Source organism: Anser cygnoides, chromosome 2, assembly GCF_040182565.1.
Source record: "Anser cygnoides isolate HZ-2024a breed goose chromosome 2, Taihu_goose_T2T_genome, whole genome shotgun sequence".
Lineage (NCBI taxonomy): Eukaryota > Metazoa > Chordata > Aves > Anseriformes > Anatidae > Anser > Anser cygnoides.
In genome coordinates this window covers 148,571,260-148,643,348 of record NC_089874.1, presented here as the reverse complement: position 1 = coordinate 148,643,348, position 72,089 = coordinate 148,571,260, and the positions used below count along the sequence as shown (strand labels likewise).

The following is a 72,089-nucleotide window of genomic DNA, read 5'->3' as shown; positions in this document are numbered from 1 at the left end:
TGCATGAAGGAAGCTGAAATTGGGTAGAAAATCACAAATGTGAGCAGACTGGAGGCAGTGATGAGCAGTCTGCTGCAAGCAGTTGGCCAGTGTTTGTGAGCTGGGAAGAGAGTAGAGATCTGAGCAGAGGTAATGCTAAATGGAGATAAAATTGGTGGAATAGGAAACTTTTCCCCAGGTTGTAGTGAATTTGTTCACAGACACCTTCTTCTGGAGAATCAATGTGTGTCCCTGCAAGTCAGGTCTGCAAACCAGAGCCCAACCCCTCCACCAAGGCCCCATTTATCATTGCATCCCCCTGCACCATCCTCTGCTGTCCGGTGACTGCCTCTTCTGTTTGCACGTCCAAGTCTCTTGATAAACTTTAATAGCATTGCACAGTTTCCACTTCACTTTCACATTCGATTTTCAATATGTAACTCGTGGAGTTAATTCACAAAGGTATTTAGCACAGTTTGAAACACCTCATTTGGAGATGGATCCAGATGAGATGGCAGCAGCTATTGAGCTCCGTGTTGTGCACTGAAATTATAACCAAACTGGAACTTCTTCCCCCTGTTCCTTCCACTTCCATTTTGTTTCTTGATCACTTAAGTGGATAATTAAGATTCAGGTTGCCTGCAAGTACCTGTTTCACCTGCGGGTGCATGGTACCCTGGGCAGCTGAACCCATCGCAGTGACCTTAGATGTGTTTTTAATTGTTTTCCAGGCTTGGTTATTTGAGACAGCCTTGAGATTTCGGGTGTACCAAATGTATTTTTCTGCCTTGCTCTGGTAAAGGTATGCCTACCGCTGGCACTTGCTCAAGCTCCAGCATCACAAACACAGGCAGCATCCAGGCACAGCGCTCCCTCTTCCCGTCCCTAATTGAGACCATCATTTCTCAGCCATCCCTCGGTGCCCTGCTGGCATGGCGAGCAGAGGAGCCGTCCTTGCAGTCATTCAATTTGTGCAAGCCTAGGGAGAGAGTGAGGGCCCTTCAGCTGAGGACCCTTCAGTGAAACTGCTGGCTCTACCCCTTTTGCGATAATCACAGACATTTATCTATTAAAAGAAACAAATTCAGACACTGTGGTTTGTACCAACTTTCTGTTCTTCCGCACTCATCCGGTTTGTTGCTCCAGAGCTGTGCAGTTTTTATGTCGTTTGCAAGGGCTTTTTATTTTTGACCAAATCAGCACAAAGTTGTAGTGGTGGTAAAAATCAGGCTTTTTTTTTTTTTTTTTAATATTTGGCTTTGAGTCATGTTTCACATTGGCAGGGAATAAATATAGGCATTCTATTGTTTCTCTGTGCAATTAATTTTTTTTCCAGGCTTTTAGGTGTGTACTGTGCTCCATGGAGAGTGTATCCCATAGCTTCTTGTGAAGCTTTGCTAAACATTGATCCTACCTGTCCCACTGTTAGGAACTGACCTGGTGGGGAAGCACTGCCAGGAGCCGCCACCTGATCCTGGACCAGATCCTGCAAAGCTGGTGCCACTGAGGTTGTGGCTGCCGTGCCACCCGGCTTGCTGGTTGGTGACTGCAGAGAGCCCTTTGATGGGGCTACACAAGCTTCCTGGAAGTTCCTCACCTGCAAAGGGCTCTGGTGGATCGCTGGCCCACGGTGACATTCATCTCAACTGGCTCCTGCTGCCTGTGCTGGACACGATCATCTGGGCAGCGCAGAGAAGTGTGTGGTGGTTGGGGGACCAGTGTCAGCACCTACTTTTGGATGAGATGTTTGTGCCCTGAGCTCCACTGTTACGTACAGACAAGTCCATCTCTTCATCCATGTGTGCTACTCTGAATTTCTACTTGGGAATGAGTGGCCCTGCATGCAAGGAGTGTCCTCACTGAGCATTGCCACCCTCAGCTGTGTGCCACCAGCAGGTGCTGTGCGTGTGCGCCGATACCTGCCCTGAAAACCAAGTCTCCACTGATAATCAGCCTTCAAAGTGCAGCATGCACCCATCCTGATGAGAGCTTCATGTTGCTTACATGGAGTGTATCACGTTGCCGGCTTTCTCGATGTTTTTGAATAGCTACAAATATTTTCTATCAAGTTTTATTAAGTGAGACCCACATACTTCTTCCAGCTGTGACCGCGCGGTCTGTTTCTACATAGCTGCTCACCCCGCCCTTGCTCAGCAACACTTCACAGTCATGCTGTGGTGCAGATGAAGAATTTGGGTTTGAAGCTGGCAATCTGATTCCCATTAAAGCTCTATGGAAATTTGCCACACACCTGCCTAGAAAGCTGGAATAAATAATTCAGTGCTGCTCACTGGATACCTAATGGCAAGCAGATAACTTGGATACCCTTGTACTGGGTTAGGCTCATCAGCGCTGTCCTTTCATGAAAAGAGAAGGAAAAAGAAAGCAACAAAAAAGAAGCAAGACAGGCGTGGAGAGGTTAAAAAGGGCTGGGGACTTTCTCTCTCCTGGAATCAGCTTTCAGCCCTTCCGAAACGAAGGGGCTGACATCTGGTCCAGCTGAGGAATGCAGCAGCGAGAGCAAGCTGCTGGACCCGGTCACACTCACTGTGGATAGTCAGCAGCAACGAGAACGCGGCCGAGTTAATTGCTACATGTTAATAGCCATACAAGGTAAAAAAAATAGAGAGAAAAATTAAATCTTCATGTCTGACACATTTTTGGAAATACCTTCAGACTTTAGGAGCAAATGTTGTAAGCAGAGTTGAGACTCCTCGTTGCCTGAATCGCTTCTGCAAGTAAGGCCACTTCATCTATTAGCCACTGACTGCGGGAGCAGCTCTCCTGCGGGCATGATGGATTTGCCATCGCTTGGATGCAGCCACAGAAAGTTATTTAGAAAGCAAGGCTTAAAGGAGCTGTGGGCAGAAATTTCTGGGTCCACGTCCTGTGCTTCTTAGGGAGTCAGCTGGTTGCCTGGCTTTCTTAGTGCTGGAGCTGCTGTCATCAAATGTAGCTGCCATTGCTTTGTCTTATATTTTAGAGCTGTGAAAGGCTAGGCATTTTGCACGAGGTGGTGAAACTATCACGTTTTATTTAATTTAATTTTTTTTTTTTTGGGGGGGGGGAGGGTGAGGGAAGTTTACAAGATAATCTATGAGAAAATAAACTTAACAAATACCAGTTCACTTAAAAAAATGCAACAACCTTGATTTGCATAAAATCATATTAGTTTTTTTTTGTCTGCAACACCTTTTAATTATCACTGTTTCTTATTCTTGAAAGTGTAGTAATCCCTGCCCCCAGGCTGTGGGTGATCTATAAATTACTTTGGAGGCGATACATCTAATTTAGTAAGAATGATGCTCTAGCTCTAATATGTGATGCAGCTTGTCAGAAAAGATAATCTAATCTTGCATCAGATTAGATTTATGTTAATAAACATATTAATAGATGAAGAATGTAGTAACAGTTGCAGTTTGACTTGGCTCGTGGGCTTCAGTGACAGCTCTCCCCCTCCTGCCCCATCACCAAGCCCACAACTGCACCTCACGCACAGCAGATTGTTTCAGTTCCTTCTCACCAAAAGCTAAAACGATATCAGCTGCGTGGAAGAGACACCTGTTAATCCTCTGCAACCCTTTCCCCTACGGACTTGTCGTTGCAGGCCTGGTCTTGAGAAAGACAAATAAAAATACTGATCTGGGCTTTGCACACCTGATGCTATCCAAGCTGCCGAGCAGCCCCGTTGCAGCCCTGGTTGCCCTACACCCGTCGTGGTGGGGCCCTGACCCAGGGCCCTTGGGGGAGCACCCCCCAGCTGGGGGTACAGCTCTGCAGGGAGGGGAGGACTCTCAGAGCAAGCAGGAGATGCAGATCGGGGGAAGATCTGCTGGATAGGAAGGTGCCATTCTCATAGAGCTGCTTTCCAGCGCTGCAAAGTCTCTGGGCAGACGTAAATAATATTGGTGAATTAAACAGAAGTGGTTTCTACTGTTACATAGCTATTGTAATTATTTCCAAGCTGTATGGCAATGAGATTTTTCTGGCGTGTCTATGCTCAGAGGGAAACTGTAGGTAGGTCTGTATGCTCCATTTCAGCATTTAATCTCGGGACAAGTAGGTTAACAAGTAGTCTCTCAATGACATTACGGTATATTGTGTTTACGATGTCAAACTAAGGCCATTCTGATTTTTTGACTTCTATAAAACACCCCATATACTGTACTAGGAAATAGTCACTTTCTTACATATGATGTGCCAGGTTGGTATAGCGAGACAGTTTTGGTATGTTTCCAAAGAAACTAGACTTCTGGGATTTTTTTTATTTCATTCCGCCCAATGCAACCTGATCTACTGTGGGTCCCATGTGAAGTCAGTTTATGTACCTTTGGCCACACAGCCCCACATGATTACTGGCTGACTTTCTTGGCTCTTAGGAAAAACTTTCAGGCAATTTTTGGTGTTATCCCCAAACAAGGAGAAACAGGGAGCTTGCTGGTCCTAGTTCTGCACATAAGCATCGGGGAAAAAAGCACATCTCTTCAAATAAAGGGTTGTTTTAAAAACAACTACCCTGACCTGCATTCTTATATCTGAGATGGCTTCTTTATCAGGAGGAAACAACATTCTCACATCCCTAACTGCAGACTGGAACAGATCTTGAAACAGAAAACTCTACTTTACTAATAAAATCTATCAATCAGCTAAACATGCGTGCCCAATAACTTGCAGTAGGTCACGGTAATTGTTCCCTGGAAAACCCTTGGGGTTTGTAATATTTAAAAATACATGTTATAATTTCTGCATATTTGTTTTCATTTGGTGATGTCAGCGTGCCAAATTTATACATAATGGGATCCTTTCACCTCGTAGTTAACTACTGGACAAGCCTGGTGCCCCTGGCTGCAGTCTCCCAGCTATTAACTCTGTTTTCCCAGGGAAGCCAGGGCATTCCTCGCCAGGCAGAGGACAGGGATTGGGCTGATCCTGCGGGAGGTGAACGCAGCAGCATCACTTCTGGAGCAGTAACACTGCCCATCGGGCTGCTCAGCGGAGTCTGGTCCTGAACCCTACTGACGCTGCCCACTAAAGGATTTGGGAGCAGGGTGGGGAAGAGTTTTTTAAGGGAGTTTGACTCAAGATGCAGATTTTCCAGCCTGAACCTTTTTTCTGCTGCCAGCCAGGGAGATCCCTGCTGGTAGCTTCTGCGTGAGGGATGGACAGTGGGGAGGAAGTGGCGTGCAGTGGGAGAAGATGCAGACTTTGGGAGCTGAAGTGACAGCTCTGCCCTCTCTCACAGAAGCTAAATGAGTGTTTCTCAATCTTTCAAAATCAAAGGACCAACAAGCCTTTTTGATCTGAGCACAAGCAGCCAGAGAACGAGCTGTGCCTGTGGGCAGGCACTGACACAAGTGCCTGCCAACTGCGTGGGATGGTGTGTGTGTGTTTTGGTTTAGTTTCTTAATTATTTTTCTGCAATCAGTTCACAGACCACCTTCTGGTATCTTATGGATTGCCTGTTGCCCATGGGCCCCACGGAGCAGTGCTGGCTGGATGACTCTCATTAGCTCACATGGGCTGCACTGGAGGCATTACAGATGAAGGATTTATGTGCTGTTACATATATTCACTGAAATAATCGCCTGTCTCGAGTACTTTGATACCGATAAATGACTGAAGTAGAATCTGTGTTCCTATCTAGTCTTACATGCCTTGTTTTGCAACTATCCAGCTTCACTCAATAGTTTCTTCGTAGAGGCTTAAATTTAGCAGTTATTTCTTTGCAATGATCTACATTAGTTCAGGCATTGCATCCAAGAGTTTAATGTAATGTGTGCATTTCAGGTCAAATGTTAGAGACTTCCCAGTATCTGTAATAATCTCTGTATTTTAAATGGAGGATTTTTTTTTTTTTAAACTTTTAAAAATATAATAAGGGTCAGATTCAAAATGGCTGAAGATGGGAAATTGGAAGATGGATGCTCTCTTCTCAGCCCATCTGAACATAGAAATAAAGTTGCAGGGGAGCTTTAAGGCCAGCTCAGGGTGGTTTTGGTTTACTGAGCTCGCTGCTTCACAACAAGCACGAAGTCCTAGGCGAGTTGAAAATCCCACAGGAGGCTGGCAAGCACCTCTGTGGGACTTTGTCCTGAGGAAGAGAGCCGTGTGCTGCTGCCTCATGTGCTAATCAGCTGGGGTCCTTCTTGGGGACACCTATTTCTGTTGTGTCAAATGATTGAGGCTCGGTGGGCGCTTCTTGGTGGTCACCAGCCCATGCTGTGCTAATACTTATCTCAGTGAGGAGTCACCCACCCCTCGGGATGGTTTCAGGCTGAGCCCTGGTGGTCTCAAGCAGCCGCAGCTTCTTGCTCCTCCACCTCCATCTGGGGCTGTCCCCGGAGAAACAGGGGGTGCAAGGAGCCCAGGGAAGGCGGGTAATGATATGATAATGACAAGGCAAATCAATTACTGTGTGTGAAAAGGGTAATTAGCGAGCAGGTGACGTTTAGCAGCTGGGCTTTCAACCTGTTTGCTCAGGCCAGTTTTTTTCAGAAGTGACTGATAGGCTGCAGTGCTTGATCTTCTGGGTAAATACAGCTTGTTTTGTGGGTAACGGGCTGAAGTGATAAATCTGGCTACTCTGCAGTAAAGCTTAACCCTGCCTGTGAACAGCCACTGTAAAAACATTTGGGGCATGTGCTGCATTTTAAACACTGTTGTCGTGGCTGTTTTTGTTGCTGTTGCAAAACACTGGAAGAGACAAGGCAACAGGATTATAGAGTTCTCTGTCTCTCTTTTGCTTGTTCCTAATCTTAAAGTGATTTTTTCAGTCATAAATAGCATTCTTTTCATTTTCTTTTAATTTTGTCTGCCGCTTTGGATGTCATATCTGGTTTATATACTCAGTGTACACACGCATTCCTTAAAATAGAGGGATCCTGCTATTTTGCCTTAGGCACTTCACAGCCCATTCCTGGTTATAGCAACAGCAAGTCTACTCGAGGAGCAGCAATACCTTCTGCCATGCCAAGTACACCACTTGCAGCCGAGCTGCTGCAGACACTCGGCCTCTTTGCTCTCTTCACACCCTGTCTCATAGCTAAGGAAAACTAGATCTGCCCTCATAGATGAGAAATTAGGATATTCTTTGGCCAAAGGAGAAGATGAGGAGGAGGAACATATGTACCTGCCCCATAGAAATGTGAACTCTTCTGTAGTGACCTTATCAGCGTGGAAAAGCAGTGGTGCAATGATTTTTTCGTGGCTCTTGGTGCCGATTATTTTCTTTAAGTGTCATTTCCTGCGAGCACAGAAAAATCTCAGGTTTCAATTTGTATTAAAGAAAGTAATTTACTAAGCATCACTTAGTGTTTGTTGAAGAAAAGCCTGAAAGAAAAACTTCAAGGCACAAGATCCAAAAGGTGAACAAGGAGAAACCCACAGGGTATTATTATGAAGACAAACAAGCCAACCAACGTGACAAACGCAGAATGCTCCTGATCGGCGCTGGCAGTGCTGCCTGTTGTTATACTGACGTTGTCAATCCTCCTCCTCCTCCTCCCCCTTTTCTTCTAATTTTGTGAGTGGTGTTTTTATAAACGCTGCTTCTTGGACGGGCTTGGTGCTGGTGACGAGGGCCGTCGGGAGGAGCGCTGCCATCCGACCCGACCCGTGTCGGGCTCCCTGATCGCCTCTGTTCTGGGTCAGCGAGTGTCAGCAGCTTGGGAGGGCGCCAGGTCCTCGTAAGGCTGGTCTGCTCAGACGGGACGTATTTTACAAATATGCCTTACATCGATCTAATTGTCCTCTGCCCTGACAGAGCTGACAGCCGTCAGACCTCCCAGGATGTCCCCTCCCCTGCTTTTTGGCTTTCCCTCCATCATTTTCCATACCACGGCTATCTTTGTTGCTGCTAGAAGAGCTCAAGGCTGAGCTGGAAACGGAGGTGGTGTGGCTTTACAGAGAGGATCTGGTATTGTTATTTACTTTCCCCCTGTTTCCTATGCTAATGGTCACTGCAGCTCATGTTTTATTTCAGTTTGACATTTGACAATCCATTTAAGACTAATGGATGCTTAATTTCAAACTTTGCCTGGAAATATCCACAAAGCTTACACTAGAAGTTGCCAAAACCGGTAGCCCCGTAGAGGGGAGGTTGCTGCGGCTCCCTGTCCCCCAGCAAGACTGAATGCCTGCTCTCCACAGGCACACAAATCCTTTCCCAGCCTTTGATTCCTTCCCTAAGCATCCCATAATAAGTACTGCATTCAATCCCAGGATCCTCTTTCTTGGTATCCTGTAATAAGCCCCATCTCCCACAGCAGGGCCCCCAGGGGGTCCCCCAAGGGCTGGGTCTCACCTGGTCTGTGGGCCTGGTGCTCTCCTGGCGCAGGCTGAGGAGGCCGGGGTGGGGGCTCCTGTCGCTGACAGGGGCTCTGGGGCTCCCCAGTGCTCTTCTGTGTGTGTGGGGGTGAGCCTTGCCTTTCATCGTGTGGCTTAACAGGTTGTTTCTGGAGCAAGAAATTGTCCAGAAACTCTAGAGATTACCCCCAGGTCAGCCATGGCTTCAGCATGTCCAGAAATGCCTGAACGATGCAGCAGCCTCGTGTCCTTTCTTGATATTTAGGAACATAAAACTTACCACAAAATGGTTGCTGTTTGTGGTCCCAAGTTGCTTCAGAGCTGGGGGGGGGGGCTGAAGCTTTTTTCCTGCAATATTTACTCCTGTTTTGACTAGTATTGCACAAGCCATAGATTTTGTACTATGAAAACTGCTCCCAACGTAACAATTTATGGTGAAACTGCAGCACATATTTTAGACAGATAGAGACTTTGAGTCAGGACTGGATAAATAATGGAAAATGCATCACACCATTTAGCAACGTGTTCCAATAGCAACTTGGTTCTAACAGACGGTGATTTGTCAAAATCCACTATGTAAAACCTAATTGAAATGGGTTGTGCTGATTGACAGAGTCGTAGTCAAAAACATTCAACGTTGAAATAAGCAGGATATTTTCTTCCCCGTGTGCTTGTTAGATTAAAGAGCTCTCAAGGATCAGAAGACATGTCTCTGTCTAAGGAACAGAGGCATCTGTGAATGGTAGGAGTGTAATTTCCTACCCACCTCCAATTACATTCTCTTGTGATCCATCTGTCTGGGAAGCTATCAGGTATTGTGTTTTATAATTGCTGCTTGTTAAAAATATCATCTTAGATGGAAGTTTAAAAAAGGAAATCTCAAAAGACCCTCAAAAAATGAAAGCAGAGCTACTTTTAGAAAAAAGCTTGTTATGAGAAATAAATTAAAAATGAGAATACTTTGCACAAGGATTTGATTTGAAGAAAAACAACCCAAAAGCACAAAACCACAACAAACGAACCAACAAATACAACATGTAGGTCATTTCAATGATAAAAGAAATGTATCTGTTTATTAAAATATTTTCTGTCAAGAACGTGCATTAAAATGTTTAAGGAGAAAATGTCTCAGTGTAGCTGTAGGATTGAACTGAGAAGTGTCCTTTGTCTGTTCAGGTGCAAGACCACACTCCAGGTTTGATCTTCAAGGCAACATCTGCGCTCATATCCCTTCATCTGGAAGCAAAGTGGTACATCTAAGTGACAGGAAAGATGGATGTATAGCTAAATGGATCTGGGTTTCTCTAAACAAGTGTCTGGTTTCCCCACAGAGTTGCATTTGGGCAGGTAGAGCAGGTACCTCACAGCATTGATTTTCCCTTCAGCTAGGTGAGATGGGGTACTGCTGTTCCCAGCCTCCGCACCCGGATTTCCTTTCTGCAGAAAGAAAAGGTTGTGGCTGAGATACACATCTGGACCTGGGACCTGGAAACTCTTGCTAGGTCCTTGTTATGGATATAGCCAGGATTCACCCCCAGAGGTCTCTTAAGCACTTCATTTCCATAATTAATATATAAGGAGCTTTGGCAGACTGTTATGTTAAGCATTTGAGAAGCCTTAATTAAGTGGGTTTGATCCCTCCTGGACCAACCTTCACCTCTGTGCCACGGTGAACTGTTTAAGCAAGAAAGAGCATTAGCAGGTAGAAGGGACTGAAAACTCACCCATAATCATAGTGACTGCGGTGGAACCACTAAGTATATACGCTGATCTAACAACAGAATTTGGCCCCTATTTATTGATGAAATTATGGCATTTTGATCCCTACCCCTTTCCTTATCCTTGTTCTGACATCGCCTTTTGCTTCTACAGTAAAGTAGAAGTCCCCAGCCCAGACGAACCATGTGTTTGAGAAAACTGATTCATTTGATAGTTTCCTCTTCCCAACTTATTCCTCCTGCTCTCCTTTCTTGGTACGTGGTCACCCAGACTAGGAATCAAAGTAATCTGGAATTGTGGAATTATGCTATTTGCTTGCATTACAGGAGCCGATCCATCTTTACCAATAATTACTTGGAAAGCCACCCAAATCCATCTGGATTTGCCCCTTTCTGCTGTGGTACACACCATTAGGATGCTTGTTGGGGTTATGAGCTTGCTCCTCAAGGCCAGGCATATACAGACAGACTGGCAGATGCTGGGCCAACCTGCACTGCAGCAATAGAGAGTCTTGGATCTGTGCACGTGAAATTGGGAACCAAGAAAGTGAAATTGCCATTTTTGGCTCCTGAACATGGACGAATTGTTGTTTTGGGCTTAGGGCCATAAACGCAGATAATTCATGTCTTTAGCGTGGCACCTTCAGTGAAGACATATCAATTTCTGTGGGTTGATGATGTAGGTCAGTAACCGTCTAGCTGCTCCTTCCCCTGGTGTCTGCAGATGGTAAACATGAAAAGGGGAACGCGGGATGGATTTTCAGACTGGCGTTCAAATAGACTAGTCAGGCTTAGGGAGAATAACCGTAAGCCTGCATAGGCAGGGAAAGAGTTAAAAACTGGAATTCCAGTTTGGAAATAGAGGGGAATCATGACTTTTACTACATCCCTCTGCCCAGCAAGTATAGTAACGAACTGGGTGGATGAGGATCTCTCTTTGTTTGTAGAAACTGAAAATTATGGTATTTGCACAGCAATAAACTGCTTTGGAAATAAAAACAGCTCTCAGATGTTTACTGCTGGCAAACAGGGGGATCCTGAAAAAAAAAAGGGATCACGTAAGGATTTATGTTTTGTGGTGGAGACACTGACAGGAAAATATATTTTTAAAAAAGCCAGTATTCTTACCTGATACCATGGGCAGGCTGTGCTGCTTCATGGTTTCACCTCGCTGGACTGTATTTCGCACTCTGCAGAGGCAGTATGCTTTATTTGCAGAGTGTGAGCCCGACAGCTTCTCTCTCACCCTCTGCCCTTGAGGCTTGTTAAAAGGAGGAAGAATAAAAGCGTTTGGAAAGGGACTGGTGAAATTACCCAGGAGCCAAAGAAGTGGGGGCTGTGGGGAGGGATTAAAGTACAGCTTGTGGGTTACTCTGACTGGTACCTCAAATCGCTCATCCCACGGAGTTACGATACGGTGACCAGAAGGATACCCTACTTTTAGTCACAGTTCAAGTGTTGCCCCTGGGGATCCCTGTGCGCTGAATGGACTGTTTTTCCTAAGGAAAAGTCTATAATTAAAACACTCTTTAAGCTCTGCTATATGTACCTTGAGTCTCTGGGGAGCTTCCAAGGGTAAGTGCCTGGCCGTAAAACTCCTGGGACTTCCTACACTGGACCAGGCGCACGTATTTCTTCTGGGGCCACATGTGGTTTTTCAGGTAAGAAGTGCTCTGAGCTGAGACTGTCCAGGGAATGGGATGAGGAGGATGCAGGCCACAGCTGCCAAGTATTTCTGGTGGCCAGGGTGCCCGAGTAGGGGCTGCAAGACCTCCTGGTGGCAGTGGCTGGAAGCAGAGGGAATTTCTGCGTCCAGAAGGGAGCCAGCTCTGCATAAGGAAATAATCTCGTACGACAGTGTGATGAATTCATGTGCATGTATATCCCTGCTCGCTGCTGGAGGCAGTCCAGGCTACGTGTCTGTGTGCCATAGGCCCTCCGTGGCTTGGAGCAAACAGAGGATCCCTTTCAGCCGACGAGGTGGGGAACCGTCCTCCTGGCACGAGGCGTCCCTGGGTCACGGGGCGCTTCCCAGGCTGGGCGTTTCGGCTTGTGCCTTAACAATGCTCGGGAGACTTTTGATTTTTGCTATTTTCTACCAGAAAAGGCATGACTGATTTTGCACTGTTATGCTTAATTAACTTAATTTAATTTGGTGGTGGCAGAGCTCTCTGGGCGAAAGCCCTCTTGGTGTAACTCGGAGACTGTGTCAGCGCTGCTCTCTCCCAGCAAGCCCTCTCCTGCACCATGAAGTCCTGATGTGAAGGGTGCTCAGGAACCTGCCAGTGTCCTCCGCTCTTGCACGGCCATCAGCCATCTGCTTCAGCCCAGGGAACGTTGTTGGAGGGTGGTGGAAAGCGGCTCCTGGCCAGCAGAGCGGTGGCACGCACTGAGCCATCTCTGTTCCCCCGCGCCACGGCCGCGCCGGCTCCCTCATTCCCAGTAGTTACGTCAGAGCCCATGCACTTTGCCAGTAGGTTTGATACGACTGACTAAAAGCACCATTTTCCTGGTAAAACAAACACAGACTCCTTTTTAAAAACACCTTTTGATACTTTATGAGCGGGGCTGGTATATGTAACCTATCAAGCCCAACATATGGCTTATTATGACATTTAGCTGATTAAAATAGTCTAGACATAAACTTGAGATTTCAGAAATGTTTAAGCTAAGTCCGAAATACATTTTAATGTACAGTAGATGTATACTGCAATTTGGGCCACCTGTGTCCCTGTAGGAATTATGGAGCAGGAAGTACTTTTGACTCAAGAAGTGTGTCTGAAAATTGAGGCTGTAAATTAACAACAGCTTGTCTATTAGATTATTTCACCCATAAAGGAGTCTGTATATTTCTAAATGCCCTGTGATTTTCAATACCTTGCTGTTGTTACTTTTATTAAAGAAGGAGGTTGGCAGCAGTCTGTGCTTCTAGGCCGAGGCACATTTTTAGAAAATCGTGGCATAAATAGCAGCAGCCAGCCAGACGGTGGTGAAGCATACCTGTGGCTGCAAGAGGAGGAAACCCCAGGTCGGCCTGTTAGTGGGCACGGTGGTGCCGGTGTCCCCTGGCATCCTGGAGACAGTCCAACTCGCTGCAGACAACGGGTCTCCTCCATGCTGGCCATCTCAAAGCTGAAGGCAGGGCGCTGTGTGCACGCTGCTCTGGGCCGTCCCTGCAGAAGGCCACATAATTTACCTCTTTGTCAGCTTCCCGGTTGCGCTGCATAACTTCACGTCATCATCTCACTCGCCTGCCTTTCTTCTTTATTTTTCTTCCCTTCCAAGAGTTTGGTCTATTTACAGTTGTTCGGCTTTCTCTGGAATAGGCCAGAATGGGAAACTAAGGGGAAAAAAATAAATGAGTCATGCCACATGTTGTGCCCCAAAGCTTCCCTGGAGCTGCTCCCAGATGTGGGAGCAATGTACCCCAAAACCTGCAGACTCTCTAGCCCCTCTCTCTGCAGACTTCTAGCAAGAGGCACACGAGTAAGGCTGAGCAGGGATAGGAGCATAGGCAGGGACAGAACTGGGGCAGAGGGAGAAATATCTGCAGGGAAGCTTCCTGAGGAGGAAGTTGTTGGCCAGAATATTCATCCTAGCCCCCATAAATTGCTACACAATTCCCATTTTGCTGCGCAGTTCTGCCACATAAGTTAGGCCTAATGACTTGCACAGACTGTGAGAGCGTGGCTACAGTGGGAGTGATTATTTTGGCAAAGTGCTGTGTTATGTTTAGCCCGGTCATTATGGGGAGGGACAGATACATCACCCCTTGGTGGCTCGTCCTTGGGTGAGGTCTGTGCCCCCCTGCACGGACACCCCATCCCGCTGGAGGGAGTAACACAGCAGATGAGGTACAGGATCCTGTTACGCAGCCAGATGTTTGGCCCATGAGAAAAAAAATCAAACCATGGGTGACAGCACGCGGGGACTCTTGGGGAGCAGTGGCCTTGCAAAACCCCATCTGCAGGATGGGTTGGTAGGCAGCTGGCTGATGGAAGCAGTGGAGGAGTTGTCCTTGCCCTGTTTCTGGGCTTGGATACAAGCTTCATTTCTCCACCTAGCACTAACCGATGGCGGCAGAGCCTTGTTTGATTTGCAGGGAGGTCTCCCTGTGACATCAGTGCTAGTGGCCAGTGCTCGGGCTGCAACTGATGCTCCTCTGGCAGCCCTTGGGACACATGCAAGGCCATGCAGGGTGCAGAGCCCAGCTTACCCGAGGGGCTCCAGCCAGAAACCCACTGCAAGCTGCGTCATGGTGAACACACACACACACAAATGAAAAAAAACCTCTTCCCTGGCTTCTCTCTTTCGCAATTCCCTTGCCTCTCTGGCTCAGCATTGCCCCCATCCCTGCTCTTCCAGGCTTGGTCCATCTGGCATTTAGGTTGCTACATCAGTGGTGGGCTGCCCGGAGGCCTCTCGCTTGCCTTTTAATCCACGAGCAAAAGCGAGCCAGGCGGAGGGGAGCATTCTGGCTTTGCTGCAGGCTGCTTGGTGTGGCCGTGTCAAGAGTTGGGCATCGCTTCTTCTGCACACGTGCAGCACTAGGTCGAGCGGGACGGCGAGGGGAGAGGACGAGGAGCCCAGTGCTGGCCAGGGAGCAGGGCAGAGGCAGATCTTGTCGCTCCGGATCAGCTTCTCCTGTCCCAGAACACAGCATATTAAAGCAATTAAGAAAAGCTCTGCTCAACGCGGGGATTTTGAGGGGAAATATGAATGTAAGGATACAGCATTCCTCGATCAGAGGGGAGAAATAGCAGAGGGTAAATTAAACACAGCTGGAATGAGCATAAGAAATAGATTAATTCCACGAGATTTTTTTTTTCTTTCCGTTCTTTACAAATTATAGGAGCTAGGAAAACTAGCACTTCTTAATTCCACTTGGTATGCAACCCTTTAATCCTCTTGCCTGTCAGCCAGCATGCACTGAATTCAAGTGCAAGCCATTACTCCCACAAACCCTTAACGGGGGCACCTCCTCTCACCCCCTGCACATACCCTTCTCACCTCCCCTTGTGCTGCTGTGAGAACAAATTCCCTGGACAGGGCTCTGGAAAATATATTGGGAAATGGTATTTGCTGGTATGTGGTGATACTGGTTGAGGGCAATGAGCAATGTTAATTTGCAGCTGCACGGCCAGCCTTTCCTCCCAGTATGCTTGTCAGAGTAGGAATCATCCCCCATTTCAGAGGTTGCATGGCACCTAGCACAGCAGGGTCCTGGTCCATGGCCCAGGTGCTAATTACATGCAATATCATATACTATCAAATATTATGGTAAATAATAGTTGAGTTCGTGGATGGGGGCTTGCAAGCTGCTGCTTTGATAAGTGTTCAGGTTGGGCAGGACCAGTGAAGTCCTGAGCTTCATCTGGGTTATGGGGGAAGAGAGAAATCAGAGCAAACAGGAAAAATGCTGTAGTGCTGGCACCAGTATGGCCATATATTGCTCTCATTCCTGCTGGGCCCTAGGTAAAACGGCCAGAAAAGCCCATCACTGGTTCAGGACAGGGTAGGGCTTCACATTAATGTCTGTAGGGCCAGGACTGTGGACTAAGAAGGTCACTGAGCCCAGGGACCTGAGTCCAGAGATGTCAGGGGATGGAACTGGTGCCCAGAGTTGTCCAAATCTGCAGGAATATGCTTAAAAAGGGTGATAGATAAAAGAGCCAGGAAATGATACTGCTGGGTGCTTATTGTGGGCAATGCAAAAGCAGGAAAGGGTTGGGCTGAACAGAGGAAGCCTGTTTCCATAATGAACAAATTGGTACATTAACCAGCACTGGACAAGAAATGCAAGTTATGGCTGGCACTCGGCTCTTACCTCATATAGCTGCTGGGGCAAAAGCATAAAGGGTAACCTTCACTTTGAATCTCTTGGCTTCTCTTTACTTGTATTGCAGCCATAATATTAAGTAAATACGTGTTTTCTTCTGGGAAGATTTTTTTTTCTATCAATGACAGTTTTTTTTTTCCTCCTTATTTAATAAAATAACAGACGGTCATAAATTGCGTATCATTTACCTCAACTACATGGATGACTTTGTTGGAACTTGTCCAGTCCTCAGTGAAAGATATATTTAAGCAGGTCTAAAATACAGTGTGTATTTAAAATGAGGTGAATAATCCTTGAGGCATTTTGAAAATGGTGTTTAAGAGATGTCTGCTCACAGTGTATTTTGGTGTCTCTTCCCACCCCTCCATCCCACAGTTACAAATGCACTCAGTCTATCATAAATGTTAAACTTGGCAGGTACGGAGGCAGCCTCATGCAGGAGCACGGGATGGATGGAGGACCCTCTGTGAAGCTGGGGAGCCACATCTGCATTTCCCAGGGCTCTGATGCCTAGAAGATTATATTTTGTATCAGCTGTGCAGTATACAGGCCTTAAAGGAAAGAATTGTTGAGACTGTACTTCTGGAGTGAATAGGTATAAATGTAACATAATGTAACATGCATCACATAGATGCAACTGCTGAGTTTTGGCATACTAGTCTCTATCTCTTACACTTCACTGAGGATGCTGATTTTGTTGTTTCCTGCTCAGTATCATGGGTGCTCCAGAAGCCTTCCAGAGCAATCAGAGGAAGGTTTCCAAGACCGGCGGGAATTTAAGGGACGCTCAAAAGCATGCATTATAAACTTCAAACAAAGCTGTGCAGATAATTTAGGCTGCAGGACTGTAATTAGATAGAGGAAAATGTATGCTGTGATAAACCCAGCTGCTGTTCTCATAGCATGTGATTGATATAGCAGGCACAAGGCCAGGACCAGAAAAGGTCAAAGCTGTGGTTAAAATGCCATCTTCTAAAATGTACCAGATCTGATGTGTTTCCTCAGGACAATGACATGCTGGTTCAGATTCTCCTCTCACCTCACCCAAAGAGGCTGGGGAAGATCTGTCCCAAACAGGTTGTTTGCTGCACCAGAGAAATTTAATCAGAGAGTTTTCAGGACAGATGGGAATACTCAGAGCATGTGCATCCATCTTCTGTAATTTTTAAGCCAGTGAGTTTCAAAGTTGTTGCTATCCTTTCTTTAATGACATTTGGATAGCTGCAGTGTGTCATTTCAGAGAGCTTTCAAATACCGAGTATTGCTTATGACAGGAAGGGTGCTAATGAGTTCCTATGTGTATTCGTGTATAAGGAGGTAGTCAGAGGACTTTACCAAACAGAATGTCTACAAGCTGTGCAAAATATGGGTAAACAGAAGAGGTCCTAATGTGATGACCCATTTGCACCAGCACAAATTCTTCATAGTTCATCCAAAGGAGCCTTCTTTTGTGGCTAATATCATTGCATGGATCTCGATAAATGGCACTTCTAAAACTTGGATGTTGCAGCTCCTTTGTGACCTCTGTGATGTAACAAGGAGACCTACAAAAAGATAGATATGTCTGATAATTAAGACATTATTTAATCTACAGTCTTGTCAAGATCAGGCAAAAGCTCCATCTCTGGCAGGATATTGGTGTGAGATAAATGTAGGAGTCACAGAGAGCTCACTGAGAGACATTCAATTTGAAGATCTTATTTCTCCAGTCAGACTTACAATCATTGCCAGGTTGCAGTAAAATAGATTAAAACGAAAAGCTTGACATTTAGCATCAGACCTGAAAATGAAGTAGTCATGTGCTCTTGTCTTATCTCTGACATTGGCTTGCCTTGGCAGACTTGACATGTCATCTAGGGTGTTGATGCTTCAGTTTTGCCATGTGTAAAATGGTGATATCTATTCTCTTTCCCAAAAGGGCAAGGGGGATGCATGTTTAAGAGCTGATAAGTGTAAAATTTATAGTTGAAAAAATACACATTTAATTGTATAAAAATTCAGCGATAAATCAGTGAATTAAAAAATCTGATTGCTGAGAAACTGGGGCTGAGTGAGGCCTGTAGGTCAGCAGTGAAATATGATGGTAGGACCTTATTGCTGTTTTTAAACTCTTTTTTTCCCCTCTTCTCTCATACTTTCTTTTTTTTTTTTTTTTTTTTTTTTTTTAAAACTAAATTATATCTTAGGGTTTTGAAATAGCATCAAAGGCATAGCTGGAATGTTTATAAATAGCTGTATCTTTTCTTGAAGGTGTGGTGTCCAAGTTTATTTCAGGTTTTGAGGTAGGAAAGCGCTACAGGCCACGGGCTGTGGAAGCTGCATGGGCCTGGCTCCCTGGCCAAGCCCTTTATTTACCCTCCTTGCTTGCTCATGTACCCAGATCCTATCCCTCTAAGGCCACCCCTGTGCTGTTTTGTCCTGCTGGCTGCCAGAGGGTGCTTGTGCCAATGTCCCACCACCCTCCGAGACATCAGTGTAGGAGCTGGCTGGTCGTGGTGGCACCTCTGCCATCCATGTGTTCCTCCCCACACTCTTCCCTTTTCCTCTCCTCACTCGTTGTTGTCTTTGGGCCCTCCCTTTCCCCAGCTTTCGACACACAGACCGGGAGCGATGTCTCCCTGCTGTGCCCTCTTTCCCATTTCCTCTCCCACTGGTGTCCTTCCTCCTCCCATGAGGAGGAAAGGCCCAAAGCATGTCTTCTCCTTCTGTGGGGGCCTGCAGGCTCCGAAGCCACGTCCCCAGGGCCTACTGCTGGTGGGGCAGCCACCTCTGCGGCCTGCACGCTATCTCTGTGTCACACATGAGCGAGCTGCACGCCAAGGGGAGAAGCTGTGTCAGACAATAGGGCAGAGCCTCTCCTTTGAAGACGAGCACTGGAGAGCCATGAATATTAATCTGCAGAAAGGGCCTCGGATGCCTGGGGGCCAGTGGCTCCCTGGGGACCCATCAGGAAGAGCTCCGGGATGGCATCTCGTGGCGCAGCGGCACAGGGGACCGGCTGCTGGGAGCAAAACCCAGCACTTCTTGGCTCGGGATCCACAAAATGAACTGTAACCACCAGCCTATAAATGAGAACATCCAAACAAACAAACAGGAATAAGACCGAAGGAGAAAAAAAAATAAAAATCCAGGATGGTGCTGCTTTGACTCTGAGTCCTGTCGTCTTCTAGGACTGATGAAGCGACTGGGTGGTTCTTCAGATTCCTGTGGTCTGAACACACACCCTAGTCATCACTGAGATGAGCTCGGAAAAAAACAGTAATGAAAGAGGGCTCTGATTTATTTCCTGATAAAATAACCTTTGCTCTCAAAGGCTAACATTTCAGCTCCAGCTTGCAGAGAATGATCTTTTATTTCCATCCATCAAAGCCTACATCGTGCTGGATATCCAGAGAGTATTCTTCACACACAGCCATGTGTTGGCCAATGAAAGAAAATTACTACCTATATATATTTTTTTTCTCTGTGGGAGGAGAAAAAGGAGGGGGAATAAAGTCTGTATTAAAGACTGGAATAATTACTGTCTATTGCAAACCTGTGACTATGGTATGAGGAAAATTGCTTAAAAGTGCTGTATGAGCCAAAGTTTTTCTTCGCTGTGTAAATAATCTCTGCATTTTTTGCAGCATTTGATCTGAATCTACCAAGTAATTCCTGCTTGTTTTCACCCAGGTAGACATCTTGAGTGAGTATCCAGAGGTTTCTGCTCAGTCACTGTAGCAGACCTATGCTGGTGCATCATTTTTTTGTCCATCACAGGTGTCATTTGGGTGTGAACTAAGATCCTGCAATGTTCACTGAGACCTGTAAGAGTAAAAGTTAAGATTTCCTATTCACATGGACACTTCCACACTGCTGCAAATGGCTATGGGGAGCAGTCAGCATAAATGAGTTAAAAACGAAGGCAGATATATATTTGTGATCAAAACATTAGATGAGCTTGATACACGAAGAGCCAGAGGCACTGAAATGTGTTGTTTTCCATAAAAGAGAGCCAGATTCAGCTCGTGTTTCCAAAAGTATATGTATATATTTTTTTTTTCTTCTTTTCTGTCAGTGGGCTCTACTTGGACAGAACAAAGAGTAGAGGGTCTTGCAGTGTTTATGTGATCACCAGAAGCAGCAACATTTAACAGAAAGCCTTGATGGATGAGGGATTTGGGTTCATGTGGCTGAATGCCTTGGTTCCCCTTATGTGTGAGAGCTGTGGCTGGGACTGCAGGCTCCGATGTTAGCTCAGAGTAATGCTGGAGAAGCCAGAGGGCTTTCCCTGGGTGGTGATAATGGATTTATAGAAGGCTTGGAGTCCTCTGAGAAGGCTCATCTCACAGAGCTCCGTTTTGTGAGCTCTCAGTCTTTGGTGGGTTGGCAGAGTCTGCCACATGGATTTATTGGTGTTTACAAAGTGCTGTGAAGAGGTGGTGTTGCAGGAAGATGCTTGTGTAGGTGCAGAAAGCAGCAAGTGATTGCTTTTCTGTGAAGGTGTGTAGAGGATGCCCATGGGTGCATGCACTGTATGCCACCCAGCATGCGGGAACAAATGCATTTACATACAGGGAGCAATGAATAGAAATGAAGGGCAGGAGTGCAGAGGCCGTGATGCAAAGTCTCTGGAAGTCAGCAGTGCCTTCCTTTTTGTAAGAACATGAGCTCTGCTTTTTTCCTGGGGGTCTTACCCATTACAAGCTCACAGAGGCAATCCAGAAAGGACTGGATGGGGGGGGGGGGGGGGGGGGGGAAGAAAGGACCTTTCTGCAGATGAGTGGAGTGATCCTGCTGTGGGTCATCAGTAGGGACTGAGCCGGGGTCGCACCCCACCACTGCAGAAAGGACAAACTTTTTTCTTTGAGCTAAAACAAGTAGCTTTTCATAGTGGGTAAGCATTATAGTGATGCTTCCCGTGAGAACCAGCCACTACAAAGAGGTGAACACAGTCACCTTGCAAATGATGCAATAGGACTAAAGGTCAGCCTCCTGTGTGGGTCCCTCTAGGAACAGTCAGTGGGAGTTTTAAGGGCTGAATATCCTTACTTAACAAAGTTAAAGCTTCGATAAGGCAAGTTAATGTTGCTTTCATTATGAAACAATATAATACCTGAATGGACCATCCAGCCATTAGCATATCTGCCTTGGCTATAGGGAAACATTCATGGCCCAAAACAGGAGCTGGAAAAAAAATGCAGAATAGCCATAAAAAGTCTTAATTCCCTCATTTTCAAGTTCTGGTGTTAAGGACCTGCAGGATTATTCCCAAATTCTCATCTAACCAGTCCTCCTAGCTCTTGCATTCAGCAGTTTTCACATAGCCTGACTTTTCCTCTAAGTGTACCCTTCATCCACAAGGACCCCATAAAAAGTATTAGGCAAAGATTAAACATTATAAGCTTATAACCAGCTCATAAAATGAGTTTTAAATGCTAAGCATGAAAGGGTGAATTTGCCTAAGGGGCTGCTCAGAGCTCCATTGGCTCAGGGAAACTTGTTCCTCAGGAGACATATTTATCACTATAGTTTATTTGTATTACAAGAGGCACCACTGGAGACTGGGGACTTCACTGTGTGAAGTGCAGCTCAGTTATTCTGTAGGAATCAATTCCCACAAAATATTTTATATTAAAACTGGAAGGAGAGGACTAGGCCAGTAATAAGGGAAGGTTTTCTATCTTCATTTCATGGCTGGGGATCTGAGGCTCTGCAGAATGAAGGGTCTTTGCCCTGTGCATGGTGGTCATGTGGGAGCAAAGGTGCTCAGCCCAACCTGACAGCAAGTCCTGATCCAGATCAGTACCTGACATGCTCTTGCAGATGATTAGTACAAGGCTTGAGACCCCTGCACCATTCCCACCTCATCCCTTCCTATGGCAGACTACTTTCATGAAAAAAACTCAAATGAGGACATGGCAGCATAAAATTCCTTGCATATGTTCTCCCATCACAAAGGCAGCTGATGACTCAGACATTAGCTGGACAAGCAAAAATGCTACAGGAAGAAAATTTATTTTTTCATGGATGATTTGAGATCAAGGATGTTGGAAAAAAATCAAACTTGGAGATAGGCCTCTCTTTATAGTCCTTAATAATTGACTTGATTTTTCAGGCCTGTCAAACATTTGAGAGCTTTCCTAGAATCATTTATTTTACACCCAGCTCCTCAACAAATACTCTTCACATCCGTAGAGTTTGCAACTAAAGAAGCATTGAAAATTGCCTGTGTAAAATGTAGAGTTAAATTTTGCATTAAATTCCAAACCTTTCCTTTCCTCTAGGCCAGCTAACATTTCCTATCGTCATCTAACCAGAGTTTGTTTTCATGTCTCATTTTCCTTTTCTATTGATGTATTAGTCTGGTAGGTTGAGTTTTCTCAGAGGGAGGACTTTTGTGCAAGTTTCATTAAAAATATTTCACAATACCTCTCTAAAATGTGATCTGTTCTTTTGTGTTGACTGAAAATTGTACAGCAACTTGTTAAAGCATATTCTTTTATATTTCATCAAAACAGATATGTTTTAAATGGAAATCTCAAGTATTTTGTTTCTCTGTGGAGATTAAAGTGAGGTTTGTCAAACTGTCAATACAATTGCTTTGAGCTTGACTTTCTTGTCACATGTACCTCAGTAAGTGAGGAGGAATTCTTCTGAAATCACTGGAATTATTCTGCTGAAAAACTTCAATGCTTGAGTTAGCAAGGGCCCTTGTTTTTATTATGTATCAGCCAGGCTGTCTGAGCTGTCCCAGAATTGCCCGTTAGTAGCATATATTGAACTACAATATTAATGAAGGGAAAAGTCTAAGTATTTGTGGTTAATGCATTTCTTTAAAACTTCACAATAGGAAACAACATGTTTCACATTACCACTTACCTCCTCTAAGGCAAGAGTTGTTCCAATGGGTAGACTGTGTGAGAAATTATGTTACATACCACCATGGAGCCTCATGTATCTCTCTAAGCAATCTGAAATTCTTTAAATCTGCAAATCAAAATGCTGCTGTGTATTATAACAAGCTGTGCTGTACCATACCATCTCCTCTCAAGTCACAGAAAGAGATGAATAATTCACTAGGGTGTTTTTTAATTTCTAAAATAAATAATTTAGTGCCATTCATTTTAATAGATATTGCAGAAGGCGGCTGTTGTTTCGGAATCCAAATGTTCTTATCATTGTATCAGAGTAAATACTCTGCACTTTTTGTCTCGCAGATTTGTGTTGTTTGGTTTTGGTTTCTGAAGCTGTCCAGAATCTTGAGATTTGTCACGCTTGTCTGCTGCCATGTTGCCTCAAGCACTCATCTTTTTCTTTCCATTAAGCAGACTTGGGCCTGCTCAATGCATCTATGGGAAATCTCCAAAAACACATGTGGGAGGAAACAGTGTCATATATTCAGGTCCTGACTCTCTTCTCCCCGGTTTATCCTGGAACTGAAAGCCTCTTGTAATGCTGGGGAAAATTTTCACTGCTGGACTTTTCTCAGTAGCTGCACTGCTTATTCCAGCTTCTTGATTACCTCATAATTATGGTGATTATGCTCTGCTCATCCAAAATTCTCCTGTATAGGAGCTTCACTTCAAAACAGTTGGTTTTCCTCTCTCCTACCAGCCAGCAGGTATTAGAGCAACCCGCAAGTGCAAACTTTTGCTAAACTAAGGTTAAAAGAGGTGGGGAGTTCAAAGACGATGCAAAATCTTCTCTGTCCATTCCTCCTGGGTTATGTAAACAGCAGAGAACAAAGGCTTCAGGCTCATTATCTTTGTCCCGATCTCTTTGCTGAGTAGGTCTGGTTGGAAAACTGAATTTCTTTTCATGGGAAATTTTACTCTTCTAGATTGTTTTTGTTGTCAATGAGAAAGTTAGTTCTCCATTTTCTCACAGGTCATCTATTCAGGGGAAAATATAAAAGTTAGAATAGGAAATGATTTTTTTTTTTGAATTATAGTATAAGTGTTTTGTTTCGGTAATATGGAAATATCTTGTTTTGGTATGGTGGAGATGTTTCGTTTTTCAGAAAAAATCAAGAAGGCAAGCTGAACTTTTTCTGGTTTCTTTGTAGATTGGCTTATTTGTCCCAGTGACATTTTTGATTAAAATGAAGCCCAATTTTTGAAAGAAAACTCTTCTGTGGAAAATGTTTATTAATACCAACTTGTTTTTTCTCTAGCTGAATGTTGCTTAAAATGTATCATTCTCCAATTTCAGCCAGTAAGTGAACCAATTTATATGTTGCACGCGTACATACATGTATGCACAGGACCAACTTCTGCCCTCAGCTACGTAAATAAATCCCAGTGGAGATTTCCATCAGTGTTGCACATATATGAATGAAAGCAGAACTTGGCTCAGGATTTGTAATCAATATATAAGGCTTACTGAGTGATTTGAGATGCTTGGAGAAAGCTGTTACATAAATGTTAGTCATTATTATTTGTAATAATTACCTACAGCTGTAACTATGGCAAACCTCCATATAAAAACAGCTAGACCCTGACATATGGCTTCTGTGCTTCAGCTCCAGATTCCACTGAAGTGCACAATAAACTCTTTCTTTAAAAGCACGTGCCTAAAGGGAACATGTAAACTCTGGCACACGATAGCAGCCATAACGACGAGGAGAGAATTATGCCATCCTTATTAGCAGCGGCAGCCTGACTCTCACAGAAAGGAATGGGTGTTGGATTGGACCCTATCATGTGAATAACATGCTCCTGAGATGTATTACAGCCATAGGCAATGTAGGCAGCAAATTAAATTCAGGTTGTAACTGGGTCAAGGCTGAAGAACATTTTGTAACCATATTTTTCCAATGTGGCTGCAGAGTAGTTGGATCCTTATTTTGGGGATGTCTTCACTCTATTTGGTTTTACTTTTAAACTAGATAAATAATAATTAAAAAACAAAAACAAACAAAAAAGCCACACCCAAAACAAATAAAACCTTCCAAGTGTCCGCTAATCTTTCCTAGCTTTTAAGCACCCATTTCTGACATGGTCACTACAGCAATTTAAAAGATGAAACACAGAAACAGTTGAGCAGCACACAATGCTGCTACTCAATGGTCTCAGGAGGAAGTGAGGAATATGGCATCTGACTGAAACTGCTTGGGAATTTAGTTAAACAGCCTGTAATGGCCAAATTGATTTTGGCCAGAAGACCAGGGCTAACACCCACAATAAGTATAAAGTGCCATGGGATCTTTAATGACCCCACTGCTTTGGACACAGTTTTACATTTATTTAATGCACATTTTATGTTTGTGAATAATATACTCCATAAAATATATACAGTCAGGAAATGCCAAACATTGCCAGTTTCCCAAAGGCAATTTCAGAGCTTGCAGAGAGTACTCTCAGGCCTCGATTCATGATCGTGTTAAACTTTGTTTATATGAGGTAATCCAATATTTTATTCATTAAAATGCACCATGCACCTAAGAGGAATTAAACAAATGCTTTACTATGCACTAAAATTGTTCTTCCCCCTTCAGTGAGGATTAAGCAGGAATAGCTCATGGACCCCTGGACCTCGTGCGGTTGGGGAGGCTGCAGATGCTGGCTCTGCCACCTTCAGAGCAGCCCTCTGGAAAGTCCTGGAGAGGGCAGAGAGAAACTTTTGTAATGAGCTGCCCAGGACTCTGAAAGCCTCGGGGGTCCTCTTCGCCTCTGTTGAGGAACTTTTATCTGAAGATCACAGGTGGGGATCCCACCTCACCTTAGGATGCTCCGAGTCTGGCGATAGCTGAAGACATGAAAAGAGAGATGGTAGGTGCCACACTGAGGAAGAAAAAGAGGCAGCAGCCAGCCCACATAAGGTAGCATCAGCTGGTTAGTAACAAAATGAGGGAAACGCCTGCCTCTCTGACTTCAGAAGAGCATCTCCTACAGGCTGCTCGGCTCGGGGCGGTTCATCGCCACTGAGTAGCTGTGAAGAGAATTCGTGTTTTTCTCTGTTTGGGCCAACTATAACAGCTTTTACTGCTACACTGATGGTAATTTTGTTTGGGTGCAAATAGAACAAGATTTTCAAAAATAGGTCACTAAACTTAGGCTCCAAGGAGTTTATATGTAGACACTTAACTCAGTGATTTGATTAAAAAAAAAGCAATCTGAGTGCCCAAGGTCTCCCAGAGTTGTCAGATCTGTAGCCAGGCAAACACAGAAAGCTATAATCAGGTCTGAGCAATTATGTACATATTTGTAATTTTAAAGATTATGCTTCTATTCTGGTAATGACTAGGGTTTTAAACAGCCTTTAGTATTTACTTTTGTTTTTTCCTTCTTTTTCTTTTTATATATTTTTTAAGGAAAGTGATGATGGTGGTTTCCTGAAATCCAGATCAAGTCTCTTAGGAAAGATCACAGTCTCCTTCACCTACAGCATCCTGATCTGTATCCTGCTCAGTACAATACACAGTGTCTGGAATCAGTGCCAGAAGCAGATCTTCAGCCATCTCTAAAGGTTCAACCTCCTACCAGTGCTGAGAGCTGTTCAGGCAGTCTGTGCTCAGCAAATGGATCAGATGTGACTGCAAACACCACGCATCTGACAACAATGTTTCATACTTCCATCTCATTTTTCATTCATGATTTCCAGTGCTTCAAGAGAAATATTAGCAGTTAGAAAAGCCGTGCAATGTTTCTGGGACACAAGAGGGTATTGTACTAAGGGCCACCATGTCATAGGTGACTTTGATTCTCTTTTTAAGGTTTGTCTCCTAAAAGTCTTTCTGAAGAATGAAAAATAATAATGTCATCTTGTAACATGGATTAATGTAAGTAAAGAAGGATCTCTCTTGGTTCTCCTCTGTGATTTTCTTTCCTGAGTCCAGATTTTCTTTGTCAGCCCCCATTACTGGCACAGAGCAACTCTGGACTCCAAGCACCATTTGTAGCATTCAAGGATCACAGATTTGCAATTACCCGAGGTGCACATCTGACGTGGATGCACCATTTGGAAGACATCTGTCCTGCAGAGCCACAGCATCTGACCTTTCACCAGAGACTGCCTTTGCTGCCTGATAACAACTGCATCCCAACCAACCTGTTGTGCACCAACATGTGTGTCACCCACTGACGCTGGTGCTTCACTGCTGCTCTTTGCAGCCGCTCCCAACTCCTGCCCACCACGTCCCTGGGGGCAACTGCAGGGGAGGGAACGTGGCCAAGTGCCTCCGTGGCCAGTGCTGGGGCATCTCTGGTGGAAACTCACCACTTACTCCTTCCGAAAGAGATGTTCTTGTGCTGGGCTCAGTCCCTGCTTGGACTCTGTGGCATGCAGCACAGAGGAGGTCAGGGTAGGTGATCTTAATAATTTATTTGGCCTAAAAAATCTATTACTCTCCTCCGTTTCGTTAGTCACAGCCCCAGGAGCATTAAGACAGGGGTGTTGCCATGATGATGTCTGTCGTCAGGAGACTCATACCAGGAAATGAAGGCCAAGACTGTCAATTTCCAAATTTGATATAAAGCAAAAGGGTGTTTCTGCAAAAATGATCAAAGCTGAGATTGATCTGACATGGGTGTTCGAAAAGTGTGTTCGGAGCAAACAGGCTGCAAGCACCCCTCGCACAGTAGTGGTACTTGAAACACTGAACTTGAAACTTGAAACATCATTCCCCCTTTTTAAATGTCAAGTCTTCAATATATCATTCAGCAGGAGATCCTCCTAATTAATTTAGACTTTTCTCTCATGGGTCACACCCTTTATCACTTCCCACTCCGTATGACTTGACTTATGGAACACTTGGCTTCAGACGCAGTCTCAGTCCTGCTCTTTGCATGCTATTTGCACACAAATTACTTACATCCCTGTATTAGTCATTCTTCTGTTTCAGCGATACATTTTTTGTATGTTGTGAGTCTGAGGCAGAAGGAGTATGGTTTGGTTATGTGAAATCGTTCCCAATGTGGGAATAAGTCCTTGCTGTTGATTAAAAACTAACACTTCGATGCATGTAAAATCGGATGGCTCAAGTGAGCTCAACCTGAGCTGCTTTTGTTCCTCTGTGCAGCTCAGGTCTCTTTTAACATGACAGTTATTGAAAAAAAAAAAAAAAATTCCACAACTCTCCTCTTCCTCTTTTGTTCTGGTGTGATGCCAAAAACAGCATGCTGCCTCAAGCTCAGGTGTATGTTCAGAGCATTCCCATTAAACTGGCCATCGCAAGGGACATAGCCCAGGTGATGACAATTTTGGGATGCTAGCTGGAGTTAGGAAAAAGGCACACAGAGATCCTGAAGCAGCGGGACTTTTGAACGAACACAAGATTTTTGATAGCCAGGGAGTTTAAGTGGCAATGAAATTATTCACACCCAGGATAGGGGGTATCACGTCAGTTGATTTAAGTGCCCGATTCATATCAGGATCTGAGGGGCAACAGAGACAAGAAGCATCGTGTCAAGTCTACACAGCATTTGATCCTTGGCTTTTCTGGAGTCCCGTGGCACAGGGATCATCTCACGCCTGCATGTGGGGAAAGGCTGGGGAATGTGAACAGAAAGCACCATGCTTGCAGTACTGTAAATCACATAAAAGGAATTAAAAGCACAAGGCTTTTCACATTGTGCTTTTGGGGAGCCCTCACTGAAGGTTTATAAGCTCTCAGGCTGACGGCACTAGTGACACTATGCAACAGGGACTGGAAAAGGGCCTTACAAAATCACTACTTTGAGATAGTTTTCACCAGAAACAGCTGGAGATATTTCTTCATCTTTCCCTGGAAACAACTATTTCAGTTTAAGACTGGTGTGCGGAGAGGAAGGTGGCTCTGTGGCTCCTCTGACATTCCTGTTTTTCACGGCTGACTGAAGAGCAGCAGCTGGTTCTCTGCTGGCATCCAGGTGAAATTGTAAGGAGGCAACCGCGTCCAAAGGCTTGGTGGATCTCTGCACTGCCTGCAATGCCAAGACTTGCCTGGGGCTCAGAGGTTTCATCTCTGGGAAAAATTAGGAGGTCTTGACAAATAATTGTAACATGCTGTTATAGAGAATCACAGGAAGGAATGACAAAATCCCCAAATGATTGGGTATTCTGTTCTTTTGTAACATTTTGCTTTTATTAATGAAAATTTTGTGCACACATGTTACTCAGTGGCCAGTTTGCTGCATCCCATGTATGAGTTCTTTGTAAAATACGTCAGAATTAATACATTCCTCTGCCTTCACCTATTCTGTCTTCAACTGCAAAAGTTCTTTCCGGAAATGGAGAGAGACACTGAGCTGTAGATAATCTCTATAAGATCATGCAAATTTTTCTTATGTTTCAACTGATGAGGGTCCTTATCATATGAGTTTACCTTCTGTTTTGGCTTCAAAGAAATCCCACGATGCAGAGCAAAACAGCAGAAAAAAATGAGTTTTCCACCCCAGATGGTAAATTGGTCCAGTTTCACTCGAATCTTGGCTTCTTTGCAAATGTTGTTGCACTTGGCCTTGTAGATTATAATGAAATTTCAAACTAGGATTGTTTCACTATGTAAATTATGTATTGGGCATATTCCATTCCTGGATGGAGTAGGACTTCCCAAGCTACTACTCCTGTTATCTCCAGGGGCTACTGTGATATTTGGAGCTGAAAACATGGAGATATTCTCCCTTGGGCCTTGCTCTTCCTACTGCTGGCACCGAGGATTAATATGGATGAGAAGGAGAAAACAACCTGCCCTTAACTCCAGGTGGAGCAATACTGAGCCTCTTGGACAGGAACAGATGAAGGGGTTGGTGCAAGAGCTGGGTTGGAAAATTATGGGGTAGAGAAAGGAAGATGAAGATCCAAAGCTTTTAGGGCTGAGGGTGTGAGGGATGACTGGAGTGAGGATGGAGGTGGGAGAACTCATGAGATGAATGAGGGGGATGGTGGGATGAGGATAGTGTAGGGCAAGGGGTGATCTGCATGTGGTCCTCTGCCTCCTCTGTGGCAGCAGCAAAGCATGCAGCTCTCGCATCCCAAACAGCCCAGCTCTGCCCCAGGAGGCACAAACTGGTAAATTGCTAGCAAATATGCCAAATGTTCACAGTGGTGCAGGCTTGTGCACAGGGTGGCAATGCTGTGCCACCAGTCACCGACAGGTGAAGTGGCCAGGCCTGCTCTGGAGCTTTCACTCTTCTCTACTTGCACCCTTCGTGGTCCTACCTTTGGTGGCAGGACCTCAACATAGCACACCCACTGAGGTGCCATGTCATCTGGGGTCTGCATATATTGATGCTAGGGGTCAAAGAACAGAGGGTTTTGCAAGCTGACCATAATATTTATATGCAATAATTTATATACAATTGTTAGATAACGGCCTGGAGAAAACCTCGATCATGGCCATATTTTTGTTTGCTGACAGGAACTTCATCCCTGGCTTCAATGCCAGAGATGATAGTAATTTTTTTCTTGAGATTTGTATCAGCAGTTCTATGTTTTGGGATAGGAAATTAGGTCCTGTTCTTCTTGGACATTGAGGAGCCAGAAGATGCCAAGATATTTCTAAGCCCCAGAAGTAGAGGTTATAGAAATGAATCAGAAGCCAAGCCAAAAGCTTCTCTTTTGGACAACTGCAGCTGCTGCTTTCCTCGAGCCTGAGCAGACAATTCTGAATAGGCTGTCCTGAGGACTTTCCATTTCATCTGGCATATGGGGTGGAGATTTCATACCAGAGCTGCGCTGATTTTGTCCAAAGTTTTATTTTTTCTTTTGCCAAGATTAAGATCCACTCAGAGGTTCTTATCCAGCCAGCTCTCCTGCAGGTGCCAGGACATGACTGGATGCTTTAAAGGCTTGCTCTTTCTTAAAAATGACATGCCAGCCATGTTCCACTGTTGCAGCAGAGAGGTGTAGTGGAAATCAGCATCTTAAGGAAAAAGGACTGAAAGGGATATGACTCAGTTCGCTTCCTGCCTTGGGCCACAGTGGCTATGTGGTCCACAAGCAGTAATGTTTTCAGAAACACTGAAATCCCGTTTTCAGTCAGCGGTTCCCTTTGTTAAGTCGGAAACTGAGATCTGAGCAGGCTAATTGTCCTGAACGGATGTGTGTTCATCAGGTGTTGAGTTTACTGACATCTCTCTGTTTTCAGGAGACTCATTTTCATAGCCTTGTGCAGGGATCAACATACCTTTCTTTAAAACCAGAAGTACACATTGCGTCTTCTATATCTAGCTATGTGTCAGTTCTGCGTGGATGAGACAAATCTCCCTCAAAGCTTATGTAAATTATTCCCAATAAAAGGGTGAGTTATTTCATTGAAATAGTAGGCTTGTGCCCTTAATTTGTCTTGTTTATAGTTCAAGTCATGGCTATGTTCCATCAAAACATGCCTTGAGATGCAGTCGTTAGCTGCCTACTTGCTATTTAAAGTCACATTCATCCTGCTTCTAACAAATGTAGAATGTTTTTAAGTGCAAGGAATACCTAATGCCATGGAAAATTTCACATCCTATCTGACTAATACCCCAAACGTTTTGATTCAAAAGGTCACAGAGAAGCAGCGTGGTGCAATGCACCTCTCACAGATTCTTCACTGTCCGCCTGAGGTTTTGTTTCCAGCCTCTCTATTGTTGTGCTACTTTCTAAGCACCACTTCCCCAGTGCCTCTGGAAGACACTCCCTCCACTGCCTTCCCCTGGTTTCTCCGGGCAGCCCTGCTTCCTTGAGAGCCTTCAATTCACTTTAGGTTGAGGTGACAACATAATGGAGCTGCTGACGGTCAGGTTTCAGAAAACAATCAAGCACGTTATGAGAAACAATCGCTAAAACGCAAGCACTTAGAGAAGCCAGAGATAAAAGAGTCTCATTTTCTTGGCAGCCCACGTAGATGTTCTGCGATGACGGATGATATGACTGTTATCTTGACACCATACTCTCCCATGTTGAAACTGTTTATGGGAAACAAACATCATGTGAAAAACAGATTGCCAGACACTAAGTAAATCACTCTGATGAGGAACGAGTCAAGTACTGCCAGTTTTACCCACACTGTCATTGTTATGATGTAACACATTCCTCATGACTGATATTGTATCCAAATTAGGGCACAAAACCTTCTCTTGATCAGTTAACCGAAATTCCCTGCCTTGTAACAACAACTGCACACGCACACGCACATGCTCACCCCCCCCTCAAACCTGAGTGAGTACTGAGTGAAACCCCGCGCTAATGGAGGATTAGGAAGGTGGGCAGAAATTATACAAACTGTAAATGTTATCCCCTGCCCTCTTTAATAAACTGTTGCAATTTTCTGAGTTCTGCTCGTAATGATTAATAAACATTTGGTGTGCTAAACATATGGAAAAATCATCCCATCTGGACCATTTAAAACTAGGACGTAGACTTTATCTTTGTTTATTTCATCCTTAGCTAAAAGGCTTATTATGAATTGCAATAATCCAAGAAGCCAACCATGGAAGACAGACAAGCTCTTTAGATAAAACCAAAAAGGCAAGTTTTCTAACCAAGGACCAGATGTATTTTTGGGTATTGCCCTTGTACATATTTAGCTGAGCTTTTCAAGTGGTGAAGATTTGCATGTTTGTTTTGCAATACTAATGAATATGTTTTAGATTTACATTTTAGAAAATGGAAACTTTTATCTTCTTGGGGCTTTGTAAGTTAATGATTTCCAGAAGATAGTTTGGTATCCTCTTTTAACCCTTCACCATTGAAAACATATCACTTTCCGAGGCACAAGGATCTAGCAGAGGCCTGCTGAACTAAACCCGGGAGATATATGTGACTCTTTCTATTGTTTATTTCTGGAATTACATAAAATGTGGGTTTTTAATTTTCAATCTAGTGAAAACATATGTAAATGGCAAATTATTTTAAAACTAACTTAATGTGAATCGTGGGGTAGGCATTACTGTACACATGATCCTTTAATCAGATAAATAAGGAAAATACTTTTGGAAAAATATAGTTTTGAGGCATGGTATCTTCTACGAGTTACTTTGTTTCCTTCAAGATAAAGACTGGTTTGGTGTAGGAAGAAGAAATGTGCTGTATAACAACATTTTTACTTTAGTTAGAAAGAGCAAAATTGCAGTTTCATAACACAGATTTTCTCTCTTTGATTTTCCTTAGAGAGGTTATGAGAGAAAATAATTAATGAATAAAACATACTTTTTCAAAGGCTTACCCTCACTGGCAATTTTTATTTGACAAGGGCCCTATCAGAAATGAAAAATTCTTCCTTAGGGAACAACAGAACATTTTAATACAAGAGATAACTAGAGCTTTGAACTTTGTGTGGTTGACAAATCAGTCTGAAACAGCTTTTCTTCCAAATTTTTCCCATTGTTCATGCAAAATATGATAGGAAACTAAGTATGATCTCAAAAGAAAATGCTGTTTCTTGTGCTTATGTTACTAAACGTTGCAAATCCCTATCTCTCTAGGATGCTAAAGTAAAGGAGCAGTGCCCCAGAGAGGTTCCAGCCTGGAAGGTTGTGTGGTCTGTGTAGCAGAGAAGCCAAAGCAGTGAAAACACTTCAGGTATAAACAATTTGGTTACCAAATATCTATTGTACAGACTTAGCAGGCCATTCACACATGCAAATATATATGTACAAGTATTCATGTTTATATAAGCATAGATGAAGATCAGGCCTGCAATTCCATCTGTGTTTTTGAGGAGGGGCTCCTAGAACCCAGCCAATAACCCAACCATCGTATGGAGGCCACTCAAAAGGTAAAGTGCCTGTCACCTGTGACTGGTTTTTAAAACATACCCTCAAAGTCAAAGCCCTCACTGCCCTTCTGTTCTTGGCACATATTGGCCATAGGTGAGGCAGGTCCTAGGTTTCCGGTCCCTTTTAGCACCTGCAGAGTGTACAGGTGGGTTAATGCAAGCTCAGATTATTTATTTATTTTCATACCAATGCCGTATTAACAGCTGGCTGCAGACTTCAGCTGGGCTAATCCAATGTTTCTCCCAAGGTAGCTCCTGTGCAGAGCTAAAGACCTGATGGTGTGTGTGAAGGCAAGAGGTGGGACAGGGCTCTCAGCAGTGCCATGCAGCTGTGGCTGGTAGATCAGGAAGGGCACAGGGCATATGTATGGGCTTATTGTGGTAGACTAGCCAACCACAGGGCCCAGAGCCAACACTGGGGATCCTCTGGGGATTATGCTGCTCTAACTCTCGGTCCCTTCTCACCTGCATGGGCAACAAGGGCCTGGCTGGGCACGGCAGTGGAGACACACGGGTGCCAGCAGTGTGTTCATGGCGTCTCTTGCAAAAGGTGGCAGCGGGGTGGGAAAAGTCCTGTGGGCATAACTGACCCCATGGCTACCTGCAGGGCCATGCTGGCTAATCCCCCTACATTGCATTATAGACAGTTTAATCTGCTGAATGTCCCAGCTCAGATTTTATTGCAGGCACAATATTGCAGAGAAGGTGCCCTTACCTTGGGGCAGTGGTGTGTTTTTAACAGAGCCTTTTGGTGATAGCCTTCCATCACCGTAGCAACTCTAATGACCTGCTTTGGCATCACTCTTTTTCTGTAGGTGAAACTGAGGTCAAAATTAAGTCAATAATCCCTGTTTGCTTTGTTTTGCTACTGTCTTTTTTTCTCTTTTCATTGTCTGCAACATTAATATCTCCATTTCCATCAACATGCGCATCAGTATGAGTGCAGCTGGAGAACTGACAGACGTGCTCTGCTGAAGCAGTACTAATACTCTATTCTAATACCGCCGGTTTCTATTTGCATTAAATTGAAAGCGGCTCATGCACCAAGAGGCAGAGAGTCCTTCATTGCTTTGCAGGGAACAGGAGCCCTGACTGGATTAGAAAAGTGGTCATGCTGTAGTTAACGTGAACTGGGAGAGATGGACTTAAATTCATCCCATTTCTTCATGTGGAGGTAGGATGTATTGTCTTGGCCTGAATTAGGCCATGCTAATTAAATGTAAACTTTGCATGGCTTTTCCTCTAGGCCGGACAAAGCTGATACATTGACTACAGACCTTTCACTGCCTGACCTTCAATACACACAGGACGTGGCACTCTATTTATTTTATCTTACTCCATTTTTCCACAGAACCCCTGATTCTTCCAGTGTATCTGTGATGGATAGAGAACGAAGCAGACCTGTGTCATGCATGAAGCAGGAAGAAGTGGGATAGTCTTGTGGTTAAGGTAATTGGCTGTGATCTAGAAGCAGCTTTTATCTCTGTTTCTGTCATAAAGTTCCTGTGGGAAGTTGAACTTAAGTCTCCCCTCAAATTTTTGGAAGTAGCTGCTAGCATTTTCTTCATTATTTTTGGCAAATTCCATGTAGGGCATTGGAGTCTGATTTTCACAAAGGCAGCTGTAGTCAATAAAACCTGCAGATGTGGGGCCGCTCTGGGAGTTTGAGGTCTTGGGTGGTTGATGTTGTACATCAAGCACCAGAGTGAAGAAAGGTCTTAAAAAAGATCTGAGTTCAGGTTCCACTAGATTTTTTGCAGACTTTCCGTTTCATTTTGCCCAAGACAGCTAGAGCCCCATTCGGAGAGCCGTGAGCAGGTTTGTCTCCCTCACCAGTATGGAGAGCTAGGATCTGGCACAGCTGGGCGCAGAGACCTGAACATCACTTCACTTTTGACTTGAGATGCTACTGCAATTGTCTTGCCAAAGGTCAACACTACTGCTAACTATCTGAGTGTAGCCCTCCATTATCTAACCTCATTTGCCTTCTGCACAACAGCATGGCTATAAAGTTAGCTTCCCTACTTCACATGGATGCTCTGGCTACATCTGCAACAATAAATTAGACAGTTCTGGCACTGTTCTCAGATGCCAACTGGTACAAGGGGCTTTTGTCCATGTCTTTCAGCTCGTAGCCTCCAAAACAGAAAGGTTGAATGCAAACTGCCAGTTGAGAATGGCTCCTGATCTCTGGCCTCTCTGAACCATGCCTAGGAATGGCTTGGGAAAATGCTCCTTGCCCCAGCCCGTATCCATGCCAGAGACCATTCCAGCAAAGCAACAGCAGCAATGGCAGAGTTGTATACCCAGGAATGCATCGTGGCATGGTTTAATTTCCTACCATGTCTCTAACCTCTGTCTACCAAAGGGAACCAATAAAGAAAGAATATGTCCTCAGCCCTCTGAGAGGGGAAACACATTTCTAGCATAGACTAGAAATTACAATTCATTCTTTGTTCAGCTCCAGGTGTGGGGAGCACATGGGTGGCAGAGGGAAGAAGGACTGAAATGAACAAGCCTTTGACAACTCTGACTCTAGGTGGTAATTAACGCTTTTCACCAACCAGCATCAAATAGAGCCACCTCAAGACACCTAAGCAAACCTGAGCAGGTATCCAGGTTTCCAATGGTCCCTTCCTTTAGCAGAGTATGGCAATGCTTGCGCTGAAGCAGCAGCTCAGACAGCCTTAATCCTCACTTCTTCATGGGCTTGGCCCTGCAGCCTAGTTAATGCAGCAAGACCTGAGCTTGCTCTACCCATGCTCTGAGTTGATAGATGTAACCCGTCTTGGGAAGCCATATGTTCTGCTTGCCCTGGGAGTCATGTGTTAAGTTAAAATGCATGTCAAGCCCTGCTAAGTGCCAGAACCCAGGCAGTCTGCGCATCTGCCTCGTGTGTAGTGCATTAAACCCCGTGGAGAGGCAGGAAACATTAGCGGGAGAGCCATGCTGCACTGACGGGGCTGTGCAGTGTCTGCATGGAGCTGGCAAGCATCCTGCCGGCTCCAAGGCCAGGCAGGGGGACTCGAGTGTGACAACTTCTGCTGTACACACAAGCCATTATATCGGTTTTGTCTAATAGCGTAGCAATGCTCCAGTCAGGAACATGCCCTCATGTAAATCTAGACGATTTTTTATTTTTCCTTTTATTTATTGTTTACTTATTTTCTGAGGAGCAATCAGGAAGCACTGCACAGTATTTTTTGTGGGTGTGCTCAAGGATGCTCCAATTCAGACCTTAACAAGCATCACAAGATGGGTTCAAGTGACTGAAAGGCACCCATTGTGGTCTCATCCAAAAAAAACCCACTATGGTCATCTTGAAACTTTGACTAATGAGAACATGACACACCTCTGTAGAGAATAATAACCAAGTTTTTTCCCAAGTTACATCTATTCAATTTGGCTGAAGATGCTCTTTGAATGATTGTACTGATGGATTTTAGGCTTTACTCTTTGGCCACAGTAAGCCTGTTCCTCAAATAGGAGTTTTCCATTGACTTCGATGAAAGTTGGATCATATTCATTCATTTTCTTTCCATACAACTAAAAGCAGCCATCAAAATCTTGCAGTGTCGGCCCATTTTCAGGCAAATCTTTCACTGTAAATCAACCGAGAGATTTACCAGAGAAAAAGCCACTGGAATCATCCCATTCCTGTGATAGTATTTGTAGCAGCTATTTCTCATAATATTTTTAATATTGATAATTTACGGCACCAAATTATACTTCATTATACTCCTTCAAACTCTGATTCTTCCGATTGTATGAGTGGAAACTTGGCATAAAGATTGCAAGCCCAGATTTTCTTTTCTTTTTCTTTTCTTTATTTTTTCATTTTTTCCTTCATTTTTTTTTTTTTTATTTTTAAGAAAAAAATATATTACTGATTTATAGGGCAGGAAACCCTACAAACTTTATACAGAGTTCCATGTACCTTTTTTTTTTTTTTTCATGGACTCTGGAGTGAAGCAGGTTTATTTTTATATACGGAAACTGATTTTTGTTAATCTTTTTGCAAGTTCCAGTATTACCCATTCATATGAGGCTTGGTAATTCTGACATCCCTTCCAAGGGTGTTTCCTGTAACTTGGGGCTTTCCTGAGAGGTGCTGAGTGCAATCAGTTTTGATTTGTTAATACATTGGGACCTGATGTTGTTCTGGATAAAAACTAAAGAGAAAAAGACATGGGGAAAGCTCCGTTTCTCAGCAAATAGCAAACCTATTTTTCACCCCACTCCAGCAGCAGCTGTTTCAGGCGTACAGCTGCATTTGCTGCTGTCAGGACAGTGACATAATCATTTTGCACAGAGAATGGCTTCCTTGGGCCAAAATTAGTCCCCAGATTGGACAGGAGGAAACTTGATCTTTCATGACTTTGGCTGGAGATGGATACCTATGCAGCAGGTCAGATGTTTATAAGCTCTGCAAAAGCAGTGGCAGGGCTTGGGGTCCCTCAGATGACACGTCTGAAGTGCACAGAAGGTTGGAGCTCTCCTGACCCACCTGGGTGGATGAAGGATTCTCCACTCGTATGTTTTGTAGGAAAAAAAAAAAAAAGCTGTCTGACATTGATTCCAACTCATTAATAAAGGAGGTTGAGGCCAGGAACATTACTAGCTTTTCTCAGACCTCACTCTGGGAAAGACAAAGTTAATTTTTGCTCTGGTTGTAACAGATTTTTCCAATGGCCTGAGAAGCTTTTCTTTTATTTTGATGCTGTACCTCACAATAGCCATGCAGATTAGTTTTCCTGCTCAAAACGCAATTAAAAAAAAAAAAAAGAAAAAAAAGAGGACTTCGGTGGATACAATTCCCATGGGAATATTGCGTAGTTAGGATAATACACAGTCAACCAGGGTTATTTTGCATCTAAGGAGATAGAACAATATGGAGCTATTCTCACTTTTTCTGGAACTTTTCTCACTGAGAGAACTTTAGAAAAATCCATCTAATTTATAGGACTCCTTGGGCCTGGGGACCACACATCAAGCTGCAATATTTAACATATCATAGCAGCAGCACAATGCCATATAAAAATAACACAATAAATGATTAATAGACTAACTCTCTCAAACTCGTTCCCTCTGATTATTTCTCCACAATTAAAACAAGTTGGTAGGGTACTTTCAAAAGAATAAGTGATTGCTCTCTGAAGCCATCCACTGCTGGTATGTGTTTAAGTTTACACGCGTAGGACCTCGCTGGGCTGCCTGCACAGCGCTGCGCCGTGCCATGTAGGCACCCCTCCTGCTTTCCAGACGTACGTTCCCCAGCACTGGCTCCCACCGCCCCAGATGCAGGAGGCATGGCTTGTGCATGCCATACTCTGGCAATTCCCTCCTGGTAGATGGTCGTTCCTAGCGGTGTAACTGGGGCAGCTGTGGGACGGAGCATGGGTCGAGCCAGTCTGCGTCTGGCAGTAGGACTGAGACAGTACAGAGGGGTCTGGGAAGCTCTCCCCTCTCAGCTTAAAGAAATCTGGAGAGATGCACCCAGAATCCCCAAGGCTCAAGGCAGTGTGATGTAAAAACTGATAATTCGAATACATTTATATCTCACAATTTCATCCAAAAATGTGTCACTGCCATTAGCACTGAGCTGTCAGCATGCATATGTGAGGACACTGTGCATCTTCATCACTGGCAAACTAAATGAAGATGGACTACAATACATATCCATATTCCAGGGACTTTCATGGCAATATTAGATGCCATACGCTCTGGTATATAGCATATTGCTTTATGGGAGGTACTGTTGCATGAAGGGTTTGTGGGTGCTTGGGGACATCTTTGCCATTGTGCAATTTTCTCTGCCTCTCTCTCTCTTTACTGTGCAGAACTGGATGTGACTGAGACATCCCCAGTTGACATCGCTTCTAGGCTCATGGAAATAGCATGGATACGTCTGACCTCCCAGGTCCAGGGTGCAGCTGCACCCTCCAGTCTCACCCTGGTGGCATGCATGTTGCAATGGGATCGCGCAAAGCACCACCTCTCTATCGGAGGGTAACCCATCTGCCTGAGAAAGGAAAGAGAGACATGTGCTGTGTCCCAGCAGGTCTGTTGGGCTGGATAACTAGGATTGCAACACAAAGTGGGAAAAACATCTGCCATGCAATGGAGACACATCTATTATGATACATGGATGAAAAACTTTGAAATGATGAAAGCAACTTCTCTGGAAGCATACACCATTGCCACTGCCACAAGCATGGGACCAGATGTGTTTGCTGAGAAGCTGGTGCTGCTCTGCTGTGGAAATACTGACTCCATTGACTGCTGACACTTTGTGGAAACCAGCTGAGGTCAGGAAGTCCCACAACAGTCCAGGACATCCCGTCCTGGGCAAAGCTGGGGCTCTGAAAAACATGGAGGAAATGTTAGAGAAGCTTGAGGTGGTGGAGTTCCCAGAGTATGTGTATAGGCAAATGTCAGAACACATGATCCACTCCCCCCCAAATGTTGATGAGTACATCAATAAGACGGATCCTTACCTGCTGCAACGCAGACACTGGCACCTTTGGCAACGGCTGATAAGCAGTAGTGTTATTCACTTAGAAAGGTGCTCAGAGGCACACACTTGAGGCAGATTTTTGAGAAGGTGTTAACAGAAATTTTGTACTGTGTCTAAGAAAGGATTTACTTTCAAATAAATAGTTTACTGACATTTCTGACTGAAGAAAATCTCATGGTATGAGGGAAAAGAGATTTTTTTTGTCTTCTTTTCCCCCATTGAACGCTGCACACTGGATTTGACCACAGTCATGGCTTTGACTCTTCTGCTTGAGACCATCACAGCAAAAAATCTTTGTCATCATTTTTTTTTTTCACCCCAGAAGGGTGCTCTCTTCTCTTTAGAGCCTGGAGGCACCCTCAGGGTGGTCACAGTCAGGAGGGACTTCTTGTGGTGAGGACGTATGATTACGATGGGTTCACCAATTTCATTCAACTACATCTTCTCCCTGTAACTGTGTTAAAAACACTTGGTCCTGAGCTGGACCTGGTCTCATCTTGCTTCACTCCTCTGAAGTCCATGCCTCCTCCTGTTTCTTGATGAGGATCTTTATCCCTGCAGGTTCAGGAGAGTGGGATTTACCCAACCCCTAATCCCTCACGGTCTAAAAAGTGCTGCTTCTTTCTGACTCTGGAGAGGAGCAAGGGTTTCGTGTGTTTTCTCTTTGTTGTAAGATGAATGTACCTGCTCACATCCTGTCAAGAAAATATTTTTTCCAACTCAAAATGAGATTTTGAAAAGGTATGGGGATGTGGGGCCAGTGATCAACTAAATCAACTAAACAGTGAGCAGACTCGAAATTGTGGCTACAGCAGGCAATGCACAGCACTGGGGGAGATATTTGCTGAGCAACTATTGCAGCTAAAATGGGCCAGAAGCAGCTCTCAGGGCCTCAGCACTGGTGACACCAGATATGTGCAGCTTTTGGTAGTTTGTCCTCCCACAACTCATTTATGTGTGCACAGCACAAGCGTATGAGGAGGCTTGTGTCTGTAGCAGTAGGATTTGCCCAGTCCCTAATCCCTGATGGTGTGCAGACTGGCACTTCTGTCGGAGTACAGGCAGGAATGAGGGTTTAGTGCATGTTTCTTTTTCTTATAAGCTAGAAGTGTGTGCTCACACAGAGCCTGGAAGAAAAAGGAAATCTGCAGATGTGAGATTGCACTTGCTGCTGCTTGGTGCGGAATGGGGCTTCCTGGTGCCTGCCCTTTGAGCTGAAGTAAAAACAGGTGATAGTGGTAGCAGGGTGCCAAGCCTGAAGTAACACCCCTAGCCTCTCATCAGGGCTTACCCACACTGGATGGTTCTGCGCTAACATGGTCACACAGCTTTCTTGGCTCCAAACACCAGCTGAGCAAGCTCGCATCTGCCCACAATACGCTCTGTCAAGAAAGCTTTCTAATGCACATCAAGATTCAGATAAAATCTTCAAGGTGTTGGATGTCTTCCTAGGATGTCCTGAATATCCTCTGCTCCCGTTCACCTTGGTGGGAACTGAACAGCATCTCAGCGTCACTCATGCGTTGCATCATGGAGATTCGGGATGTTACTATGTAATATTTCTGTATACAGTGAATAACACTGTTCAGTTGCACAATGAAGTATGGATGGGTTTGATTTCCTGGGAAGAATCAGCTCCATTTCTGAGCTGGTGCATGCAGCCTCAATCAGGGTGGCAGATACTGTACTGGTGTGGATGCCCATGGCATCCTGGGCTTAAGGGCTGAACTGCAGGACCATGGTCTCACTGCAGCTACAAAACTTGGGGGGAAACCTAATTTCCATCTTCAGGAATAGCCCCCCTTGTTTCCTTATTACAATGCTGAACACAAATAGATGCTTATTTAAATACTAAGTGAGAATTAAACATTAGATAAGTCTATTATCCCTTTAGATTAATACTGAGTATCAGATATGTTGCTAGCTGTTTAATAGTAAGGTGATGTGAGGGACTCTCACTTTCCTGTCAATGTTAATAAAGTGTGAGAGGTTTTGTTATTTAGCGTGTGATAAGGAAATCAGTCCTCCCCGTTAGCTATGAAGCGTGCATAGACCAACTTAACGAGTTTTCATGGTCATTTTCTACAAAGATAAGGAACTGAAAACTAACAACATATGGGCATGTACACACAAACACACACATAGACCCACACAAATACAAATATATATATGCAAACAACCCACAGCCAGTTAAAGAGACAAAAATAATTCTGTCTGTTATTCCATAGCTATCATATCTCAGGCTTCTTTTTCAACAGGGGAAAAAAAGTGCAGCATATTATTTTTCAGAGTTTTAAAAGTCTTAAGCAATGATGGCATTTGTTGCAATTTATGCCAAAGTCAGTATCTCCTGGCAAAGAACTTTAGCTATGTTTGGATAAATGCACAGGAAAAGGCTCTGCTATCAGTATGAGTCCTACAGACTACAACAAGCACTGGCACATAATAGGGAAACTGGTGTAGCCTACAAAACCGAGACTCAGGTACCAGCCTCTCCTCCTGGTGACAGCTGATGGTGTCCATGATCTTGGGTGTCACTCCTTTCCCCCTTCCAGCATCTCCTTTATTTGCGTTCAGCAGTGCAAGAGTGAAGCCAGTGGAGTTTTGCTGTTGACTCTTACAGCCATACCAGTCAGGCCATGGATCCCAGTTCTCAAGAGAAGTCTTTATCTGTTCACCACCAGTTTCTCCAGGCCTGTACACAAGGAAATAGGGCTGATTTTCACAAAACAGCACAGATCCAACACCGGACTCCAGGAAGGGCCTGTTTAAGACCTTTGACAGAGATGCCTTAGGCAGGTTAGAACCTTAAACTCCCTCTTTACTCTCAGAAAAGGTTCAACCCACCCAAGATTTGACTTGCCCACTGGAAGTGCCTGTTTCAGGTACAAAGATGACTCTACAGCTGTCTAAAGGAATGTGATAAAGTACTACCTGCAACCACTTCATGCAACTGGCCTGCTCCAAACAGCTGCAATCAACCTAAATTTCCTCAACAGATGAAGAGTTCCCTCTGTGTTCTTACAGCAAGTGGAGCAGCAGAATGCTTTAAAGTCTTCATTCTGCTAATTCAAAACTCTTTTGGTAAAGTACAAACTGGGGCCTGCCCCAGAATCTTTGACAGCTGACGAACAGAGCACATTTGCTTTTATGTCACCTCTGTAGAAATTGCCACAGTTTACAGTGACACTACAATATTTTGCAATGAAGAAAGACAAGCGATATAAATCAACTACTAATTTTACTGTGGATGAAGCAATTATTTTAAATAATTTGTGGTCAAGGTTGCTTGCCACTGCACTTTTACTCAAACCCATTTGAAGTAATGCTTTCCTAACCTCTCTAAATAAAAAAGGGAAAACCAGAAAGCAATAGATCTTCATTAGGGTCCCATGTATAAGCATCAGCCAAATCATTATCATTAACAAATCCATCAGGCATATCTAACCTTGCTCCAGCATTTAGATCTAATAAGATCATTAACTGTTTCATTTACATCATTACTGAAGTTCTCTGAATCACCTTTCTTGGGCTGTCTTTTTTGTGGATGGATCATATATATTATTAGTTCAAGATTGAAGGCAGGCCTGTGCTCATTTGACTTGGATTCCTGCAAAGTCATATGCCAATGCGTATTCAAAGATGACCCAAATTTCTACTTTTTTTTTTTTTCTTTTTAACAGTAGTATCTTTTAGGGGAGAATTCATAGTCTTTATGATTATAAGAGAAAAAGCATTAAGGAAGTCTGAACACACTCATAAAATTGATAGATATGAGCAAAGACAACCAAGAGAAAAATGCCTATAGTTCTTGAATGGAACAGAAGAATTGGTATTTGTTAAAGAAATTAAGCCTATACTTCAAATTCACTCAGTGGAAGGAAAAGGTACAATGTCTAGTAACACACCAGTCTGGCTAAGCCAGGAATTCTGTAGCAACTGTAAAACTTAAAAAGAAATACACAGAAAGTGAAATCCAGGTCAAGAAACTAAGGATGAGTACAAGAGAATAGCACAAGTATGTAGGACAAAATGAGAAAGGCCAGCACACAGAATAAGATAAAGAGATATAAAGGATAACATGAAAACACTGTATAACTTCCTTGGCAGTAAGAGGACGACCAGAAAAAGCATTGACCAGCTAATAAATGGGACAGGAAAGCTAATAACAAAACATGCCAAGAAGACCAAAGTGTTTAATGCCTTTTATTGCTTCAGTCTTCATTAAAAATTCTGACTGTAATCAGATGGTTGACACAGTTAACACCAGCCACAAAAGGGTAAGAACTCAGGCAAGAATAGGGAAAGAAATGTTTAGAAACTGCTTAGATAAATTAGATTTTCTCAGATCAGTCAGGCCTGTAATTCACCCTAGGTTACTTAGGGAACTGGCTGAACAATCTTGAAGGCCATGGTAATTATCTTGGAGAATTTGGATGATGCTGAGCTAGAAAAAGGCTGACAGAGTGCCCATTAAAAAAAAAAAAAAAAAGAAAAAGAAAAGGACAGGCTCCCAGCTGACCTGACTTTTGTTTCCCAGAAAGATCTTTGGACAAGGGATCAAATGATGTGTAAGAGAGCAGAGTGCTTGGTAGTTATCAATATGACCTGTCAAGACCAGATCATATCAAACCAGCCTGTTTGTTTGTTTGTTTTTCCTATGATGGGGCAACAAGTCATGTGGGTAGGCAAGAATGCAGTAAGGTTTTTTGACACCTCCTCAAATGGCATTTTCATAAGTATCCAGGGAATTGTGGTTTGAATCATGGGCCTCTAACTTTGCTGGTTTGATGAACAATACTGAAAACAACCCTGCATTGCCTTCCTTGTCAGCTTTGGTTTGAAGGTCTCATGAGCACCCTGCTGCCCAAGAGCCTTGGCTAAGGGACCGCTGACTCTTGATGAGGCTGCTGCAAGATGCCCTCAGTGCTGCTTGGGAAATGACAGCCAAGAACCAGATGTCAGCAGTTTGATATTGTCTGACATCGTTTATCAGGTAAGCCTCTAAGAGATTTTCCTGGGTATATATCCACTGTTATCTTTGCAGTGACTTAAGTGATGGACTAGAGAATCACTATGTTGAATCTGCATGTAATTCTAAGCACTGACAAAGTGCCAGCATCTTGGAGGACAGGCCTGAGAAATGGGAGAAATGCTCTGAAAGAAATAGGATAACACTGAATACAAATTGGCATGTCGATAGGGCTAAATGCCTCCCTGAATGCTTGATGGGAAATGAGAGGAGAGGTAGCAAAGATCTGGGAATTGTAGTGGATCATGAGCTCAGCATGACTCAGTAATGGCATCCTGTTGTGAAAGAAGCAAATATTATTCTGGGATACATAAACAGCAGAGTTGTACAAAAGACATATGAGGTAATCCTTCCATTGGTAAAACCTCCAGTAGGGAACAGATTCCAGTTTTGGGTACCACACATCAAGAAAGACTGCAGAAAGTCCAAGGGAGAGAAATGAGCCTGGTCAGGGGTCTAGAAAACACTCTCTGCAAGGGCAGGTGTCAAGAGCTGTGTCTGCCTAATATACGTGGAAAAAGCTGGTGAGAATTGTGCCTGCCAGGCTTTGAATGAATAAAATTCTTCTTCAGTGAGGTGGTAATAAACCTTTCTGTCTCTCTTCATTTTGGATAATACAACAAGTTATAAGCTTAACAAAGATTTAAGTCAGCTTTTAGGAAAGCCCTTTCTCTGGAATAGGTTCTTTCAGGAGGAATCACATCCTTCTGATGGGGACCTTTAAGACCAGACTGGTGAAATACCTGCCAGGAATGCTGGAGGTAGAGCTGATCTTGCGTTAGAAAGACTGATGGATTAGCTGCATTTTTTCTTTGTTTCTATAGTAATAGGTTGCTTTTTATTTTTTTTTTCCAAATTCCGAGTTCATATTGTAACATATTTACCATAAACAATCTCTCATGTCATGAATATGAACTATGAAGATGCAGTGTGTGATATTAAACTTGTTGATGCGTAAATCAGTGAGCAAGTCAAGCATATGGTTAGTCAAAGTGAATTCACTTGTTTTAGAAAACTCCCACTTTCTTGCATGCAAAAAGCCATTGCTGGCTAAGGATGGCCATGGGCACAGAGCGCCCCGTGCCTGTCTGTCCTGGGCCTCAGAGCCCTGGGCCATCCTCAGCCACAGGAAATGGAAATGAAACTGGTGTCAGCATTGTCAGGGGACATCCTACTCATCTCCATGGCCCTGGCCTCATAGGCTGATACCGTGGTGGGGCTGAAGAGGTGGAGGACGTGGGCCAGGTCCATGTATCATTTCCTTTTCAATTGTGCTCTAGAAATAGTGGGCAACTTTGCAGAGCCTGCATGGTCACAAGTGGGTTGGTAACAAATGTTGGCCTCCTAACTATGGGTGCCCTGTGCCCCACAGTGGGTCAGTCCTGCTCTGCCCCTCCTCGGTCCCACTCCATGACCCCAGATCCTGCCAAGCATGGCTGGTATTGGGTCTTGAGGTTGTGGAGGCCTGGTGCAAAGAATGGAGCAGACATCTGAAGCCAGATGGAGACAAAAACATTGAGTTGCTTCTTTCCATGGCAGCCTGCAGTCAGATAAAGCTAAAGTGATGTGTAACAGCAGGTGCCCTCATTTTGGCCTGAAAAGACAGACTTTGATCTTGTGCATGGCTGTCACCCAGCTCACTAAACAGAGTTGTCTTGTTTTGCTCTTTATTCCAGTGGATGATGCCAATGCTTCGTTGTTTATTTGGATTCTTTTTATCTTATCCAATGTATTTTGCTCTGGGCGAAGATACAGGCATTAAGTCAACAAAAGGACCTAGGTGTTGCAACACCAAGTGTTGGAGCCCTTAACTGTTGGGCGCTTTGCCATGTAGTGGAATCCCAAGCTCCATCTGAAATACCAGGTCTCCCTAAACAAAGCATGGGGTTTAGCACAATGATTTATCTCTGAGCATCACATGGGAATGTGTCTCTGCCATTTAGCCATTTATTATTTCCCAGCCAGGAAAGTTAGAGAGGAGGAAACCGTCTCATGTGACTTGGGAGAACCTTACACCCACTGAATAACAAGCAGTGATGGGGGAAGGGGGTGGAGGGAAGTGGAGCAGTTTGGAAACAGCCTGAAGGCAGAAATTTGACACAGAAACTCTGGCATACATTCCTCAAGAACAGATAGGCTGATGGAGGAGAAGAGGGGTTCCCGAACGATTTGTGAGCAGAAGGCAGGGTGCTAAGCAATTTACATAATTTATTCACAACAGTTAGTTCAGCCAGCTCTACCAAGGACATGGAAGCTAGACCCTTTAAATATCCCCTGTGGGAGAAGTGAATCTGACTGCCTGAGCTGAGCCAAAGGCCACTGACATCTCCAGGAGCTTCTCTGCTTCCCCCCGGGAGTTTTGGGCCAAGCACTGGGGCTGGTGCTGCTTGGTCCCACACAACAATTTTGTACCTGTGCAGAGGGGCAGCTGAGCACTTACTCCCACATCCAACCCGCTGTTGGACTTCTGTCACTTTCTTTTATTTTTATGTTTATTTACTCTCCGTATATTAGGTTAGTACCCCAAATACTCAGGCGATGCTCACTCTGGGAATATGCCATCAGCAACAATCAATTATGAAATATTCTGAGATGCCTTTGGCTGCTTGAGCCTATTCAGAGCAGTCTGCTTGGGAAAGATGAAACTGCCCCACACAGCAAGCGAATCCCACACTGTGCTGGGAACAGGAGGGTCCCTCACTGCCCTGCTGCTCCCTCCTGCTTTCTCTTTTTTGCTATGCAAAGTTGTATTGAAATGAATTAGATGCTTGTACTGAGCATTTCAATGGGACTTCACATAATAAAACAGAAACTCAGTAATATTACCTGTCATTGAGTCTCTGGGAAGCAAAAAGGTCCCTGCCAAGTCCTGCTGAATCTTGAGCAATCTGTGCACGGTGTCGGCATGGCAACACACAGATACAAATTCCATGCATCATTTGTCTGGGGACTAGTCTCTCTCCAACCTTCAGCTTGGAGCTCGACACTGGCCAAGTGTCTAGTTAATCTGAGTCATTGAATTGCTGGAAGGGACTATAGGGTTAAACTGGGATAACCTAAATAGGCTGATAAAAGACTATTCAGTAAGAGATGCAAGTACCCAGCATCTCCCAGGTTTTAGCCCACATGCTCTCGAGTCCTGAGTTGAACTTAATCTAAAAGAATAAAGGGTAGACACTGGAAATTCCCCAAAAACTTGGAAAGACACCCAGTGTGATCTTAGTCTCTGCAAGAGCTGGAAAGATTTATTTTAGAAAGAGGTTCTGATGGTTAAATATTATTTGGAAGTGTGGTTTCATTTTGTATGTACAGTGGTTTTTTCTTAGTTCCTTTCCTGTTCTATAATCTCCTCTGTTTCTTCAGTGTAATTAGCCTGTTGTTTTCAAAAGGCTGCTGATTGTGTCTCTTATGTATGTGTGAATTGAACTCATTATGCACTGACTTAGCTCCCTGGGCTGTGTGTGTGTGTTATGTATGCTGCCTGTGTGGTGCGATCCCTGACCCGCACCAGAAGGAGCTTTGCAGGCTCAGAGATTTGCATGTGGGCTTAGGAAGAGGATAACTCAGCAAATGCTTGACTCAACAGTAACAAGCCCAGGAGCCCTGGCTGACACGGCCTCCCATCCTGGACACATCAGGGGCTCCGTCCCCAGGCCAGTCCCACAACAGGAGCCAATTTAATCAAAGGGGTCTGTCAGGGATGTGTTTTGTGTAGTGTTTGTGGTCCAAATGCTCAGCAGATGTACTCCAGTGTTTCTTGCAAGGTCATCTAAAAGAAGAGTTCTTGAAGAGTCCTGGTGTTTGTAGATTCTGTTCCACACCAAAGTCTTACCATACTAGCACTGGAAAAAACAGGGTTTCTGGCTTCAACATAACATAATTATCCTGGAGTAATGGTCCCTGAGAACCTGTATCAGGACCCATAGTCTCTAAGTCCCGGTTTTATGGATTTCAAGGGGTTTTACAACTCCATGAGTCTTTGGAAAGCCTGGCTTGGGTGGCTGCCTTAGATCAGTAGATATTACAGTCATGGGTTCAAGGTGCTGGCACTTCTTTTCTGATAGAGCATTGCTTTTAAGACATGCTGGCTCCCAGGTGACCTTGAGTCTGCATTTGATCTTCTGAAACTTTGAGATCATCTGGGCAAAATAATTTGGGTTCAGCAAATCACCATTTTTGGCAAAAACGTTTTGTCCCCATACTTCTGACTAGCATTACTTCAGAGCAGTACACATTTACTGGGAGAGAGTGTTCTAGGGAAAAAAGAGCTTCCCATGTGGCTTCTCGGTATGCTTTGAGCTAGGTTCTGGGGGAGCTGCCTTGTCAAAGCACAACCTCCCTCTCCTTTGCTGTCCACGCTGTGTGTGGCCCGCTACATCCTCACAGCAATTATTAAATACAAGTGTCATCAAGTCACATGTCTCCTCAACATCAAGCTCTTAATTCACAATTGTATTGAGAAGTTGCCATTCCTTCATGTCTCCTTCGTACTAAGTTCTTCAAGTGTGAAAGACTAATGAGTATGGAAAATACTCTCAAAAAGCTCCCTGAGTTTTCTTTTGTGCAGTGATCACCCATAATGTACAGAAACTAAAACAGAGTAACTCCAGATTATTGAAAGGAGCAGGGAGGAAAGGGAGGAAAATTGCATTCCCTTTGTCTTCTACATATGGTCACTCATGGGAAACCTGTTTACTTGGACTCACTATGGTAATGTGAATTTCATCCTTAAAGAATCAATATTCATTCATTTGGTGGACTCAAAGTCAAACTCAAAGTTAATGAGATACTTCTCCCCATGCAGGGAGGCACTGTAGCTGGAAGGAATTTTATCAAACATAAGTACCATCCATAGATGCCAGGTTCTTATTCTGTGTTGGCATGACGACTTTCAAGCTGATACTTGTTTTAGTGGCTGAGCAATCAGCCAAAAGTGACAAGTTTTTCTTGAAGACAGCTTGACAATCTAGCAACTACCACGTTACTACTAAAATGCACACTATGAATCAGCGCAATCACTTTACATTTTCCTAACTGATAATGATAAAGCATATCACTATGTAAATACAGGATATAAATTCTTCTCAGTCTGCAGTACCAAGAGGAGAAGAGTGATGAACAGCCACAGAGGGAAAATGTTTGTATCGTAACAGTGCCTGTTTTTCTTTTATGGAGCTCATTCATAATGTGTATAGAAATTAACAGCATGGCAGGGGAAAGGGGGGATGTGGACAGCAACTGTCATTCCTTGTACCACGTAGCCACATCAGCCTTCAATTCTGTAATTAAACAATCAGTTTCTATAACTCCGAGTTGAACCTTTTTAGAAGGGAAGTCATCTCAATTTCTTGCTGAAAGAAAATGCAATTGGAGTACTGGGCTCAGAATTAAACTATACTTGACTGGCATCTAAAAGTCATTTTAGGAAGCAAGTAGTTTTTCTATGAGTAGGGGAAAAAAAAAGAATTAGGCTTACAGTGACATTCCTGCTAGTAGATTGCACCTTTAACCTCAGATTCTCAAACAATGCTCTGATAAGTTATTAGCTGAGCCTAGAAGAACTTGTGAGGCAGGTGAGATCTGACCTATTTATCACTCCTGAGACTTGCTCTGCTTCATATCTCTGATATGCTCACCAGGTATCTCTCCTGGGTTGTGACTAGTGCAGGCAGAGAAAGTTGACCTTGCCCAGGTTTTTGGGCAGGAGGTATGAAGAATAGAAGAAACATGACATCGCAGTCACAATCAGGGTAAAACTCCCAGGGTCTTTGTAGAAAAGACACCATCTTCTAGCACAGCCAAAGGCATGGTTGCTCCCCCAACTCATGAGTGCACACATGTGAGGGCATGCCCATGACTGTATATACAAAAGTGTTTCCATCACATGATCTGCTGTTCATTTCCAGTCTCATGGTCCAATATGAATCATCCAGAAATCTAAGAGGCTTGGGAGGTGGCATGCTGAAGCCTTTGGGGAAGTCTGATCCAGCCAAAAGAGCATCAGTCTGGGACTTGGAATGGCTACACACATTTTCCTTTCCTGGCCTTGGTCATCAGGAGGGTGATTCAGCCGTCTAAATGTAGTGCCCTTTGAAAGACTCCAGGGTATCCAAGCTATGCATGCAAAACCATCATGTCCAAGTCCCACAGAAGGCCCATAGCCTTTTTCCTGGATCAGCAACTGGAGGCCCAGTGTATACTTTAGAGTATTTTAAATGGGGTTAGATACATATATCTGTTAGCTGAAGTCCATCCTTAACTCAATTAATTCCAAATTCTTTAAGGAATATAGGTTTTGCTCCCTTCAGAGACATGAAGCTGGGAAGTCTCAGTGGTTTAGGAGATGTGGAGCCCTTTGAATATCTTCATAACATTAGATATTGGTGAGTGAAGGGATGTAGGGCATACTATCACTGGTAGTAGCAGTCCTACAGAGACAGCTTTTCCTCTTGTGACCGGAAAACTGGTTTAGCTATCTCTGCAGAGCCCTCCTTTGTCCTGCCAATGCTTGGGAAGTCTCAGCATGTGGGAACACTGTCACTGCCTGCTCTTACTGAGGGAAGAGCAGAGCACAAGCCTTCAAGATGCTTCAGGCTAGCTGGTTGGAGGTCCAGGCGCTGAGGTTAGCTAATGAAGCCTGCAGCAGGTTGTTAGGAGGGTTTCAGCTCATATCCAGCACCTAGATAAAATGCTTTGACTATGCCTGGACTGACTGATTAGTTGACCTGGTGAGCTGTGCCATGTAGGCCTACCATTTGGGATGTCTTCTAGTGTCAGGGTGTCTTGCCTGGGCTTCTCAAAGTTCACACACCTGTAGTCTTTTAAGGACTAGGCACCTAATTCCCACTAACTTGATAAGGAGAGTCACTTAGTTCATGCAAAAAGAATATGGCAAGCAATGTTTAAAGTCTTCTGAAAGTGCTGTGGCCTATCTACATGGAAGTGTCACAATCACAGCTGATCTTCTGCCACTGTGCTGCCTTAGTGACAGCAGTAAAAATGCTACAGCATGACCTAATGCCCAGGTAAGGTCCAATGTCTTTGGAGAGCCTGTTCTCTGGATATTCAGCCTGTACAGAAAGTGCCCTTGTTACCTGTCCCAGCCAGTTTAATATTATCACAAATCAACAAACACCCCATTCATTTTGCTGTGTGGAACTTCCTGGGCTGCCCGTGCTTTTGTGTGCTGGTGTAAATGAGGTATAAAAGTAGTTCTGTTCTTCAGAGGTATGAGGCAAGGATATTAAAGGCCATGAGACACTGAGAAACTGAAGCAATGAAGGCTGAAATTGAAACAGTGGCTGAATACATGCCTCGTTCAAAAGCTTGCATCAAGACGAGATCATTTTCAGAAATAATTTTACTATATTATTCTAGATTGGTGTTACATTATACAGGGTAGTACTATTGTGCTTTTCTTTCAAGCAGGAAAGAAAAGGATATAGTTTATAAGTGGGGCCGTAAGAAGGCAATGCTAAGCCCTCTAATATGAGAAAGACCATGGAAATCCTGCCCGCAGCCAAGATCTCCCAGAAGAGAGCATGCCATAGCTCCTGTCCTGACAGTGTTGACGATGTTCTGCATGAATTCAGAAACTCTTATGAGATGCACATCATCTCCCAAAGGGACTGGAGGAGTTGAAATCTGGAGCAATTCCTAAGGAAGAAAATATTCACAGTCAAATGAACATAAATCTCAGGCCTGGAATGATTCAGATTATAACCTGTGGAGGCTCGAAGGCTGGGACTATTATCAAAGGAAAGAACAAGGGATGAGAGATGGGATCTCTGTTGTGATGCAGCAGGCAAGTACTTGCTCTATCTTGTTAGCAGTGACGTTCAGAAACTTCACTAATAATAGCCTAGCCTTGATATTGGAGAAATCAGTCCCCATGGACTGAGTTATCACAAGATCTGATTTGTGTACAAGATGTTTAGAATGGCAAGCACAGATGATATGAACCAAGTAACATGTAAAATAAATATGACAAACTGTAAGATCCCTCTTTTCCTATCATCATGCCCCTGGTAAAAGCATGGTCCCGATAAGATACTATTTCAGTCACCTAAGTAATGCCTCACGTCACTTGCAAGGATATTCAACCAGTGCAAAATAACTTCGGTCAGAGAACTAATGCTTATCATAATATGGCCATGTTTAACACAAATGACTGCAAACATTTTTGCTAAACTATCTGGCTTATACCTACGTGTGAGTAATCAGCTGTGGAAATGTCAGAGAGGACAGAGAAATGTGGTAAGGAAGAAAAGCTAAGTTTCAATCAAATAAAACACTCAAAAGTCTGAGCCAAAACAAGTGAACAAACAAGCTAACCAAAAACCCACAAGTGAGCTATGTTCCCTTTCAATATGTGCTGAGACAAGAACATGTCTGTACTCTGAATGGGTAATGCTATTCGCGTGGTGTCTTCTGCAGAGGGAATCAAACCGCTCTTCAGAGAATGATCAGGAGAACTGAGGGAAATAAAAGTGGATGAGAACCAGCTCCCTACCAAATCCTCCATGGGACATCAGCAGAATTTTAGGCATCCAGTTCCAAACTGGTGAGTCTGAAAACCCCATTGCCTGACGCTGAAGCACTGGAACACCAGGATTGCCTTGATTTTGACTTCATAGCTCCCCAGATGGTTACAACTGCTCTAATCTTGACAGAGCTGAGCAGTTCAGCACTGTGCTCACATTAATTGTGCTTACTGCAGTCATTAAATCGTCACCGTATAAAATAGAGACAGAGACCATGGAGTGGTGCCCAGCTCTCCAGCCCCCTGCACATCACCAACACTGCACAGCACTATCCAGCTTGTTGCTTCCTCTCCCCACTCACCCTCAAACATCTGTCTTTTTGTCCTGACCCCCAGATAGCCTCTGTGCTAGTGGGTACTGCAAGGAGATAAGGGCTTAAATCCCTCCAGCGGGCAAGAAGTAGAAATTGTGTGTCTGAGATCCAGAAAACATGCCTAACTCTTGCACAGAGCACTGCCTCCACTTATTGCATGGCTCAGAGGGGCAGAATGGGCTGGTTGCCAGTGTCTAGTACGATGGCCTGGCGTCTGACAACAGGGAAGCGTCTGAGGCCAAGGAGTTTTCACTCCTTGTAGAGGTTTATCTTACTTGCAGATGCACACCTGACTTTGAGGAAGATGTGTTATTTCAGATAGCACTTCCACAAATTGTCTTGGTCAGGTGGGCATCCGACAGGTGGATGGGATGTGAAGTGGCTGGGGCTGTCCTGGTGCACAAAGCCATGAAGTCTCTCTAGCCTGTGAGCTGGTGAGATGAGGTGTAGCTCAGAGCAATGGGCTGCTGGGTGGGAGGTGCTGGTGGAGCAGAGAGCCCTCAGAGCCACTCTGTGAGTGAGCGGTTGGGCTGCTGCTGATGCTGCTGATGAGTCACATCCATAAGATACCAGTGGGGCTGGAGCTGGGCTAGAGTTTTGTGGAGAGTAATGGGAAAAGCGGAGGGAGTGGCTGGGAGAGCTACTTCCATGGGCTGTGTTCTGTATGCAGCGCTCTGTTTTTTTCCAGTATTTATCTATATCTCTACTTATATCTGCATCTATAGCTGGATTGCAGTTCTGCAGTAAAGTGCATGCAAAAAGATATATATTTTTTCATTTCCACCCTACTGTGCTTATCCAACTCTTCCAAAGTCAGGAAGGCTTAGCACTATGCTTAACAACACATCAACACGCACAACTTAAGAAACACTAATTAAAACATAGTAACAAAAATAAACATAGTCTCCCAGGCACTGGACCGCTTCAAAAGACCCCCTAGTATGTTACCTGATATGCTGTGATGTCCTTACGATGTAGTAATGTCACCTTTCTTTTCTGGTTCTTTTTGGCATCATCAACAAGTCCAATCTCTCCCTCCAATAAATCTTGGTGAGTCTTTTTTTTTTTGTCAGGACTGCACTCCTGTTTTGTCCTCTTTACTTCCTTTAGTACCTTGTTTTGCTGTACAACAGAGCCAGTTCTTCCTATAGTGCTTCCAGCTCACATCTGTCTGCCTATTTCCAGAAACTTTGGCCCTTTTCATATTAGTATAGTCTAAGCTTCAGTTGCTTACCTTTTCACATAGCCTTAGCCTGGTCTTATTCTTTCTAGCCAAGCAACTCTAGGGGTGGCCCTTCCTTTCATCCTAAACATGCTGCATTCAAATGGATACTGAGGTTATCGAGAATGAAACTCCTGGGAGTTTCAGCACATCCTGTGAACTTCCTGTTACATTTTCACAATTCATTGTCTGTTTCTTAAATTAAAAAATAAAAACCAAACTTTTAAAATTTTTTACTTTTGTCCAGGCAACATGGATACTGAGCTTATTCAAAACTTGCAAACAATCTGACCTCAGTCTCCATTTTGCAGATATGTCTAGACTAGAATTTGTTCTCCTGTTGTAACTTGCATTTATTAGTTGTTTGCCAATTAGTGGAGTTGGTGAAGACATTTGCAATTGTAAAAGCTAATCTAAACATTCCAAGAAGATGTGTTGCAGCAGTCAGACATTTGTGGTTTACCTTTGGTTGTGCACTGAGGTAACTCACAAGTGTTTGCCTCGTGGAACGAGCACTTGTGGAGTGTTTAGACTTTCATTTATAAGCATGTTAACCCGCTTGAGGTAATTGGCAATCAATTAAGTTGAGCCACACATCAAACCCAGTGTAATACCCGCCCATTCTAATTTCAAATTGAATTAAAAAAGAAAAAATAATGGTTAGTATAGGCTCAGCTAAGTGGTCACAGTGCTGAAGAATGGAAGATATATGGAATGCCTAGCCCAGAAGAATGTGTTTGAGGAGTCCGTGGGCAGAGGGAGAACAGCCCACTGGATGGCCTCCCAGAGAGAAAGTGAGAAGCTGGCTGCTCACTGGAAACCTGAGAAGAGGAATAGGATGCAAGCCTTCCCACAGTGGATAACAAATGTCTACTGTAACACAGTGGCTTGAAGAAGTAGATTAAAAATGGTATAATCCTTTCACAGAAAGAAATCCTTTCACAGAAAAAGGTGTAATACTTTCATAGCTCCATCCTTTCTTGGTTCTAACGGTCTGTTTCATTTAATGGTCAAAACTAGAACAAGAATCAATGCCTTAATGTACAGGGGGACAAAAAAAAATCAGATTTTTTTCCTACAATGGAGGGGGTGAACCATAGGATTGGCTATGTGGTTGGTCATTGGAAATAGTTGTACTGGTAATGTATGATCAGCATGTTTTGGGATGGTATAGCTTGATTATAAGATGAGATCCACTTACCTCCCTGACATCAAGCACATATTTCAGAATAAAACTAACAGCCAAGCATAGCTGGTACTGATAGTGTTGAAATAAAATGGATCATAATGTACAGACTGCTCAAATAAATGTTTATATTACAACAAATTGAGCATCCTCTGCCATTTATTTTCATTCTATGGAGAACAATTAGAGGATAAGATGTTAAGAAGGATATACGAGGCAATAAATGTTTTTCATGGGTGCTTAAACACCAAAGGGAAGTGAAAATATTTGATAACTACAGACATCGTTTATGGAATCAAACAACCCCTTCTTCCATTGTAGGCTGTGCCATTATTATATAAGAAGCCATAGGGTGACTTAGAAAATAAAAAAGTCAGGAAGAAAAGAGTTTTTCTTACCTGATGAAATTTTGAAAGTCCTTTACCAAATTCAGCTCAAAGGCAAATCTCAATTTTGTGCCTCAAGAATACAAATTCTGGGAGAGCAAATGTGTTGTGTGGGAGTGTCCACTGGGGATTCAGAGAAGTGAGAAAGGCAAATGGGACAGGGGGTGACGGGAGAGTATGAAAGTCAGAGGGATGAAATCCGGACTCTCTCTCCCCTCCCACACTAATATCCTGGAGGACACAACAATGGATTGGTAGCTCCAAACCAGCGGTAGGTTGTGGCCAAGATGGAAATCTGGTTTGCAGGTATCTTCTCTCTCTTTTGCACCCTCAGGCCCTGGGTTGCCATTTGGCCATGACCTACACCTTATCCCCTTTCTTTTCTCTCTAATAGCAATGGGAGGAATGAAAACGAGTTTTGTTGTCTTGGGGTAAGTGAGGAACATCATCTGCTGGGAGAAGAGGAGGAAGAGAGAAGTGGCCAGCCTCTCTGCTCCCTCTCTGCTGGGACAGGGAGACTGTGCAGCACTCAGGGGTGGTTTGGAAGAGCACAGCCATGCACAACCTCTGCTGTGCCTACATCCTGATCCTGCTTTATATCCTTGCTTTCTCAGAAATAATTACAAGACAGAGCTAAAATCAATGAGCTGATCAAGGGAGTGACCTGTGTGGAAATTCAGTGATGTATCTGAACTTAGACTATGTCAATAAAAGCTTCAGTCATAGTACAAGTTGAGCCAAGAGTGAGGTACATTTTCCCATAAGTTCATGCATAGCCAATTCCTTAAAATTGAAGAGCCATGTTCAGCCCACTTCAGGGTGTAGTCTTTTCCACCCTGACTACATATTTCTATGGTAACTACTCTTACCAGACGTGTCTGTGTATATATATGTGTATGTAAATAAATAATAGATAAGGCAATGGTAAATGGTGCTAAAAGTGCATTGGTTCCTCCGTTATGTTGCACACGTCTCCTGTTGCACGCTGCCAATGCTCTCCTCTGTGCCATTCTGTAAACCCTGCCTTTAGCAAAGACTCAGAGCAAAGGGATTTTTTTTACTTTTTTTTTTTTTTTCTGACTTCGGATCTTTGTTGTGGTTTACCAGCAGCAGTGCGTCCCTGCACCAGGCTGGCAGAGGAGGTTCCACCCTCCGTTGCGATGCCAACAGGGAAAACTGGAGCTTCTCCGATGCCTAATGCACAAACCAGGCAGCGGTTTCAGTTCTGGACAGAGAGAGCACGTCAGTCAAAGTGGTTGCCCTGTGTAATGCAATAAGGAAGAAACGTTTCCTAATTTGTCAGCTTTCAGTGTTAGCATGTGAAGTCAGGCAGTTTTTCTGTCTCTAATAATAATTAAAAAATCATCAGAAAAAAAAAAACCAAAACATTTTCTGCTGTATTTCCTTATTTCTTGGTCTCTTGAATCTCCCTTCTCACTGGATGAGGTGGGAGCTGAGCGGTGGAGCCAAGACATGTTTGACTGTATGGAATTCTTTTTTCATTTCTTGGATATATTTTTTTTAGTTTTCTTTGCTTTTCTTGCTTCACATTTTCCAAAGCATAATGGTCTGAGAAGTAACAGGCTCTGTCATGCCTTTAAGATGCTAGAAACTTTCCACTTGCCTCTGAGCTCTGTTTCTTAAGGAATGGGCTTTAGAGAACAAGATCCAAAAAGCGCTGGCTTATATAATGCCCAGGTTAGGCAGAATTTAGCACTGATGTAGGTACTTACACCCCATTGTGAGTGCAATCCCACCCACAGAAACCCACCTAATCTCTTCGCCTTTCTGAGAAACTGGAGACAATTCCAGCTGCAGTAGAAAACTTCTTTAGCTTCCTTAATTTCTGTTACAGCTTTTGCCCTGAGGTCCCTTCCTCTTGGCTGGGCTAAATGCACAGGTATCTGCTTTCTGCCTGGAGCCATTTATAATTCACAAAGAAAGTGCTCCTCTGCCTCACTACCCTGAGGGGCATCCTATGAGATGTGCTTCTAGACTCTGTTGCTCTGATGATTCCAGAAAAAGGCACCGCAGTTTTGGCCACTTTAATAAAAACATCCCAAATGCACAGATAAAGAGAAGATCTCTGCTGTGTATACAGTAATGTACACAGAGGGGAAGATCTAGGTTTCATTTTTTTCTCCTTTTTCATACAGTATTTCTCAAAAACTAAGAGCACAAACACTGTTAGAGAGGGAGACAGTTTGTCTGAATAACCTTGCAATTACACAGCAGAACCAGGTTCCCTCCTGCTTGCCTTCTCCTAGCCCCTTGTACTCTGGATGGCCACCAGCTGCAGCAGGAGCCCCCTCTCCAGGGGGCTGCTCCTGGGGCTAGGACATGGGTGGTGTGAGTCAGGATCCCCACCAGATGGGCACTAAAACCCACCCCACACACCCACTTTCACAGGACCGCCATGCAGCAGGTGTATCCCTGCCTCTCGGGAGGCAGGAGGCTGCAGTAGCAGAGGTTGAGCTTTTGGTGGAGGCAGCCATAGGATGGCACCCGCAGCCAAGGGACACCCAGGTTGTGGTTCCCCGTTGCTTTCAGCCAGCTTTGTTTAGCCAAGGCGACGCTGCCTCTGGGTGTACGTGGTAGCAGAGCATCGAGATTTAAAGAAAATCTTCAGTGCCTACAGCCTCTCAGGTGCCTAAACAAGTTAGGTGAAGTTTATTTTGGCTCCCTGTCCACTATGTAGGCATCTAAATTCTGCATAAGTTGCACTTTAGGTGTCTTGCTGTTTTCTTTGGATTTTGCCCTCAGCTGTGAGCAGGAGTATAGGTTTGCTCTGGCACGTGCTGTAGTAGGACAATGTCACCCATTGACTAAATCCGAGAAATCCACTCCCCATTGCCTCCTCTTCTCTCCCAGCTCTTAAACCTCATGACAGTGATAACAAAACTCTACCTACCATTCTGTTACTGCTCCCTTGCAACCAAACCTGTGAACTCAACTTCCCAGTTGTTTGATCCTGTCTAAATCCACATCTGCCAAAATCATTCTGTCACTGGTAAAAAACTCCACTTTCTGCTCAGCTTTTCCACCTTTCCAGTATATATACTTGTGATGTTCATTATTCAGTCTGGATTATTTATTTGATTTAATAGCAAACCCAATAAAACTGTTGCTCTTCTCTTTGAGTTGCCACCGTCCACTGCAGACATCTGCAGAACCAGGGAGCAGCCACGTTCAAGAACTGGAGACATCTCCTTGCTTCAGAATTTGTGTCTGGCATGGCACAAGCTACAAAACCTGGGTTTGTTTGTATGATAGCAGTCTGCCCTTGTTTAACAATGCCTTCTTCCACAGTGATGAGGATCTCTACAAGCTTTATTTTGCCCTAATTAATTTTCACTCCTCTTTGCTTTCATGGTTGACCTTTTCCATCAAGTCTTAAAGAATAGATGAATTGTCTGTGAAAGTGAGGTTGTTCAGCCATTATCCCCTATAGCTGTGCTCCTCTCTTCCCCAGGGAAGCAAATCCATTGAAGCAAGCTGTTTAAGATATTTGCAAGTGAAACTGTGAAGTATTTGGCCTTGTTTTTCAGTTTAAATATTCTGGCACACAGCACAGGCCAATTAAAGCCCTGTTTTCATGGAAATTTTACATGCAGTCCTTGTATAGATGCACATACAATGTAAGCCACCGCTTATTTTAGATATAAGTACTACACCGTAATAATCACTTATCATCGCTAGTCAAAAATAATTCTAAACAGACTCCGATTTTGTTTGCTGGGAGAAGCATTACTGAGCATGGTAAGAGTGCATGGAGGGCTCTGCCACTTGGGAAATGGCAAAGTGAGGCATTTAATTCAAGCACAAGTTATTTTTATTGTTGTTGCTGCTTCTGCACAATCCCTACAATTTATGAAATAAATTGAAATAAAGTACAAGATCAAGAAGATTTTAATGGATTTAAAATGAAGACAATTATTATGGTATCAGTTGCCATTGACACGTAACTGCAGTAAAGAGATACAGTGGTGGCTTACCCCTGTAAACTATATTCGGCAGGGGAACCTTCAGCAGGGGTGCTAAAGAGTTGGAGGAATTGTGAAAGAAATGCCTGCAGAAAATGGCAGAACAGTTACAGAAGGATAGAGAAAGCACCGGCAGCCTCTGCTCTCAACCTTCCCCACGACTAAGTGCACTGTTTTCTTACTAAAACTTTTCATCCCTCGCTGCAGTTCTCTGGGGACCAGCTTTTAAAATTTGGTAGAGCCAAACTACAGTGGCCTTTGAGTGGCTGTTTTGCAGTTTATATTGCCCTTGTGCCTTGCTGGTAAATACAATAATTGCTTGTTATGATTTCTGTTTGTTCTTTGTGAAAGTAATGACATGTTTTTACAGATAGCTACAGATTTATATTTAGTCTAGATGACTTAATTAAGAAAAGTAACTTCCTCTGCCCCAAATATCTCCGTACTGAAAGATTTATTCATGGAAGTAGGCAAAATAAAATCACATTAGCAGACAGTTTGCTGTACCTGAGAGATTCAACATTAGGTATACATATTTTTTTTTTTTATCCTGAAGAATGACTGGAAATGTGAAATTATGTATAGGGATGACTCCATCATCATTAGGAAGAAACCAGCCTAATTCAACAGTGGGCAGGAGGGAACGGACATTTTATCCAGCCAAAAGAAGATGGTAGATAAATTGCTTCTCCTTGAATTTGATCAGGACGAGAAGCATGTTTTGTCTTGTGAAAGGCTGTGTAACATCTTTAACAACCACAGGAATTAAGGCTTTACTTGCATACAGAGCTTCACCTCCATCAGGGAAGCAGCACTCCAAGCCAGCCCACAGAGAAGAGGAATACCCCGATTAACGCCGTCCCGGGCGAGCAGCACCAGGACGCAAAACCAACAAAGAGCTCAGTGTGTCCCGGCAAACCCTGTATCATTATAGTAAAATTACTCCTTACGAGAGAAAGAAGGTGTTCCAACAAAAGCGCAGCCTTGTCGGGGCTGCTGCTGGCAGCGCCGCGCCAGGCAGGGTGCCCAGCTCCTCACACCCATAACCAACCTCATGGCGCTGGCAGCAGGATGCAGCGCGGCTCTGGCCTCGGATGCCGAGCGAGACCGAGAATAGCACTGGGTGGTTCGTTGTGTGCAGTACTGGGGGAAAAAAAATAAAAAAAAATAAATGTATTTAAATTCAGTGTTTTCCAAAAGTAGCTAAAACCGGGAAGTTATAAAATATTAACCTGTGAGGCAGAAGGTTTAGGAGACCGCCACTTGTGTGTCCTGGAATAGTTTCTGCTACCTTTTTGGTACGGAGCAGAACCTTTCATTTCATTACTGCTTCTCAGCTGAATTTGCAGCAGCTGCACTTTATCTAATCCTTGCAGCACATTTTCCCACTAGGAAAAAAAAAAAAAAGAAAGAAAAAGAAAAAAGTGCAACCTATTTTTGCCTCATTATTTAATTTCTTGTTGTTGTAAATGTTACCGAGATTTTCAGTACTTTCAGGTTGAACTTATTAACTCTCTACCTGCCACATCCTAACACTTTCTACAAGATCTTTCCCATCTGAGAAGAGGAAGGGAGGAGAAAGAGGTAATCCACGGTTAGAAACATCCAAGACTAAGAAGCAGAGGCTACTTAATGCTATTACTAGCCCTTCTTTTTTCCCCTCTGAAGTCCATTATGTCCACCGTGTTCAAAAAATAAAAATACTTTTGATGGAGAAATGTATTTGCTCTAATTGCCTGCTAATGCCTAAAATAAATTTGTTTTGCTTTAAAAAAAGTTAGTTCAATAGTTGATTTTTGGGCTACTGGTTTATGAAGACAAAAACCATAAGAAAAACACACACTAATGATAGGGAAAGACAGGATGAAATTATGAGAACCACCTAACCAAGACTCTTGTATGCAATGTGGGCAACGTGAGAATAAGAAACTGCATTGTAGGGTTGTTACAGCTCCATATCTGTCATGCTGTCCCTCAAAATGTCTGAATATGTGTGTACATATATTTATGAATGGAAGGAAAACATGTGTAAGCTTCCTGGAAAATGGCATATGATTTATTTTTATAGGTATATTATGTATTAAAACAGTCAGATTAGAAATAATAGATTATATCAATAACTTTTTGTACCGCACAGCTGAAATTATGACAGCTTCAGGGGTACAAAATTGGAGCATTTTATTGCATCAAATGTCAAATGAAGTAATGCAATCAGTGGAATGTCCTTTCTGTTCTGCAGTTTAATACTACTTTCTATTTACTTTGCTTTTGCATTCAATGTTTTTAATTGCTTGTTATAAAACTCAGAATAAACCAAACTGTTGATGACTCAAGCTATTTTCTAAAGTATTAGAAGAGAAATATCATTCATAAGAAATATGGGAATGCAGCATATTTGAAGAAATGCAGATTGAGGTCCAATTATTGGTACACATAGGTATATCTGTCTCTATCAGCACATCCTGTTTGGGCTATCTTCCCACAAACAGCTTAGGCGTTAGTCTCACAGAAGCAGTATATCACTCCCTTCCTCTGTTTATTTTTGGCTAGTACAAATACCGTAGAGGATATTTGTTTTTGTAACACCGTAATGATGAAATAGATTTACTGGCTGCAGCCACAAGAATTCTAAGCAGGTTTTCATTTGTTTAATCTCTGCAGCTTTGTTGTAAAAATTCATAACTGTCTTAGACAAGATGTTAGGAAAAATCTGGACATTTGGGTTTATGGTTAGGGCATTTTTTTGTAGCACCTGAAAAGGTGTGGGGGATGATGTGGGTGCTTGCAGCTACAGAACGACCAGAAGAGAAAAAGTTACTGGTGCCATAGGTTCTGTGGCATGAACCCATTTCTCCATCAAGCCCACAGCAGTGTGCCCTAAGGCTGGTAGGACAGGCTGGCTTCACTCTCTGGGACAAGTTTCCCATGTGGGTCATTTTCAATGGAAAGTGCATATATATTAGCTAAGGTAGCTAAATGTCAGGGGAAACAAATCATCAGACACTTTTTGCTTTTCAGCACTGAAGGCAGAACCATAACAACCACCCTGAGGTTCACCTAGAATGTCTTTTTTCTGCTAGGATATAATGCCAGGATTTTTTATTATTATTTTTGGCATTACCTTTCTTAATGGAAAGATACACCTTTGATGTGGCAACAACAGAGAAAAGCCATAGTCCCAGATCACCACTGATAACTATTATTTCTTCCACTGTGAGCCCAGACTCACCTATCTAACTTCAGGCACTTAATGAAAGTGCTTACATCGGCACAGTCTGTAAAGAAAGTGAATACCCTTCCCCAGCACCAGGGCTCCTCCAGTAGCTCTTGAAGTGTAGGGGGTTGAAGCAGATTGGTGACAAAACACAGCAGGTGGGACCTGCGGCACCTCTGGGAGATCTGCTTTATTCCTGCCCTGAGCTGAGCAGGCTCATCCCACGAGCAGCCTGCAAATCAACCCAAGGCTGAAGACACGAAGTACAAGAAAAGAACAGCATGCTGCTCCATCTGCTTTGCTTGCAGTGCTACCACACTTTTTTTTTCTTTTTTCTTTCTTTTTTTTTTTTTTTTTCCTTCCTTCACTGCTTGGAGTCTAACAAGCCCAAGAGCTACCAGATACTGCTCAGACTCAGACGAGCTGTTTTGATCTGTCACCTTCTGCTTGTCTGCAGCTGAAATGCTGAGCTTTCCCTCCTGATTAGCCTGTAGTAATTAGGTCAACCAGCTCTTGCTTGTACAAACTATTTGCCAGCATTGGCCACCTAGTTTTCCTCTAAAGACACAAAAACAAGGCGAGAAAGGCCAGTCTGGAAGCAAAGGATGACAAAAGAAAAAGGACTTATCTGCTTTATTTTTATTTTTTCTTTTGCTTCATCTCTCATATTTCTTCCCGTAATTTACAAGGGATCCTGTTATACATGTGATATATATGGATTTATGGATTTGCAGCATATTGAATATGTAATTTTCCTTCCCCCCCCCCCCCCCCCTTTAACCGAGCTTTTTTGTTACTGTTTTTTGTTTTCTTTAACCTTGCCACTAGATGCAGTATTGATGAGGAAGAAGCAGGCAAACATCTCCAGCTGCTACAGCCATGAAATAAGCTTTATTTTCCAGCTTATTAACTCTGACCTTAAGGGCACTTGTTGTGGTTACCTTTTTGAAGGTAATATGCTCTCCGTGTGAAGTGTTTAAATTTTGCAGTTTCTTTCTGCTTCTTCCATTGAATACTCCTTTAGAAATTATTAGAATTATGTTACCAAAATAAGTTCTTCTTATATTTCTAAATAAATAAATAAAACCAACTCATCAACACTGTAATATTTTGCAGAAATTAAGCATTCCTGACAAAATTGGTTTTGCTTCAGATTGGTGACTTAGATGTATCCTACGAGTGCTCTAATCATGAGTCTATCGCCTATCCCCAGACGGATCTATCTTCCTTATTTTCAGGTGAATGGTGTCAAAGAGTCTTGGCTTTGTCCCACAGGGAAATTGGAAAATATTCTGAAACATCAGCTTGAAGAGGAAATTTTTCCTTCATATTTATATTCATAAAGTAAGTGCCAATGGGAGCTGAGCAGTATGTATATCAGACCAATGCATTAGACAAGATTTTCAAGAACTTTTCTAAATTACATCTGCAAATTCACAGGAATGTTATTGTTATAGCTAGGAATGACAGAGTCTTAACCAAAAGGACTTGAGTGCATTAAGTGCTATGCAGAGAGGTAATAAAAGATGGCTCCTGTTTATAGGGCTTACGGTGTACATGGCATTTGAGAGACGACAGGCAGCTAGAGGCAAGTGGGAATAAAACTTAAGCAGTGGCACTCAGCGTTTGATATGCAGCAGATTTAAATGGTGGAAGGGATAACGTTTATGATCAACTCCGGGTTATAGTATAATGCAGGCCTTATATTTCTCTCAAGTCGTGTACACATATGTTTAGTTGCTGCTGGATAACATTTGGCATAGGCACATCTTTACGTTTATTTGGGGGGGAGGTAGGATTTTCAAATGAGTCTGAAAACATTGCCTCAGAACTAAGAGAGGTTTGTTTTGGAGGGGGATTGTGTTGTTGTTGTTTGTTTGTGTATTTATTTATTTAAACTGGCCTTGTGAATGTGACAGTTGAACAATTTAGGGTTTAATTGTTATTTGTTTTATCATTTATAATGTTAGCATCAGTCAGCAGATATTATATGTGCTATTGCCTATGATCTCTGAGTGATAGGGTTGAAAGATCAGGTTGACATTAGCAAATAATCCCATCTTGCAATCATGTAAACACATGTTTAGCTTTACATCCTTCAACGCACAAGTCATGTAGATAAGTATCTGCTGTGTCAGTGACTCAAGCTTATTTTATTCAGACAATGAACAGCAGTTGCCCAGCAGATTTTTTATGGTGCTCCAGTATCATAATCTATTAACGTTTTACTAGTGTTTACTTTCAATATATAGTTTGCTGGCTGGCACCAAAGCCATTTAAAACAGGATTTGAAACATGAGTATAGATTATATCTAGTCTAACAACTTTATCTCCACAATAAATATATACAAATTTTAAAATTCATCACTCTGTAATTTTCAGCTACTGCTTAAAGTAATTACACATTCTGTGGTGATAACACGTTCAAGGTTTGTTGTTTTTTTATGATACCACAAGCTGGCGAGACACCTAGATCAGGCGTGTTAATGCTAATTGGCAGATAAAGCATAAATCTGAGGGAGCCTAGATTCCTGCCTTTTTGCCAGTTTTTTGTTGATTGGAAACTGAATTCTTTTTATCCTTGCATTTACTATTCAAAAATGCCAGGCAATTCACTGCTGTCTTTCCACTGTGCATTTTAATCCATCAGTTCTGTTATTCCTTTAATGCCTTGTTGTTTGTTTTTAATCCAGTAGACTAAATCAGTTTTCTTTTTAACTGCCTTCTAAAATCAATCATACAGGACTTCCAAGTGCAAAAAACAATTGGCTCTGATGACATAGCTATAACACTGATGAGGCTTTTGTTCGTTGTTTATTTGTGGAGGTGCATGACCTAGTGACAATAGCAGTGATATACTTAATTTGAAATATAATATTTTACCTACTTGTCAGGTGAATACACTTGGTTATTGCCTCTGGAGTTCTTATATTAAATATTTCAGGCTTTCTGGGAATTCATCTTCCTTCAAGACTGTGAATCCTACTCTGAGACCAGATCCCTAAATATCCCTTGGTCTGAATTTATTAACCCTGTATTCTTTATTATCCTTATTTTTATTCTACAAATAAATATAATTTTAAACCATATGAAGGACTTCAGAGCCTGCTCTGAGCCATGCATGTCATGAATCTTCCTGAAGAGAGTTCAGTAACTTATCACATAAGGAGAAGGTTAGAAGTCTCTTTTTGAAGTCAAGTTATTTGAGAACTTAGCCCTGATCTTCCCCAAAATACCTGACTATAACAGAAGGACTATGTGATCCCAGTAGATGCTGGTGAATGTGCAAAGGCCAGGTTATGAAGTACTAACAGATGATCATAGAAGATAAAATGACACAAAGGTTTTAGGTATTTGTAAGCTATCAAGACAGAGAGCTTTCAAATGTTGTTGCCTGCAGATGGAGGAGATCCATTGGTGGCTATTGGAAGTTATGGTATGGATCCAACATGTACCTCAGGAAGCCCCTGGTGGATACTGTTCAGAAACCAAGATATTATACTAGGGAAAATCACCCTGTATTTCCTTATTTCTTATATTTTCCCATGAAGTCACTGATGGCAATGGCTGGACAGAGGAAAAGGAGCAAAGTGGACTTCTGAGCTGGCAAGTGTGGCTGCTCCTATGCTTATGGCAACACATCATCCTCTGTCATTGGAAGGACAATAACTGGCTTTGTACACCTTCCCTTGCTGTTTAATAAATAAATAAATAAGTCCACAGGAATAATTCACCTTCAGAAGATGCAGCGATTTCCAGATGAGTGAGCTGCTGTATCTGCTATCAGTTGAACTTGATTGACCAAGCTCCTGCTCACCATAGTAATTATGCTCCTTTCAAAACAGCATCACTGGGTATCTTTGTTCTTCTTTTCTGAGGCAGTATCTCATCATGGCAGAGTTAGCAAGAAATAGTTGCTCTTGTGTACCGAAAGTTTGCCTCAGACAGTACATAATGTGATAAGAAAGGAATCAAAAAAAGTTTGAAGTTGCTACTAGACCTAGTGTGTACAATTTGTATAGTATGCAGACTTGAATACTGTCAGAAGCTGCTGTGTGTTAACCCCTGCACTTTTACTGTTAATTCATCACATATTATTTTCAGTGAATTTTAAGACTTTGTGGTCCATGCATGCTAATATCAGACAGCTCTACCAAACTGTTTGTATTATAGATCTGTGGTTGCCAGTAGATAAATGTCCCAGCCAGTGTTCAGGTGAAATAAAACCTTCAGAAAGCATGAAAGCACCTACCAGAATTGTAGGCTTTGGGTGGTAGCTAGGCAGATCCCCATTACAGTGCAGACCAAGCTCTGCAGATAGCCACGGTTGTCTTTGACAGTGAAGTCCTCCACTGTACAGCTACTGCTGTTCAGTAGGTTGGAAACTACTTGTCACTTACAGATAAATGTAGCTATTCACTATGTCTATCCAAGCCAAATATCTTATTTGTTTTCTTCCTGCAGAGCATCATATGGTCTTGTTTAGGCTTTCTGTGACCTCTTCAGTTCTTCTCTGAGCCGGGGTCTGTGGCTTGCAGCGTTTTGCCAGCTCCAGTATAGCTCAGTGTCTCTCTTTTGATCCACAGACCCTATCTAAAAGGAAAAAGACCATGGCCTTCGCAACGTAGCTGTGTTGGTTGCAGATAAGCCTGGATTTCATGCAAGGGGGAACTCAGTTGTGTGAGTCTCAGCTCAGTGCAGACAAAACTATGTTGCAATGAATGTAAATGGAATTTTTTTAAAATTGTATTTTGCCAGGATTTTGGAAGTACCAGTGAAACTTGAGTGCCAGTCTTTGCAAGAAATGAACTTTCCTCCCAGTCATTTTTTTCCTTTTATTCCTCCAGAAGAAGGAATTGTGTTTATTACATCTAGGCAGACATCTTGATTCAAAGTTTCCTTTTGGCATTGGCTTCCTTAATGTGAAATTTCAACAAAATCATACCTCTCCTAACACTTTATTTACACAATTGATAGATACAGGTTTAATTAAATATTTATATTGATACAGCATTTTACTAGTTATCTTTTCTTTGCCAGCCACCACTACGTTGTTAATTTCAGTTTCAGTACATTGAATGAATGTATTTGTTTCTCCAACTTGTTGGAAGTTTGTTTTATGTGTCTTTCTAAATAGTGCCTGGTGCTCTGTTCTCTAGGAATTGTAATATTTAAGCCATGCATAAAGTAGGGTCAACTCACTGGAAAGGAGTAGGAACTGGTTAAACCTACAGTGCTTGACAAGTTTAAATGATTGTAATAAAAGCCATGAAACAAGGATTTTGTGTTTCTCGTGGATCTGGGCCATATCTGGGCCAGAGTGTATATACTAAGATATGTTCATGCAGTGACACAGGTTCATTGAACTGCAGAGCTGGGAAAGCCCACAAGAGTCTAATCCATCCCACCTACCTCAAGCAGACCCAAATGGGCTTCACTGGATATATGTCTTGCATAACAGTGTACAGCGCTGAGCTATCCTGTGCCCTTAAGTTTCTTTTGCAAGCTGTGCTTCTACAAGGCAATTCAACCATTTTGTTGTAAAGCATGATGTATTATGTTTTCTGGGACCGATTTTCCTTCAGACACTAGTGCAAAGCATTTGTGTCCTTGAAGAAGTGGTCGTTGTTCCTTCCTGTATTTTAGTTTGTGTGTTACTCCAGAGAAACATCCCTGAAAGGTGTGAATAAGGCCTGCCTAGTGGAGTGAAGACAAAACCCAAGACTCTTCAGGTAAATCATGTAAATCAAATCAATTATGTTCTGCAAGAGCTTGATATTGTCTGACCACGTTCAGAAATGACTAGGATTAATAAATACACACCTTTTATATAAAACCCTTCCTCAGAAGACTCCAAAGCACTTTGTAGAGGTAGCTAACACTATTATCAGGTTGTGCATTAGAAATCATCTGCATGTGGGGAAGTACATGCAGTACTGATATGAATTGGATCAGTGGTGACTTGACTTTTAGCTGGGTACAGGAAATAGCAGAACAAGGTGAACATAAATATCAAGGCCTAGAACAGTAATATTTAGGAAATGTGATTTGTGGGCTGAGTTTCTGAACTGATGACTATGCTGTGCACCTTTTGCATGTCAGGATTTGAACATGTTTGCAACTGAAGCAAGAGTTTGTTTTACCAAGGGAAAGCAGTTACTATGATTGGTGTTCAATAGAAATAAAAAACTGATGTTGTAGTGTTGGTTGAAGAACTATACTTGTAAATAAATAGACACTTGTAAATAAATGGCTACTGTCCCTGATTATTTTCTCTCTGCTGTGGTAGACAGCTCCATTTTCTCTACCTTAGATTCAAAGAGATGAGTTCTCAGGTTGTCACAACAAACCTGTTATCTCCAGAAGCTGCTGTTTCATGGTGATATGTGTATAACAAAAATCTCTCTAAAATAGCAGTATATTAATATGTTGATTTTATCTGCTACTATCGCATGAGCATTAGACATGGTAAGATTCTTGAGGACTTAACTGATACACTGGTGCTGCTTATCAGGGAGAGGAAATGCGTATTATATTCTGTGCATTAAACTAGACATTTATGTCCAATTTCTATCAGAAGCAATAACAAGTTTACCAGGAATATCAAGCTAAGTACAAGAGCAAAAGGATTAATTATAACATAGTAGGATGTGACAAACTCAGTGGGAAACTTTATGGGAGGGGAAGGCAATATTTATTAAAAACCAAACAAACAACAACAATAACAACAAAACAAAACAAACAAAAAAAACTCACCCCCCTCACATATATTCTCTCACATATTTTGGTCAGAGTAACTCCTAAGCACCAGGACATATTTGCCAGCTGCTCTGGTCAGGATCACTTGTGAAGGACATGGAAGACAAATGACACCAGCCACCAGTCTTCTCTGTCTTTTGGTTGGCAACAGGAAACTGTTTTTTGGATAGGTCTTTTACACCCTTCAGGAGTTAGAGGTTATCATAAGGGGATCTTTTGCCTCAGAGTTTGGCTTAGTTCATTCTCCATATATCTTAATCACAGTTGCTGTTGTTTTTGTTCCCTTGTTTTGGGTACTTTTATGGCTGCCTGGCTTCTTCTTGTGACAGATGAAGAGTGACACAGATGGAGGGCTGTAACCCTGTGTCCTCACACCTGTACCACTGTGCACCTCTTGATGATAACTCACTGTGCTGTGGTCTCATAGGAGCACAGGCCATCAGATCTTCCTGGAAACACCACATTCCTCCAGGTTTACCAATTTGACTGATGTCAGTCATGGTCTTGGATATCAATACATGTCACTCACGTCGTTCTTGTGATACCTGTGCAGCATGGCTGAGTGTAGCATTACTACTGAAGAGTTACTTTTTCCCCATGTTCACATATATATATACATATATATTTTTTTTTAATTGTGACCAAGTGAGTTAAGAGTCCGGTAGAGAATGTCTTTTTAAGCAACTACATTGGGCTAGACCAGGAAAAGGAATCTCCAGTTAAGCTCCAACTCTGATAAATTACACTCGTTCCCTTTGCTCTCCACTTGGGCTAAGGGACTTGTCATTTCCAGCAGTATCTTATCCTAAACAGATATTCTGGTTGCACACCCAGGGTGTAACAATTACAGTTGGAATTGTGGCAGGATTCTGGTGCATGTGGCACCAAGGAGCAGTGGGGCTGCAGCTGTTCCTGTCTTTGAGGTGGCATTACAGGCACCTCGGTGACAGTGGCAGTGCAGCTACTGACCCCCATGTGGAAAACTTTAATACTTCTCTGAAGGCAGTAAGGGTGTTTTCAAAAGAGGGCCAGGACCAGAATGAAATGTAGCATCTGAAAACATGACTAATTTTTAAAAGTTTACTGTAATTGGCATTTTAAGGCAGGTATAATATTCATTTAGAGTGTTTTGTTTGTTTGTTTTGTTTTGTTTTTCTATTTTCTTTCCTCTGCTTACATTTTTCCTTGACCCCTTTCTTATTTTCCATTCAATATTTGCTTATTGTCAGTATCTCAGATAATGACTGTAAAAGACTATAGATACTGATGTAAGTTACCTGTGTATCAGATAATCACTGTACAAGCTCTCCCACCCATCTAGGCAAGACTCTCACCCCTGAGAAACCTGAAGCAGCGACAGTAGAGCTGACATCTAGACAAGTTGCTGCTGTAATCACATGGCAATCCCAGCCTAGGCTCAGGAATCACAGATTCA

General features: G+C 43.2%; 3 long non-coding RNA genes across 3 annotated transcripts; 1 reads left to right on the top strand and 2 right to left on the bottom strand.

Moving 5' to 3' along the window:
• Positions 1-9,359: 9,359 nt before the first annotated feature.
• On the bottom strand, positions 9,360-11,521 carry LOC106042690 (uncharacterized). The gene is made up of 3 exons (XR_007157938.2): positions 11,386-11,521; positions 11,130-11,262; positions 9,360-9,720 (listed from the first exon to the last, which is right to left on the bottom strand). It is a non-coding gene; the product is annotated as an uncharacterized lncRNA (long non-coding RNA).
• Positions 11,522-23,359: 11,838 nt separating this feature from the next.
• LOC106042696 (uncharacterized) lies at positions 23,360-27,652 on the top strand. The gene is made up of 3 exons (XR_001211293.3): positions 23,360-23,443; positions 25,319-25,592; positions 26,135-27,652. It is a non-coding gene; the product is annotated as an uncharacterized lncRNA (long non-coding RNA).
• A 12,075-nt stretch (positions 27,653-39,727) lies between these two features.
• Positions 39,728-47,972, bottom strand: LOC125179899 (uncharacterized). The gene is made up of 3 exons (XR_010828983.1): positions 47,875-47,972; positions 42,504-42,711; positions 39,728-39,861 (listed from the first exon to the last, which is right to left on the bottom strand). It is a non-coding gene; the product is annotated as an uncharacterized lncRNA (long non-coding RNA).
• Between the last annotated feature and the right edge of the window lie 24,117 nt (positions 47,973-72,089).